The following is a 71,674-nucleotide window of genomic DNA, read 5'->3' as shown; positions in this document are numbered from 1 at the left end:
CTCTCCTCCTTTATCTTAATGTTTAACAATTCAAGCATTAAACACCCAAAATTACCCAATTGCACCTTGAATATAATACAAATACAACAGGCTAAGAAATTTCAAACTTTCCATGGACAGAAGAACTGTTGGCTTACCTCCGGTCACTTCACACATCTGGGTCACAGCAGACTCATCTGAAGGTACGCTGCCCAGCTGCTCTGCTTCAAGGGATGTTGCACCAGGGAGACGAAGAACCAATGCAAACAATCTCTGATCCCAGCGGAATGGCTCTTTTGTCAATTCACTGCCAGGCAGCGGAGAATTTAATGGTAGGTGTAGCTGAAACAGGAAGGGTAGTTTCATGTTACATTATTTAACAAAAACCGTGCCCAAAGTCAGCAAGATATTTCAGTTATAAAACTGGCGATTCCTTGGCTTCATTGCCAATGGTACACCATGAGATCAAAGTTCACGTCAGAGGGATATAGGAGTATCGGTGCCCAGTTCCCCGAAAATTGAGTTACAGATAGACAGTGTGGTAAAGAAGGTTTCTGACCTTCATCAGTCAGGGCTTTGAGTATAGATGTTGGGATGTTCTATTGCAGTTGTACAAGACATTGGCGATGCTACATTTAGATTACTCTGTTCAGTTCTAGTTACCCTTGCCAGAGGAAGGATGCCATTAAGCTGGAAAAGGGGCAGAGAAAATTTATGAAAATGTTGCCAGGACTCGAGTGCCCCCAGCTATTCGGTTTTATGCCTTGGAGCGCAGGAGGTTAAAGGGTGATCTTAGAGATGTTTAAATCATGAGGGGAATTCATAGGTTGAATGCATAGTAAGGGAATCAAGAACCAGAGGACATAGGTTTGAGGCAAGTGGGGAACAATTTAATAGGACGATTTAACGAGTCGGGCCGAAGACCCTGTTTTCATGTTGTATGACTCTAATAGCAGGAGGCCACCAATACAATACGTTCAGCAATCAATAAGTTCATCTCTGATCTTTACCGTCAGCAAACATCCTGCACCCATTAATTCTCATTACCCAAATGTCAAACTTTATCTTGGACATATTCAACCATCAGGTTTCTAGAGCACCCTTAGCTAAATTCTTCCAAAGATTCATTACCCTATCGGTGAAAAAGGTTCCTTTCATCTGTGCTGAATGGCCAACTCCTTTGGTGATTGTGACCCCTCGTTCTTATAATAGAGCATGGGAAATGTCAATTCCAAATCTACCCTTTCAAGTTCCAGAAACACTTTGTACATTTCAATGAAATTACTCTGCCAAACTCTGCACCCAATCTGCTAAATCTCACAGGAGAAATCCACAATCCCAGAAATAAATCAGATAGATACTTGCTGTACACTATCCAAAGCTTGCCATTCCGTAGCATGAGGAACCACATGAGTACACAATATTTCAAATGTACTCACCACACCCCATATAATTGGAGCAAGGCATTTCTATTGATTCTCTGTGTAAGAAAGAACTGCGGATGTTGTTTTAAATCAAAGGTAGACACCAAATGTTGGAGTAACTCAGTGGGACAGGCAGCATCTCTGGAGAGAAGGAATGGGTGATGTTTCGGGTCGAGACCCTTCTTCAGATTCTCTAATCTCTACCAAAGCCAAGAACTCACATTTTTCATTCAATTCATCATGCCTATTCAGTTCAATCTATGCATTCCTGAAACACATCTGCGTCCTCCACACACTGTTAAAATCTACCTTTGTATCAAAAGCAAACTTGGATACACTACACACGATCCCCTCAATCAAATAATTGATATAGATTGAGGGTAGACCATCAATCCATGCAACACAGCCTCCCTATCCAAAACGTTTGTTCCTTGTTTTCTGTCCACAAACTACTTCTCAATTCACCACAATGACTGCACAAATAGCTCAGTTTAGTTTATTGTCATATGTACCGAGGTACAATGAAAAGCTTTTGTTGCATGTTATCCATTCAGCAGAAAGATAATACATGATTACATTCAAGCCATTTACAGATACATAAGGGAATAACGTTTAATGCAAGGTGAAGCCAGCAAAGTCCGATTAAGGAAAGTCCACGGGTCACCAATGAGGTAGATAGTAGTTTAGCACTGCTTTCTGGTAGAAAAATTCAGTTGCATAACAGCTGGGAAGAAACTGTCCCTGAATCTGGAGGTGCGTTTTCACACTATTATACCTTTTGGCTGATGGAAAAGGGGAGAAGGAGTGGCCAGGGTGCGACACGTCCTTGATTATGCTGCTAGCCTTGCCAAGGAATCGTGAGGTATAAATGGAGTCAATAGAAGGGACTCTCCCGAGATGCTGCCTGACCTGCTGAGTTACTCCAGCATTTTGTGAATAAATCAATAGAAGGGAGGTTGGTTTGTTACGGTTTGGGCTGTGTCCACAATTTGCTGCAATTTCTTGCGGTTTTGGATGAAGCTGTTCCCAAACCAAGCTGTGATGCATCCCGATAAAATGCATTCTATGGTGCATCTGTAGAAGTTAATGAGAGTTGTAGGGGTCATGCCAAATTTCTGAAGCCTTCTAAGGAAGTAGAGGCATTTGTGTGCTATATTTCTCAGCACAAACCAAACAGAATTCCTTTCCTAATTATGAACAATCGCATTTGAAAATATGATTGTGTGTTGTAGACATCTCATCAGTCATGCTTCTATTCCTCCATCATTCCATTTATAGCTCTAATCAATGAACGGTAGCGCAGCGGTAGAGTTGCTGCTTTACAGCGAATGCAGCGCCGGAGACTTAGGTTCGATCCTGACTACGGGTGCTGCACTGTAAGGAGTTTGTACGTTCTCCCCGTGGCCTGCGTGGGTTTTCTCCGAGATCTTCGGTTTCCTCCCACACTCCAAAGACGTACAGGTATGTAGGTTAATTGGCTGGGTAAATGTAAAAATTGTCCCTAGTGGGTGTAGGATAGTGTTAATGTACGGGGATCGCTGGGCGGCACGGACTTGGAGGGCCGAAAAGGCCTGTTTCTGGCTGTATATATATGATATGATATGATGATAACCCCATTCCCTCCAGCAACCACATTCACTTACACCCTTTCTGGCCAGTTTCACTTATTTTGCAATATCATAGGATAACCAATATTGAAACCAAGAAAAGAAATATCAGAAAGAATAAAGCCATTAGGATGTGGCAAACCAGGTTTCCAAACAGAAGTAATGCCTAAATTCATAGCTAAAACCACAAAGTGTAAATGTGACAATTATCTTATTTTACCTCCTCTTGTACACCGCCGTTATTTGTCATTTTGCTTCCGTCAGAGATGGTGATTATAACAGATGGTTCAAGGAAAAAAGGATTCCTCCCCTGCAGGAAACAAACCACATATATAGAATGGGGCACATGGATTTCACAGACATCAGCACGGGCTCACTAGGTTTGATCACAGCTCCACAACAAATATCTGCAAGTAATAGAACCAATCGTTCTTGTAGAAAAGGTCACTAACAAACAGGAAAAGGAAATCAGGAAACAGTTCTTTGTTACATGACTTTTTCAAATGATTCTTTTAACTTGCAATATTATCAAATCGTGACCTAAAGCACCTTGAATGAAGACCTTTTTTTATAGTTTTAAAGGATGGTGAGTCTTTGGAATTCTCCACGCTCAAGTGAGGTGATATATACAGTTCTTTCAAAACAGACAGATTTCTGGATATTAAGGCAATCAAAGAATAATGATAAATAAAGCAAAGGTGATAGTCAGCCATCTTCTTGGTGAATGGTAGGGAGGAGATGATCTATAACCCGAATAGTCAGCATGGTATTGTACAGGGGAAATCTTGCCTCACTCACTTGATTTGAGTTTTTTTGAGGATGTAACTAAGATGAATGACGTAGGATGTAATTGATGGCAAAGTGGTAAGATTGGTCTACATGGACTTTAGCAAGGTATTGACTAAGTCCTGCATAGAAGGTCCAAAAGGTTATGGCACATTGGATCCAAAGGGATGAGCTGGATAATTATCACCTACCTCATTGGAGATGATTAAACTATCTTTAATCAGACTTTATCTTGCACTAAATGTTGTACTTTTATCTCGAGGGCCAGAGCTACAGGGAGAGGTTGAGCAGATTAGGATTTTATGCCTTGGAGTGCAGGAGGATGAGGAGTGATCTTATAGAGGTATACAAAATCATGAGGAATAGATCGGGTAGACGGTCAGTCTCTTGCCCAGAGTAGGGGAATCGAGAACCAGTGGACATAGATTTGAGGTTAGGGGGAAAAATGTTATAGGAAACTATGGAGTAACTTTTTCACACAAAGGGTGGTGGGTGTATGGAACAAGCTGTCAGGGGAAGTAGTTGAGGCAAGTACTATTGCAAAGTTTAAGAAACATTTAGACAGGTACATGAATCGGACGAGTTTAGAGGGATACGAGCCAATCGGAAGCAGGTTGGACGACAGTTGATGGGACATATTGGTCGATATGGGTAAGTTGGGCCGAAGGGCCTGTTTCCACGCTGTGTGACTATCTGTACACTTTGGGCGGCTTGCTTGCAATCATATTTGCAAACTCAATTTTTGAGTTTAGTTCAGAGGTGGTGTGGGAACAGGACCTTCGACCCAACGAGTCCGTGTCAACCAGCGATCACCTGTACATTAATTCTATCCTATGCGTTAGGGACAATTTACACTAACCAATTAATCTACAAACTTGCATGTCTTCAGAATATGAAACGAATCCAGAGCAGCCAGAGAAAACTCGTGGTCACACGGAGAATGTACAAACTCCGGACAGACAGCACCTGTAGTCAGGATCAAACCTTAGTCTCTGGCATAGCAACTCTACCGTTGTGCCACTGTGCTGCCTTTTCTTTGACTGGATAGTATGCAGCAAGACTTTCACTGTACCTCGTGACAATAATAAACTAAAATAATTGATCAAAAATTAGCAGAACCCCAGTGATTTTCTAATTGGAAGTCTGGCACCAATAGCCTATTACATTGATCAGTTGCTTGTAATATATTTTAAACAATTTGGATGCGAACATAGGAATGATTAGCAAGTTTGCGGATAAGCCAAAAATTGGTGTTGTGAATAATAAGGAAGGTTGTCCAAGGCTACAGTAGATTATAGACCAGATGGTAACATGAGCAAGGAGTTGGTAGATAGAAATTAACGCCACAAATGGAAGGTTATGCAGTTTGAGAAATCAAATAGGTAAGATATATACAGTAAATGGTAGGGAACTAATGAATGTGGATGAAAAGGGGACTTTGGAATTAAGTCCAAGGTCCGTTGAAAGTCGCAGCACAGCTGGACAGGGCAAAAGCACATATGGCATAATTGCCTTCATAAGAAAGACAAAGATGTGGAACAAGAGTTCGACAAAACAGTCGCCTAGTCTATGCTTGGTCTTGTTGATGCAGGGGACACCACATTGAGAACACCAAATGCAATAGGATGAGGCGACTATTTCACTTACACTGTTTACAGAGACAAGCTGGAGCTCCCAGTTACCAGCCATTTTAACTCACCTTACCATATTGACCGCTGTCCTTGCCTCCTCCACTGCCAGAGCTAGGCCACTAGCAAACTGGAAGAACAGTACCCCATATTGTGATTGGGTAGCCAACAGTATGATTATTTTCTATGTTTCTACGAACTGTCAAATTTCAGGAACCCCCCTTCTCATCTACTGTTTTGGTTCTCACTCTATTCCCCCCCCCCACAGATATAACATATAACAACTACAGCATGGAAACAGGCCTGTCCGGCCCTACCAGTCCACGCCGACCATTCTCCCTGACCTAGTCTCATCTACCTGCACTCAGACCATAACCCTCTAATCCCCTCCTATCCATATACCTATCCAATTTACTCTTAAATAATAAAATCGAGCCAGCCTCCACCACTTCCACCGGAAGCCCATTCCATACAGCCACCACCCTCTGAGTAAAGAAGTTCCCCCTCATGTTACCCCTAAACCTTTGTTCCTCAATTCTGAAGCTATGTCCCCTTGTTGGAATCTTCCCCACTCTCAAAGGGAAAAGCCTACCCACGTCAACTCTGTCCGTCCCTCTCAAAATTTTAAAAACCTCTATCAAGTCCCCCCTCAACCTTCTACGCTCCAAAGAATAAAGACCCAACCTGTTCAACCTCTCTCTGTAGCCTAAGTGCTGAAACCCAGGCAACATTCTAGTAAATCTCCTCTGTACCCTCTCCATTTTGTCGACATCCTTCCTATAATTTGGCGACCAGAACTGCACACCATACTCCAAATTCGGCCTCACCAATGCCCTGTACAATTTTAACATTACATCCCAACTTCTATACTCGATGCTCTGATTTATAAAGGCAAGCATACCAAACGCCTTCTTCACCACCCTATCCACATGAGATTCCACCTTCAGGGAACAATGCACAGTTATTCCCAGATCCCTCTGTTCCACTGCATTCCTCAATTCCCTACCATTTACCCTGTACGTCCTATTTTGATTTGTCCTACCAAAATGCAGCACCTCACACTTATCAGCATTAAACTCCATCTGCCATCTTTCAGCCCACCCTTCCAAAAGGCCCAAGTCTCTCTGTAGACTTTGAAAATCTACCTCACTATCGACTACTCCACCTATCTTAGTATCATCTGCATATTTACTAATCCAATTTGCCACACCATCATCCAGATCATTAATGTAAATGACAAACAACAGTGGACCCAACACAGATCCTTGGGGTACTCCACTAGACACTGGCCTCCAACCTGACATACAATTGTCAACCGTTACCCTCTGGTATCTCCCATTCAGCCATTGTTGAATCCATCTTGCAACCTCACTATTAATACCCGACGATTTAACCTTCTTAATCAACCTTCCATGTGGAACCTTGTCAAATGCCTTACTGAAGTCCATATAGACAACATCCACAGCCTTGCCCTTATCAATTTCCCTGGTAACCTCTTCAAAAAATTCAAGAAGATTAGTCAAACATGACCTTCCAGGCACAAATCCATGTTGACTGTTTCTAATCAGGCCTTGATTATCCAAATAATTATATATATTGTCCCTAAGTATCTTTTCCATTAATTTTCCCACCACAGACGTCAAACTAATAGGTCTATAATTGCTAGGTTTACTTTTAGAACCTTTTTTAAACAAGGGCACAACATGCGCAATGCGCCAATCTTCCGGCACCATCCCCGTTTCTAATGACGTTTGAAATATTTCCGTCATAGCCCCTGCTATTTCTGCACTAACTTCCCTCAATGTCCTAGGGAATATCCTATCAGGACCTGGAGACTTATCCACTTTTATATTTTTCAAAAGTGTCCGTGCCTCCTCTTCTTTAATCCTCCTAATTTCCATCACTACTCTACTTGTTTCGCTTACCTCACATAATTCAATGTCCTTCTCCTCGGTAAATACCGAAGAAAATTAATTGTTTAATATCTCCCCCATTTCTTCCGGCTCAGCACATAGCTGACCACTCTGACTCTCTAATGGACCAATTTTATCCCTCACTATCCTTTTGCTATTGACATATCTATAGAACCCCTTGGGGTTTACTTTTACATTACTTGCCAAAGCAGCCTCATATCTTTTTTTCGCTTTTCTAATTTCCTGCACTCCTTTCTCCGACTACTTTCTTGGTCATTTCTCCTCCCCATTTTATTTCCCTTCCCATCCTCTCCCATGCCCTTACCTTTTCCATCTTCCATCCCTCCCTCCCTCTTTACTTTTCACTCTCGCATCCTTCTTATTCGCCTTTGTTATTTCGTTATTCCCAAATGACAATCACCAAATCGCTATCCAGGTGAGGCAAGGCCAGCAGCGAGGTGAGGTGAGGCCAGCGGCGAGACGAGGCGACGCGGGCCCAGCAATGAGGCAAGGCCATCGGCGAGACGGGGCCAGCGGCGAAGCGAGGCGAGGCGTGGCCGGGCCAGCGGCGAGGCCGGGCCAACGGCGAGGCATGTGTTTTGCGGAAAAATGTGAGGCAAAATCGGGATGGCGGAAATGAAATAAGAAAGCGGAAACTTTCCGTCAAATTCGGATGGGTTGGGTGGTCTGAATAGGGCATATATTTAAGGTGAGAGAGAAAAAGACTAAAAAGGAACCTGAGGGGAAACTTTTTTCACGCAAAGGATAGAGAGTATACAGAATGAACTACCTGGGAAAGTACAATTACAAAATTTTAAAGATACTTGGACAGGTTCATGGAGAGCAAAGGTTTGGACGAATATGTGCCAAAGTATAGGCAAACAGGATTAGCTCAGATATACAACTTATTTGGTATGTATAAGTTTGGCCAAAGGGCCTAGTTCCAAGCAATGTAACTCTATAACTCGATCTAGGACTTTGCTTGGGGGTTGGGTGCATGGATTCTAGCAGAGGGTAATCTAGAATGCCGGAGAGAACCAACAAGAAATTAGATCACGAAGATGCGTGGCAGATGCAGTATAATGTAGTTAAATGTGACGTTCTCCACTTTGGCGGCAAAAACAAGGAGGCAGATTATTATCTCAATGGTGTCAGATTAGGTAAAGGGGAAGTGCAACGAGACCTGGGCGTCCTTGTACACCAGTCACTGAAAGTAGGCTGCAGGTACAGCAGGCAGTGAAGAAAGCTAATAGCATGTTGGCCTTCATAACGAGAGGATTTGAGTATCGGAGTAAAGAGGTCCTTCTGCAGTTGTGTAGTGCCTTGGTGAGACCACACCTGGAGTATTGTGTGGAGTTTTGGTCTCCTAATTTGAGGAAGGACATCCTTGCCATTAAACATAGAAAATAGGTGCAGGAGGCCATTCTGCCCTTCGAGCCAGCACCGCCATTCATTGTGATCATGGCTGATCATCCATAATCAGTAACCCGCGCCTGGCTACTCCCCATATCCCTTGATTCCACTAGCCCATAGAGCTCTAGTGGACTCTCTCTTAAATCCATCCAGTGATTTGGCTTCCACTGCCCTCTGTGGCAGAGAATTCCACAAATTCATAACTCTCTGGATGAAAAAGTTCCTTCTCACCTGTTTTAAATGGCCTCCCCTTTATTCTAAGACTGTGGCCCCTGGTTCTGGACTCCCCCAACATTGGGAACATTTTTCCTGCGTCTAGCTTGTCCAGTCCTTTTATATATCTCTATAAGATCCCCTCTCATCCTTCTAAACTCCAGCGAATACAAGCCTAGTCTTTTCAAACTTTCCTCATATGACAGTCCTGCCATCCAAGGGATCAATCTCGTGAATCTACGCTGCACTGCCTCAATTACAAGGATGTCCTTCTCAAATTAGGAGACCAAAACTGTACACAATTTTCCAGATTTGGTCTCACCAGGGCCCTATACAACTGCAGAAGAACCTCTTTACTCCTATGCTGAAATCCTCTCGATATGAAGGCCAACATGCCATAAGCTTTCTTCACTGTCTGCTGTACCTGCATGCCAATTTTCAATGACTGGTGTACAAGGACACCCAGGTGTCCCTGCACTTCCCCCTTACCTAACCTGACACCATTGAGATAATAATCTGCCTCCTTGTTTTTGCCGCCAAATTGTATAACTTCACATTTATCTATATTATACTGCATCTGCCCACTCACTCAACCTGTCCAGGTCACACTGCCACCCAGCTTTGTGTCATCTGCAAACTTGCTAGTGTTACTTCTAATTCCTTCGTCCAAATCATTAATATATATGGTAAACAGTTGCGGCCCCAACACCGAGCCTTGCGGCACTCCACTCGCCACTGCCTGCCGTTCTGAAAAGGACCTGTTTACTCCTACTCTTTGCTGCCAACCAATTCTCTATCCATGTCAACACCCTACCCCAATACCGTGTGCTCTAATTTGGCTCACCAATCTCCCGTGTGGGACCTTATCAAAGGCTTTCTGAAAGTTTAGATACACTACATCCACTGGCTCCCCTTCATCCATTTTACTTGTCACATCCTCAAAGGGCAGTGCAGGTACGTTCACCAGGTTAATCCCTGGGATGGTAGGACTTTCATATGAGAAAATATTGCAAAGACTGGGCTTGTATTCACTGGAGTTTAGAAGGATGTGAGTGGATCTTATAGACACATATAAAATTATAAAAGGACTGGACAAGCTAGATGCAGGAAAAATGTTCCCAATGTTGGGGGAGTCCAGAACCAGGGGCCACAGTCTAAGAATAAAGGGGAGGCCATTTAAAACTGAGATGAGAAGACATTTTTTCACCCAGAGTTGTGAATTTGTGGAATTCTCTGTCACAGAAGGCAGTGGAGGCTAATTCACTGGATGAATTTAAGAGAGTTAGTTGGAGCTCTCGGGGCTAGTGGAATCAAGGGATATGGGGAGAAGATAGGTAAAGGTTACTGATTGTGGATGATCAGCCATGATCACAATGAATGGCAGTGCTGGCTTGAAGGGCAGAATGGCCTCCTCCTGCACCTATTTTCTATGTTTCTATGATTGGGGCAAGGATATCCAGATTGCATCAAGGAGTCCATGAACAAAAAAAATGTATGAACTTTTTTGCGGAGAAGAGAATATTCCAATCAGACAAATAGATTTATAATATAAAGTAATGTTAAGATGGTTAAAAAGTTTAACAAATAAATTAATCTAACATATATACACACACAAAGAGAATTAGATTAAAGGCTTAATTTATGCTTTTCAGCAACTGAATGCTTGAGAGCATCAATTCAAAATACATCATTTATAACTGCATTACAGGACAATTTCTAAAGCCAAGCATAGTCTCAACTACAATACTCAGTATCAACAATGTTTTTAGAAATAATTATCTCCAAACAGTTACATGGGGGATGTGAACCAAGCTACTTTTTAAAATATTGATTGTACTTACTTGACCATAATTATCTATTCCTGAAACTAAACGGTTCAAATTTAGTAAATCGAAGGATGCCCGCAAGGCTTGACCAAGTGTAGTGAGTCCAGTTGCCTGAAGATTCTTCAGCTCATTCATGAAAGTTGCATGATTTTCCTTCCAACCAGCCTGGAAAATATCAACACTTAATGCTCATGTAGAAATCTAAAATCTTGTGAAATTCAGTAAGGTCGAGTGTTTTTTGGGGATATCGGATGGTTAAATATTTTAAATTATAGAAACAAAGAATATTTCTCATTTATAGAGTTTGAATGCTTGATGTAATGGTTAAAATTAAAAGATCCTAACTTGAAAATCATGCAAATATCACAACCAAATTTTAAGATTCTATACACATGTGAAACCAAGAGTCAATTCAGAAACACAAATGACTGTTATGAAAAATACTCATGACTTTAAAGAACCTAAAATCAGATTTTTCATGCAAATTTATGTCTAAAGAACTGTCCACTGGCAACCAGGCCAGGAATCTTGTGCAGATATTCCTTGAAAGACAAGGTTACCACAAATCACATAACCATAGTACTGAGTCTGTACAAGATGTGCTTTAAGGAGAGCAATAGGAAATGTATTATCCATTGTCACAAGGAAACATTGAAGCAAACAAGCGTGTAATCAAAGACAAGACTGAAGGAGCTTAAGGGAAAAGCAGAAATATGGCGATTAAAGGAATTCCAAAAGAAGGTCTCTGATCGTTGAAATCATTGCTGTCAAAGATAGAGCCACTGACATTTTATGAACGATCAAAAGATCAGAATATGGACCTTGCCACCATTGGAGGGATGTATAGGTGCTGCCTCAAAAAGAAAACTAATATCAGAGACCCACACCACCCTGGCCACACCCTCATCTCACTAATATAGAAGGCATGGGGAAGAGAAATATTTACCTCTGTTGGCATCAAAGGATCGTCAAAAGTGAATGGATTCAAAGTTGTGTGTAGTACGAACTCTGGAATCAGAGATTTCCAAAACAAAGCATGCAACTCCATCAGCAGCAGATAACGGGCAGCAATTATTCAGAGTACAGCCAGTTGGTGACAAAGCAACAATCTTGCTCTCAGCGTTAGCAAGACTAAGGAGTTGACTGTTAACTTCAGGTAGGGAAACCCGAAGGACCATTCACCCATTCTTCATTGTAGAATGGCAGTGGAGAGGGTCAACAACTCCTGCTGATCTGCCCTTAGCCCAGCACATTGATGCAATCAGTAAGAAAGCTCACCAATGCCTCTACTTCCTCCGTAGCTTGAGGATATGCATGTCACCACTCTATCAAATATATCACATGCACGTGGGGAACATATGGACTGGTTTATTCACAAAATGCTGTAGTAACTCAGCAGGTCAGGCAGCATCTCGGGAGAGAAGGAATGGGTGACGTTTTGGGTCGAGACCCTTCTTCAGACTGAGAGACCCCCGAGATGCTGCCTGACTTGCTGAGTTACTCCAGCATTTTGTGAATAAATCGATTTGTACCAGCATCTGCAGTTATTTTCTTATACTATATGGACTGGTTTGGTAATTCAAACACTCTAAAAAGAGGAGGCTGGAGAAAGTGGTGAACATTACCCAGCCCATCACAGGTCCCCACCACTGCCAGATTCAAGAACACCTTCTCAGGGCAGGTTCTTGAATTAGCCTACACTAGGCGGCACGGTAGCGCAGCGGTAGAGTTGCTGCTTTACAGCAAATGCAGTGCCGGAGACTCAGGTTCGATCCTGACTACGGGTGTTGCACTGTAAGGAGTTTGTACGTTCTCCCCGTGACCTGCGTGGGTTTTCTCCGAGATCTTCGGTTTCCTCCCACACTCCAAAGACGTACAGGTATGTAGGTTAATTGGCTGGGTAAATGTAAAAATTGTCCCTAGTGGGTGTAGGATAGTGTTAATGTGCGGGGATCGCTGGGCGGCACGGACTTGGTGGGCCGAAAAGGCCTGTTTCCGGCTGTATATATATGATATGATATGATGACTAGCTAAGGTGCTGCCTCAAGAAGGGAGCATCTATTATCAATGATTCCCACCATCACGTGTTTTGTATTCATGTATTTTGTGTTTTTATGACTGTTGGCAGATCAATTTCCCTCCTGGGATAAATAAAGCTCTCATCTGAGTGTTAGCATTGGGCAGGATGCACAGGAACCCGAAGTTCTGCAGCAGTTACTTTACTGCAATTTTTAAAATTCACAAATCAATCCATACCACCCTAACCCTACTTTGGCAATGGAAAACTATGGACCTTTCGCTCTATATTTTATTTTTAACTGTGTTTTGCATGAATGTCTTGTTTTTTTGCGTTTTTCATTGTGTTTTGCACAAATTATTTGACTTTTGCATTCCTCACTTCGTTTTACACTAATGTCTTGACTTTTTGCACTTCTAATTGAGTTTTTCACTAAAGTTGTTCCACTACAGTGCCCTCCATAATGTTTGGGACAAAGACCTATCATTTATTTATTTGCCTTTGTACACCACAATTTGAGATTTGTAATAGCAAAAATCATGTGGTTAAAGTGCACATTGTCTGATTTTAATAAAGGCCATTTTCATACATTTTGGTTTCACCATGTAGAAATTACAGCAGTGTTTAAACATAGTCCCCCTCCCCCCCCCCCCCCCCCAATTTCAGGGCACCATAATGTTTGGGACACAGCAATGTCATATAAATGATAGTCATGTTTAGTATTTTGTTGCACATCCTTTGCATGCAATGACTGCTTGAAGTCTGCGATTCATGGACATCACCAGTTGCTGGATGTCTTCTCTGGGGGCTGCTAATCCCATTTGTCCACATCAATCCCATATTTTATAACTCTTTTCCTGTGGAAGTACTGTCCAAATGCCCTTTAAACATCTTAATTGGATCTGTGTAGGAAGGAACTGCAGATGCTGGTATACACAGAAGATACACACAAAATGCTGGAGTAATTTAGAAGTACAGGCAGCATCTCGGGATAAAAGGAACAGGTGCTGTTTCGGGACGAGACTCTTCTTCAGACTGAGTCAGGTGAGAGGGAGACAGAGATATGGAAGGGTAAGGTGTGAAAATGAGACATCAAAGGGGACATAGATCAAGGAAAATGCAGAAAAGATCATTGTTAGCGAGAGGAAGGTGCCAATCAAGCATACAAAGATAAAATATAATTAGGAAGACAGTCAGACTGGTCGGAGAACTAATTTGGGGGAGGGATGGAAAGAGAGGGGAAGCAAGTTACTTTGAAGTTAGAGATGGTTGATATTCATACTGCTGGGTTGTAAGCTACCCAAGCAAAATATGAGTTGCTGTTCCTCCAATTTGTGTTGGGCCTCACTCTGACAATGGAGGACGCCCAGCACAGAAAGGTCAGTATGGGAAAGGGAGAGGGGGGGTTAAATGTTTGAGCAACCAGGAGATCATGTAGGTTTAGACGAATCGAGCGGATGCGTTCAGCGAAATAATCGCTGAGCCTGCGCTTGGTCTCACCGATATATAGGAGTCTACACTAGGAACAGCGGACACAGTAGATGAGGTTGGTGCAAGTGAACCTCTGCCTTACCTGAAAGGACTGTTGGGGTCCTTGGACGAAGTTGAGGGAGTAGGTATAGGGACAGGTGTTGCATCTCCTGTGTTGCAGGGGAAAGTACCTGGGGAAGGGGTGATTTGGGTGGGAAGGGTTAACCAGCGAGTTGCGGAGGAAACAGTCTCTGCGAAAAAGCTTAAAGGGGTAAATATGGGAAGATGTGGCTAGTGGTGGGATCCCATTGTAGATAGCGAAAATGGTGGAGAATTATGTGCTGTATGCGAAGGCTGATAGGGTGAAAGGTGAAAACTAGGGGGACTCTGTCCCACTTCTTTTGGCATCTTGTTTCATATAACCACCAACCTCAATGCAAAAACATTGCCCTTCATATCTACTGGCTTTTGATAGTCTCATTTAAGTGGCAAGTATTTAAAACTAAAACACATGGATTAAGGCCAATATATTGCATAGATAGAAAATTGATGAACAGATAGGAACATTAATAACTAGGACCTTTAGGATGGCATACAGTTCCTAGTGTGGTTCACAAATCCACAATTTATAGGAGTAGAATTAGACCATTCGGCCCATTGAATCGACTCCGCCATTCAATCATGGCTGATCTCAGCCTCCTACTCCCATTTCCTGCCTTCTCCCCATAACCCTTTGCACCCATTCTAATCAAGAATTTGTCTATCTCTGCCTTCAAAATATCCACTGACGGCCTCCACAGCCCTCTGTGGCAATGAGTTTCACAGATTAACTACCCTCTGACGAAAGAAGTTCCTCCTCATCTCCTGTCTAAAAGAGCGCCCTTTAATTCTGAGGCCATGACCTCTGGTCCTAGACTATCTCACCAGTGGAAATATCCTTTCCACATCCACTCCATCTATGCCTTTCATTATTTTGTGAGTTTCAATGAGGTCCCCACTCAACCTTCTACACTTCAGCGAGTACAGGCCCAGGGCTGTCAAACGCTCATCATATGGTAACTGAATCATTGCTGGAATAATTCTTGTAAACCTCCTCTGGATCCTCTCCAGACCCAGCACATCCTTCCTCAGATATGGGGCCCAAATTTGCTCTCAGTACTCCCAATGCAGCCTTATAGAGCCTCAACATTACATCTGCTTTTTTATTTCAGTCCTCTTGATATAAATGCCTGCATTTAATTTGCCTTCCTTGCAACTGATTCGACTTGCAAATTAACTTTTTGGGTGTCCTGCACCAGCACTCCCAGGTCCCTTTGCACCTCCGATTTCTGGATTCTCTCTCCATTTAGAAATGGTATTTCAGGAATCAATCTTCAGCTCATCTATTCACAATAAATATCAATGATTTAGACAATGGAAAAGAAGAGTATATTTCCACTGTGGCGGCACGGCAGAGCCACTGCTTTACAGTGCCAGAGGCCCAGGTTCGATCCTGACTATAGGTGCTTGTCTGTATGGAATTTGTACATTCTTCCCGTGACCTGCTTGCGTTTTCTCCAAGATCTTCGGTTTCCTCCCACTCTCCAAAGATTTGTAGGTTAATTGATTTGGTATAAATTTCCATACTGTGTGAAGAGTAGTTTTAATGTGCAGGAATCGCTGGTCGGTATGTACTCGGTGGGCCGAGGGGCCTATTTCTGCACTGTATATCTAAACCAAACTAAAATGAACAAAACAAGACCGAATAGGATTGTGAGGAGGATACAAAGAGGCTTCAAGGCAATTTAGTTAAATTGGGCAAGAGGTCCATGCCAGATACCGTACAATGTGCATAAATAAATGTGAAGTTATCCACTTCTTAAAGGCCAATAAATGGAAAATAACAATCAAACCTTAGAAGCGAGAATCAAACGGCCATCCTGAATAACCGAGAACCCTGCTTCACATGCCCCAGGCGTGGGTCGCCACCCCACCCCACCACCTCCCTCCATCCCCGGGACCTGGGTGTGCCTCAGACCAGTCCCCACCCTTGGGGATCCAATCCAACCCTGCCCCCGGGACCTTGCCTGTCCCCACCCCCGGGACCCAGCCTCACCCCGCCCCGTCCCCACCCCCGGGACCCTGTCTCACCCCGCCCCGGTCCCCACCCCCGGGACCCTGTCCCTGTCTCATCCCCGAGACCCTGTCTCACCCCGCCCCGGTCCCCACCCCCGAGACCCTGTCTCACCCCACCCCCGAGACCCTGTCTCACCCCACCCCCGGGACCCTGTCTCACCCCCGAGACCCTGTCTCACCCCGCCCCGGTCCCCACCCCCGGGACCCTGTCTCACCCCGCCCCCGGGACCCTGTCTCACCCCGCCCCCGGGACCCAGCCTCACCTCCGCCCCGGTCCCCACCCCCGAGACACTGTCTCACCCCGCCCCGGTCCCCACCCCCGAGACCCTGTCTCACCCCCGCCCCGGTCCCCACCCCCGGGACCCTGTCCCTGTCTCACCCCGCCCCGGTCCCCAGCCTCACCCCGCCCTGTCCCCACCCCTGGCTGAGACATTGCCTGTCCCCACCCCTGGCTGAGACATTGCCTGTCCCCACCCCCGGGACCCTGTCCCTGTCTCACCCCGCCCCGGTCCCCAGCCTCACCCCGCCCCGGTCCCCACCCCTGGCTGAGACACTGCCTCTCCCCACCCCCGGGACCCTGTCTCACCCCGCCCCGTCCCGGTCCCCATCCCCGAGACCCTGCCTCACCCGCCCCGCACCCACGGGCGCTCGCTTACCTTGATGCCGCACGGCGCCTCGTCGAAGGTGACCAACATGTACCTGTCGCCGCGGCTGGCGGGGTCGCGGGCCCGCAGCTGTGGGGAGAGAGAGCAGAGTGAGTGAGGGAGGCGCCGCTCCAGGCCCGGCCCGGCATGGTATTTCTCAAATGTACTTTTGTTACCTTCATGAAAAGCTCGACGGCGCCCTTGGCGATGTCCAGGTAGGTGGTTCCCAGGTAGGAGCGCTGGCTCATGGACGCCGACGTGTCGATGAGGAAGAGCAGGACGGGCATCTTGGCCCCGCCGCCCGCACGGACGGACGGACGCGAGCGCACGAGGCCTGCGCGCGCGCGCCGCCGGCAGAGGGGCCGAGCACATGTGACCTCCCGTCCGCCTCTGGTTGGTGGCGGCTTCACCGCGCAGCGAACGAGGTATGCTGGTCGTTGTAGTCTTCCTTGCATTCACGCAAAAGCCAAATTAATCGGAAAAGCTGCAAACACTCAGTTGATTTGGCAGCATCCGCGGCAAGAGAAGTCGCAGCAGCCCTTACTCAGAACTAGAAACAGAGACCCAAGCGTTATTTGGGTCTCGTTATTTATATTGTTTACAGAGAACTATGTTTACACATTCAATTGTGCTGCTGCAAATCAGAATTTCATTGTTGTATCTGGGACATACAGTGCCCTCCACAATGTTTGGGACAAAGACCCATCATTTATTTATTTGCCTCTGTCCTCCACAATTTGAGATTTACAATAGAAAAAAAAATCACACGTGATTTAAGAGCACATTGTCAGATTTTAATAAAGGCCATTTTTATATATTTTGGTTTCACTATGTAAAAATGACAGCAGTGTTTTTACATAGTCCCCCCCCATTTCAGGGCACCATAATGTTTGGGACACAGCAATGTCATGTAAATGAAAGTAGTCATGTTCAATATTTTGTTGCATATCCTTTGCATGCAATGACTGCTTGAAGTCTGCGATTCATGGGCATCACCAGTTGCTGGGTGTCTTCTCTGGTGATGCTCTGCCAGGCCTGTATTGCACCCATCTTTAGCTTATGCTTGTTTTAGGGGCTAGCCCCCTTCAGTTTTCTCTTCAGCATATAAAAGGGTACTCTCAATTGGGTTCAGACTGGGTGATTGACTTGGCCACTCAAGAATTGAGCATTTTTTAGCTTTGAAAAACTCCTTTGTTGCTTTAGCAGTATGTTTGGGATTATTGTCTTGCTGTAGAACCGCCGGCCAATGAATTTTGAAGCATTTGTTTGAACTTGAGCAGATAGGATGTATCGAGAATACTTCAGAATTAATTATGATACTACCATCAGCAGTTGTATCATCAATGAAGATAAGTGAGCCAGTACCTTCAGCAGCACTTCAGTACCAGGCCGCAACATCCCCACCACTGTGTTTCACAGATAACATGTTATACTTTGGAGTCCCTTCTCTCCTCCATACTTTGCTCTTGCCATCACTCTGATATTAGTTAATCTTCATCTCATCCGTCCACAAGACCTTTTTTCCAGAACTCTGATTGTTCTTTTAAGTACTTCTTGGCAAACTGTAACCCGGCCATCCTATTTTTGCAGCTAACCAGTGGTTTGCATCTTGTAGCCTCTGTATTTCTGTTCATGAAGTCTTCTGCGGACAATGGTCATTGATAAATCCATACCTGACTCCTGAAGAGTGTTTCTGATCTGTCGGACAGGTGTTTGGGGGTTTTTCTTTATTATAAAGCGAATTCTTCTGTCATCAGCTGTGCATTCGTCAGCTCACCAGTGCTTTCCTTCTTGATAATGTTCCAAACAGTTGATTTTGGTAAGCCTCAGGTTTGGCTAATGTCTCTAACAGTTTTATTCTTGTTTCTCAGTCTCAGAATGGCTTCTTTGACTTTCATTGGCACAACTTTGGTCCTCATGTTGATAAACAGCAATAAAAGTTTCCAAAGGTGATGGAAAGACTGGAGGAAAGACTAAGTGCTGAGAGCTCTCTTATTCCTGCATTAAGAAGGCAATTAAACACACCAGAGCAATTACAAACACCTGCAAAGCCATGTGTCCCGAACATTGTGATGCCCTGAAATGGGTGGACTATGTATAAACACAGCTGTAATTTCTACACGGTGAAACCAAAATGTATAAACATACCCTTTAATAAAATCTGACCATGTGCACATGTGATTTTTTTTCTATTCAAATCTCAATTTGTGGAGTACAGAGGAAAATAAATAAATGATGGGTCTTTGTCCCAAACATTATGGAGGGCACTGTATGATAGCCAGTGCTGCCCTCGCAGCTGCGGCTTGCCTGCAGTCGGTGTCTTTTGTGTTTTTTGTTGTTTTTGTCTTAATTGTAGTTTAAATATGATGTAGTGTTTGCGGTTGTGTGAGGGGGGGGGTGGTGGTGGTGGTGGGTGGGAACTGTAACATTGTCTCTCCTACACGGAGACGCGACCTTTGTTTTCTGTGCCGTGTCTCCGTTCCCGCTGCGGCCCACCACCGGCCATGCACCTGGAGCTGGCGGGCTTCGGCTAGGACCACCTGGACACTGGTTCGCAGAGCCCGCGGCCCGGACTCACCACCTGCGGCGCTGGCTGCCTTCGGATGCTGCGGGAGCTGCTGCGACTCGTCTCCGGAGGCTCTTGCGCGGGCCCCGTGGACGTCGGAAGCCCGCAGGCCCCTGGGTGGGGGCCGACATCAGGAGCTCTGGCAGCGGCAGCGTCTTCGCCCGCCCCGAATCGCGGGGCTTGGGTCGGCCCGCCGCGGACCTTTCACCGTCCGGCGCGGCTTGAAATAGGCCGTGGGGTTTTCTCCGCCCGGCGGGGGCTTCAATGTCGGGAGCCCCAACCGCCCCGACGTGGCAACTCCAACAGCCTGACCGCGGGAGAAGACGGCAGGGAAGAGAAAAAGACATTCTGGCCTTCCATCACAGTGAGGAGGGACTGGAGGAGACTCACTGTGATGGATGTTTCTTTTGTTTGGTGTTAGTTTATGATTGTATGTGTTATTGCATTTTTATTGATTATTCTTATTGTTGAACTGCGGGTAATTTTTCATTTCACTACACATTTATGTGTATGTGACAAATAAATGACTATTGACTATTGATAATAAAACATCAAGATAGGCACAAAATGCTGGAGTAACTCTGGGTGAGACAGTTTCTCTGAAGAAAAGGAATAGGTGACGTTTTGGGTCGAAACCTTTCTCTCGAATGAGGGTCAGGGGAAAGGGAAATGAGAGATATAGGCGGTGATGTAGAAAGATATCGAACAAATGAATGAAAGATATGAAAAAATGTAACGATAATAAAGGAAACCGATCATTGTTAGCTGTGTGTTTAGTGAGAACAAGTACAGACAAAGCGACTCAGCAAGGCGACTTTGAAGCTGGTACGACTTGGGTGTGTGAAGGACGGAGAGAAAGAGTTGCAAGGGTTACTTGAAGTTAGAGAAATTAATATTCATTCCATTGGGTTATAAGCTGCCCAAGCGAAATATAAGATGCTGTTCCTCCAATTTGTGTTGAGCCCCACTCTAACAATGGAGGATGCCTAGGACAGAAAGGTCAGTGTGGGAATGGGAATTAAAATGTTTTGCAACGGGAGGTCGGGTAGGTCGCCCTTTGCCTCCATATATCCAGCTTGTTCTGCTGATTTCTTTGTTTGTTTTTGCTCTAGATTCTCGCATCTGTGGTCTCATGTGTCCCCATATCAAATTCAAAAGTTGTCCATTCAACCCCGGAGCAGTGTTCTCATGACTGTGACATATCTCTGATCACACTCCACAACCCTAACTACAAATCTGCCTCAGCACCTAACTACTATGGACTTTGCATAGGGATTGCACCACCTGCTTCAGCTTGGACTACTTTGGATAGACACAAAACGCTGGAGTAACACAGCGGGTCAGGCAGCATCTCTGGAGAAAAGGAATAGGTGACGTTTCGAGTCGAGACGCTACTTCAGACTACTTTGGTCTGGATACTGATCATTTAACTGATCATTAAACGAGAGCAAGTCTGAGGTCATCCTATTCGCCCCCCCCCCCCCCAACTCCATCAAATCGATAACAGGCAGTCTTGGAAGCCTATCCTGCCTAGTCAAACCGCATGTCAAAAACCTCGGCGTGATATTTGACTCTGCATTAAAGTTTGACAAGCAAGTCAACGCTGTGGTAAAAGCCAGCTTCTTCCAACTTCGTACCATAGTTAAAATCAAACCTTTCCTCCAATTCGACGACACTGAAAAAATCATTCACGCTTTCATTTCCTCCCGCCTAGACTACTGCAACTCCCTATACACTGGGATCAGCCAATCTTCCCTGTCCCGCCTGCAACTGGTCCAAAACGCCGCAGCGAGACTCCTGACGGGTACCCGTAAAAGGGACCACATCACGCCGATTCTGGCCTCTCTCCACTGGCTCCCTGTACGGTACAGAATCAACTTCAAGCTCCTCCTATTCACATATAAAGCCCTAAATGGACATTCCCCCCCCCCCCCCCTACATCAAAAATCTTCTAACCCACCTCTCTAACTCCAGGTCCCTCAGGTCGGCCGACTTGGGGCTACTCACTATCCCGCGGTCTAGGCTTAAGCTCAGGGGTGACCGCGCTTTTGCGGTTGCAGCTCCTAGACTGTGGAACAGCATCCCTCTCCCCATCAGAACTGCCCCCTCCATCGACTCCTTTAAGTCCAGGCTCAAAACCTATTTCTACTCCCTAGCGTTTGAGGCCCATTGAGGAGGCGCTGTGAACTGTTTTGTATGTGCTGTTATGTTTGTGTGTTACTGTATGTTTCATTTTTTCCTTAGTACCTAAACAGATGTACAGCACTTTGGTCAACGTGGGTTGTTTTTAAATGTGCTATACAAATAAAATTGACTTGACTTGACTATTGTTTAATTGTATATCTATTGTTATGCTGTTGCATTAATGTGCCTGTAAAAGGAGCAGTATTAATTGCTTTATTCCATGCCCCATGTGTGTAACCATTAAATACTCTTGAGCTTTATTTTGAAAAATCAGTCTACCACTTCAACTTCATCTTCCCATGTTTATCGTAAGCCCACCCACCACTTTTGTCTCCATGCTGCCTTGTTTGCCTGAGTTTTCCCCCCACACTTTGTGTGTACCTCCAGACACATCACATTGTAACATTGTATTATTTTTATAGAGTCATATCTTAGATACAATATGGCACATTTCGCACTAGTCTTATGTTATCCCACTTTTGCAACCATTCCCTGCTCAATTTACAGAGGTCAATCAACTTACAAACCTGCTCGTCTTTGGGATGTGGAAGGAAACTGGAGCATCTCCACAATGTCAAAGGGAGAACGTGCAAACTCCATATCGACAGCACCCGAGGTCAGGATTGAAGTCTGTGGGATTTTTCTCTGCTCGGCGGGGGCTTCAATGTCGGGAGCCATGATGTCTGCAGCGGCAGCGTCTTCGCCCGCCCCGGATCGCAGGGCTTGGGTCGGCCCGCTGCGGACCTTTTACCGACCGGCGCGGCCTGGCAAGTTCAACAGCCTGACCGCGGGAGAAGACGGCAGGGGAAGAGAAATTACATTCTGGCCTTCCCTCACAGTGAGGAGGGAACTGAAGGAGACTCACTGTGATGGATGTTTTTTTTTTTTTGTTTTGTGTTGGTTTGTGGTTGTGTAATTTTATTGCTCTTACTGTTGGACTGTGGGTGACGAAATCTCGGCCAAAAGACTTGTTTTTTGGATGACAATAAAGGTAATTCTGATTCTGTTGTGCTGTAAGGCAGCTGCTCTGCCAAGATGTGCTACTGCTCCGCCTGGCATGGAAACAGGCCCTTAGACAAATTGGCATTTTGGGCTAATGACATCTGCTCGTATCCCACTAAACCGTACTAACCATATCTGTCAAGATGTTCTGTTCCAAATATCTGTTCTATCCTCTTGTGCCCGTACTTCCTCAATGCATCAGTTCTTGTACCTTAGTCCCTATTAGTACCGTCATGCCCAGGTTGTTGCCCGAGCCCATGTTTTCCTATGCTTCAGTTCCTCAAGATCCATATCCCTCTAGTTCCTTGCCAATCGAGGAATCGGTCGAGTTCCTTGCTCCTGTGCCCGAGTCTACTATAAAAACATAGGTAGCAAGCCTGCTCCGCTATTCAGTGCAATGTCGCTGCTCTAAGCCTTTGTCTCAGAATTCTACTTTCTCTCTGAATTTATTGAGCGTTTGGCTCTCTGCTGAACACAGCCCCCTCCCCCCCGCAGCTCCTACTCCCCCTCCCTCCGCAGCTCCTACTCCCCCTACCCCCGCAGCTCCTACTCCCCCTCTCCCCGCAGCTCCTACTCCCCCTCTCCCCGCAGCTCCTACTCCCCCTACCCCCGCAGCTCCTACTCCCCCTCTCCCCGCAGCTCCTACTCCCCCTACCCCCGCAGCTCCTACTCCCCCTCTCCCCGCAGCTCCTACTCCCCCTCCCCCCCGCAGCTCCTGCTCCCCCTACCCCCGCAGCTCCTGCTCCCCGTCTCCCCGCAGCTCCTGCTCCCCTCCACAACTGAGGAATGGGGTACTGATTCTGAATGATCAGCCATGATCACAGTGAATGGCGGTGCTAGCTCGAAGGGCCGAATGGCCTCCTCCTGCACCTATTGTCTATTGTAACTCCCCCTCCCCCCGCAGCTCCCCCTCCCCCCGCAGCTCCCCCTCCCCCCCGCAGCTCCCCCTCCCCCCCGCAGCTCGCAGCTCCCCCTTCCACCCCCCCCCCCCGCGCAGCTCCCCCTTCCACCCCCCCCCCCCCCCGCGCAGCTCCCCCTTCCACCCTCCCCCGCGCAGCTCCCCCTTCCACCCCCCCCCGCGCAGCTCCCCCTTCCACACCCCCCCCCCCCCCCCCGCAACTTCCTCCCCCGCAGCTTCCCCTCGCGGGTGCACCGCGGGCGCTGACGTCAGTACGGGAGGACGGCGGGTCCTCCAGTATCCCAGCGGCCCACGCGGCTGGGCGGCGCTGCGGGACCGGCGGCGGAGCGGGTAAGGAAGGCGGTCGCGGCTTTTGGCCGAGGGAGGGGATGGGGCGTCATTGGGCAGCAGGGTACGGGCGCGGCCTCTGCCTACTCCTAGCCCTGGCTGCCCCGCTCCGGCCGAGCCCCGGGTACCAGTTCCCAGGCAGGCCCCCCCGCACCGGCCCGGGAGGTTGAAACGCTGTGGGGTATTGTCAGTGATGTGGCTCCACACACAAGCGGGGTCGTGCGGCTGGGGGAGGGGGGCAGTCATGTCCACAACCCTGTCCTGGACGGTGCCCAGCGCCCCGAGACTCGAGAGTTAGTGAATTCATGTAGCCAAGCGGGGAGAATCCATCACATTGTGTAGAAAAGAACTGCAGTTGATGGTTTAAATCGAAGGTAGACACAAAATGCTGGCGTAACTCTTCGAGGTCTCGATCCGAAACGTCGCCAATGCCTTCACTCCAGAGATGCTGAGTTACTCCAGCATTTTGTGTCTACTTGAGTCCATCACATTGCCAGATCTTGTCTTGGTGATGGTGAAATGAACTAAGTGTCAGGAGGCGTGCAAGCAGGCCCTTCGGCCCAACGTGCCCACACCAACCAACATGTCTCATCTACATTAGTCCCACCTTCCAACACTTGGCCATATTCATCTGTAAGCATATGTAAATTTTAGGAAAATGACATTAGACAAGGTATTTGTGGCATATAAAGGATGCAGAAAATAACTCGAGCAGGGACTCGGACATTAAAGAGAATACCAAGGTATTTTATACATTAAAACAACAAGGTAACTGCGGAGAGAGTACGACAACTGAAGGATAAAGGATAAGATTACTTTGGTATTCCACTTTTTTTTGCGATTAATCCTTGGTTAACATTTTCCAAACCTCGGCATAATGTTATTCTTTAGCCACATAACCACAGAATTATCCTGTTCCTCATGTTCTTCAAAATAATTTTCTAACCATTGATGTGTAGGAAAGAACTGCAGATGCTGGTTTAAATCGAAGGTAGACACAAAATGCTGGAGTAACTCAGCAGGACAGGCAGCATCTCTGGAGAGAAGGAATGGGTGATATGTCGGGTCGAGAAGGGTCTCGTACTCATCTCTAATTACCTTTTTTTTCTAATTTTCTTATTTCTTATTTTAATTTGTTTCTGGTTTTCCAGATCAATATTTGAGAAACCGGCCAGGGAATATGTTATAGATTAGGAATGTGTACTAAGGAGGATTAATAAATAATCTTGTAAAGAGATTTTTGGGAAAAAATTCAAGATGAAACAAGGGTCAAATTTAAATAAAGGATGCTGTGAAAGTCTGAGGGGCGTTTGTTCCGATTGATTGGGAAACTGCAATAAAAGCTAACAATGGCCTGTTTCCTTTATCATCATTACTTTTCTGCATATCTTTCATTCATTTATTCTAAATCTCTATATCACCGTCTATATCTCTTGTTTCCTTTCCCCTGACTCTCAGTCTGAAGGGTCTCGACCCAAAACGTCACCTATTCCTTTTCTCCAGAGATGCTGTCTGATTCGCGATGTAAACATAGTACTCTATAAACACCATAATAAACAATAAAAAGTTCAGTATATAAAAAAAGTCAAACAATAATAATAATAATGGCTCTCTAAGTGTATGTAATTCGGAGCTTAGTTGGAGGTTGTCGTGTTTAATAGCCTGAGGGTTGTTGGGAAGAAGCTGCTCCTGAACATGGATGTCATAGTTTTCAGGCTCCAATTTCGCAATGGCAGGAGTGAAATGAGTGCATGGCCAGGGTGTTGTAGGTCTCTGACGATGCTAGATGCCTTTCTGAGGGAGCAAATCCTGTAGATCCCTTCGATGGTGGGGAGGTCAGAACCCATGATGGACTGGGCAGTGTTCACCACCTTTTACAATATTCGTTCCTGGGCGTTCGAGTTGCCGAACCAGTCAATAGCTGAATATCCTCAATCTTTCAAGAAAGTAGAGGCAGTGATGGGCTTTCTTTGTGATTGCATCAATGTGCTGGGTGCAGGATGGATCTTCAGAGATATGCATGCCCAAGGATTTGAAATTTTTGACTCTCCACCATCGCTCCATCGATAAAGCAAGGTTTACGGATCCTTGGTCAACAATCAGTTCCTTGGTTTTACTGAAGTTGAGAGCAAGGTTGTTCTGGCACCATTCAGTCAGTTGATCGATCTCCCTCCTATACACGGACTCGTCATCATCAGTAATTCGTCCACCAATCATCACCAGTAATTCGTCCACTGGTGTCTTCAGCGAAATTGAAGATGGAGTTGGAACTGTGTCGCTACACAGTCATGGGTATAGAGTGAGACGAGGAGGGGGCTAAGCACACAGCCTTGAAATGCTCCTGTGCTGAGGGATATGCAGAGACCCAGTTCCATGAGCTTGCCAACCAGTTTGAACGCCGAGCTATAGTCTATATGAACAACAACCCGATGTATGTATTTTTATTGTCCAAGTGGTTCAGTGCAGAATGGAGAGCCAGTGAGATTGCATCATTTGTTGACCTGTTGTGGAGGCAAGCAAATTATAATGGGTCGAGGGTATCAGTGAGGTAGGAGTTGATATGTACCATAATCAACCTCTCAAAGCACTTCATCACCACGGACATTATTACCACCAGTCGATAGTCATTGATGCACGTCACATTGCCCAATATTATTGTCCTTTTAAAACAGGTGGGAACCTCAGACCTCAGTAATGAGAGGTTGAAGATATCTGCAAAAACTCCAACCAGGTGGTCTGCACAGGTTTTAAGAACACGACCAGGTTTCCCACCGGGTCAGATGCTTTTCGAGGGTTCACCCACCTGAAGGATCCTCTGACGTCGGCCTCTGGAACTGTAATTGTAATACCATCGGGGGCTATGGGGGAAGGCACATCAGTGTTCTCCCTATCAAAGCTTGTGTAGAACGCATTGAGCTCGATGGGGAATGATGCTTCACTGTTGATTGAGCTGCCCCCTGATTTCCCCATGTAGGAAGTGATGGCGTGAAACCGTTGCCACATACTGAACATGCGTTCCATCCTCCAGTTTAGAGCGAAAGTCCCTTATAGCCTTTTTGATGGCATTAGCAAGGTCATATCTGGACTTCTTGCATGACTGCATCACCAGACTTGAATGTCTGCGATCTGGTTCTCAGGAAATTGTGGATCCCCTGGTTCATACAAGGCTTCTGGCTGAGGAGCACTTGGATGGTTTACGTGGGAATACATTCCTCCACACTTTCCTAATGAAGTTGGTAACAACTGTGGCGTATCCATTCAGGCCCGTTTCCGACTCCATGAACTTCAATTAGTCTACTGACTCCAAGCAGTCCCAGAGACAGTTCCGCTACCACCCCTGACCAGCTCTGTGTGGTCCTCACCGCTGGGGGGTACACTGTTCAGTCGTTGCCTATATGTAGGGAGAAGCAGCACGCTGAGTGGTCGGATTTTCGAAGTGAGGGCGTGGGATGGAGCATCTCTGATGGTGTAGCAGTGGTAAAGAGTATTTGATGTAGCTCCTCGACCACCAGCTCTGTGCGGTCCTCACCGCTGGGGGGTGCACTGTCCAGTCATTGCCGAAATGCAGGAAGAAGGAGCACAGCTGAGTACTCAGATTTTCCAAAGTGAGGATGTGGGATGGAGTGATAGATATCTCTGATGGTGGTGTAGCAGTGGGCAAAGGTATTTGTTCCTCTGGTGCTGCAGGACATACACTTGTGGTCGTCAGTGATCACATGGCAAAGGGAACAATGTCCATCTCCAGTCACTGGCAAGAGGAGCAAGGGTTGGTCAACAGTGAGAAGGAGAACATTCAACCTGGTCCAGGTGTGGGCAGTGCTGTAGCCCCAACAGCAAGAAGTAGATTTTCTCCGAGATCTCGTGGGTTTTCTCCGAGATCTTCGGTTTCCTCCCACACTCCAAAGACGTACAGGTATGTAGGTTAATTGACTGGGCAAATGTAAACAATTGTCCCTAGTGTGTGTAGGATAGTGTTAATGTGCGGGGATCGCTGGGCGGTGCGGACTTGGTGGGCCGAAAAGGCCTGTTTCCGCGCTGTATCTGAAATATGAAATAATAAAATAAAATAGATATCCTACGGTCAGCTTTTGTCTAAATAATGTTTTTGTTTATAATTTCACCAACAGCATTGGTTTTAGTTGTACTCGTGAAGCAATTGAAGGCAGGCGACAATGAAGATATTTTATGTTTTAATGGAAGAGTGGATAGATGTTTGAAACAGAACTGGAAAGCAAGAGGAAATTAAATTAGTTTAGGGGTTGATACAGGGTTGTGGAAAGAGTGCTGGCAGTGGGATTAGAGTGAGTTGATGTAGGGCCACGAGGAAGGATTGGGAAAATTGAATCAGTTTATGTTGGAGTAACTCAACGTGACAGGCAGCATCTCTGGAGAGAAGGAATGGGTGATGTTTCGGGTCGAGACCCTTCTTCAGGTAATTAATGTAGAGCTGATCGGAATGGGTGGTGAGATTAGACACAGTTTTTTATAGGAAATGAAGACGACAGGAGAGCTGTGGGAAAAGAACAAGACATTGAGATTAGTTTGGGATTAACCAGGTTTCTGGGGGAAAAAAGTGGAATTAAAATTAGTTTTGAATTGTTCAAGACAATGCAAGCATGGGTGCCGTTTGCTTCGATACTATTATCTGGCTAAGGGAGGAATGCTATATTTAATATTAAGTTTAAGTTGCTGCTTTGTTTTACCTGTTAGTGACAGCTGTAAAGCTATTTGCAATCTATGGTTCATATTTTATTTCCCTATGACGCCATGAGGAAAGATTAGAGAAGCTAAAATCTCGAGATAATATCATAGAAAATATATGAACGTAATATTTTGTGTCTATCTTCTAATATTTTCATGGATGAACCCTAAAAAGAAAGGCCTGCAGTTAACATCTTACTACATGGAATATCATAATTTCTCCCCTGCATGTTGAATGCTCCTCGAGGTTCTCTGTAGTTTTAAACTCTTTTAAATTCATTTTTAGCATCTGGGCATCTCTGGCAAGGCCAGCATTTCTTCCCTTCTGAATTGGACTTGAGAAGGTGGTGGTGAGCTGGCTTCACGAACTGCTGCAGTCCTTCTCCTTAAGGTACTCCCACGATATTGTTGGGTAGTGTTCCCTGACGTAGACTCTGTGAAAATGAAGGTACGGTGATGTATTTTCAAATCAAAATAGCATGCAACTGGAAAGGGTTTTTGAGAGGATTGTTGACATAGCAAAGGTGAGTAAATGCAATATGTTTGGTTAATATTTGAGTGCAGGCCCTGTATTGGAACAATGAATGTTGAGGTTGAAGAGTTGTCTGTGATGCAGGCTACACTGCATATGGGAGAGCTTCTTGAGAGTTGCTGGATCTGCACTCATCCAGATAAGTGGAGGGTTTGTCATCACACTCTTGACTTGCGACTTGTAGTTGGTGGACAAGGCTTGTATGTCCAGAGCGAGTTACACTGAGACACCCAGCCTCTGGCATGTTTTTACTGGACTAGGCAGGGTGTTTATGTAGCTGGCCAATGTAGTGCCCTCATCATCAGTGAATCAGCTGAAGATGATAGACCCAATACCCTGGGAAAGGGATAATTGCCCTGCAACAACCTCAACAATTTTCCATGTATGAGGAATGATTCCAGTCAATGGAATGTTTTACAAAGCTCCTAGCTATCCCGTGGGCTCAGATGCTGTCTTGAAATTACTAGCAGCTTCTCTCAGACAGGTTTGCAGAGCACCTGTGCTCTGTCTGCTATGGTCACCCACACTCCTGCTTGCAGACCATTTCAACTCTCCTCCCATTCCCATCCTGTCTGTCCTCAGCCTTCCCTACTGCCGGGGTAAGGCCCAATGCAAGCTGGAGGAACAACCCATTTTCTGCCAGGGTAGTCTGTAACCCAATGGAAGAACATTGCATTTTCCAATTTCAGGTAACCCTGATCTCTCCCTCTCCTGGTCTACCTCCACTCCTATTTTTGTACCCTTTTCCATAACCCTCTCCTCTGGCCCACATTCACTCATTTTTGTCCCTCCTTTCTCCTGGTTCCATCCACCTACTGCCCACACATATCATCACTAGATTCTCTCCACCACCAGTTACACTAGACCTAGCAGGAAAACAGGTAGGACTTATTTCATATGTTGGTAAATAGGGGGAATCGACTTAAATTAGTGTGGAATTGGGGAAAGATTTTTTCCACCGACTAGTGATTATACAAAAGTAGGTGTTTTTCAGATAGGGAAGATGGTTGTGAAAAATTGCAGCAGGATCTTGATCGATTGGCCAGGTGCGCTGAGGAATTTAATACAGAGAAATGTGAGGTGTTGCATTTTGGGAAGTCTAACATGGGCAGGACCTGTGAATAGTAGGGCTCTGGGGAGTGTTGAATAGCAGAGGCATCTAGGAGTGCAGGTGTGTAGGAAAGAACTGCAGTTGCTGGTTTAAATTGAAGATAGACACAAAATGCTGGAGTAACTCAGCGAGACAGGCAGCATCTCTGGAGAGAAGGATTGGGTGAAGTTTCGGGTTGAGACCCTTCTTCAGGTGTATGGTTCCTTGAAGGTGGAGTCGCTGGTCGATGGGGTAGTCAAAAAGGCTTTTGGAACATTGGCCTTCATCGATCAGAGTATTGAGTATAGATATAATAATAATAATATATTCCTTTATTCGTCCCTCACCGGGGAAATTTACAGTGTTACAGCAGCAAAGTGGATAGCAAGAGAGCAAGAGATCATTCATTATAAATAAAAGATACATAAATTGTCATCAGTTTTCTGTGTGTCCTTAGCTGTTATTGTTGACTGGTGTGCTGGGAGCAGTGCTGGTTGTGCAGTCTCACAACAGCGGGAAGGAAGGACCTTCACCACACACTTGGGGTGAAGGAGTCTGTCACTGAAGGAGCTACTCAGTGCAGTGACAGTGTCCTGCATGCGGTGGGAGTTGTTGTCCAGCAACGATGTTAGCTTTGCCATCATCCTCCTCTCTCCCACCACCTGCACTGAGTCTTATCCCAACGTTTAAGCAACAGTTAGATCGTCTCTTTAAATAAATAGTAGACTCATTGTTTCTGACTGCTCCTGTCCCATGGAAATGATTTCCACTTACATCGACTCCATCCTACCAACCCTGGTCCAATCACTCCCGACCTATGTCCAAGACGAAGGGTCTCGACCCGAAACGTCATCCATTCCTTCTCTCCTGAGATGCTGCCTGACCTGCTGAGTTACTCCAGCATTTTGTGAATAAATACCTTCGATTTGTACCAGCATCTGCAATTATTTTCTTACACTACTATGTCCAAGACACCTCACATGCCCTTCGTCTCTTTAACGTTCAGTCACTCTATACCTCCATCCCCCACCAGGAAGGCCTTAAAGTCCTCCGTTTCTTCTTCGACCGCAGAACCAGCCAATTTCCATCTACCAATAAGCTCCTCTGCTGGTTCTCACCCACAACAACTTCTCCTTTGACTCCTCCCACTTCCTCCAAGTCCGATGGGCACCCGCATGGGCCCCAGCTTTGCCTGCCTCTTTGTAGGGTACGTTGAACAATCCCTGTTCCAGGCATATACTGGCCCTATCCCCGAATTTTATCTCCGTTACATTGATGACTGCTTCGGTGCTACCTCCTGCACCCATGCAGAACTCATGGACTTCATCAACTTCACCACCAATTTTCATCCTGCACTCAAATTTACTTGGATCATCTCTGACACCTCCCTCCCCTTTCTTGATCTCAGTCTCCATCACAGGAAATAGACTTATTGACTGACGTCTATTACAAACCCACTGACTCCCACAACTAGCTCGACTACACTTCTTCCCAACCTGCTTCCTGCAAAGATTCTTTCCCCTACTCCCAATTCCTCTGTCTAAGCCACATCTGCGCCCAAGATGAGGTGTTCCATACTAGGACATCTAAGATGTCCTCATTCTTTAGGGAATGGGGGTTTCCCTCTCCCATCATAGATATGGCCCTCACTCGTGTTCTCCTCGGTACCCCGCAGCTCCGCCCTTGCTCCCCCTCCCCCTAGTCACAACAAAGACCCCCTGGTCCTTACCATCCACACCATCAGCCGTCGCATACAACTCATAATCCTCCGAAACTTCAGCCACCTCCAACGGGATCCCACCACTAGCCACATTTTCCTATCTCCACCTCTTTCCACCTTCCGCAGAGACCATTCCCTCCGTAACTCCCTGGTTAACGCATCCCTTCCCACCTAAACCACCCCCTCCCCAGGTACCTTCTCACTGGAACCGCAGAAGATACCACACTTGTCGCACTAGCTTCTCATTTTCACTCTACAAACAGCTAACAATGGCCTTTCCTTTATCATCGTTAATTTTTTGTATATCTTTCACTCATTGTTCTTTATCCACATCACCGTCTGTATCTCTGTATCTCTCATTTCCCTTATCTCTAACCAGTATGAAGAAGGGTCTCAACCCGAAATGTCACCCATTTCTTCTCTCCAGAGATGCTGCATGTCCCGCTGAGTTACTCCAGCATTTTGTGTCTACCTTTACTTTTTAAATGATAGCTATAGATCTTTTTCATTGGCCTTTTGAGGGTGGAAGTGACCTGAGGTTGACATCTCATTTGAAGGCCCTGGCTGGAGTGCAATACTCTGCCACTGCACTGGAAGATGGACCCAGCTTCTGTGCTCAAGTCTTGGGAATCGCGCTTCAAATTTTGACCTGTCCCGGGGCAGTAGGAGTGGTAGAAATTGAACCATGGTTGGATTAATGAATTTTAATTGGAAGGTTTCAAATTCAAATTCAAATATATTCATCAATGTTAAAGGTTATATTCCTATCAACTTTTTTCCATTATATTTATTGTATCTAAATTCATAAAGACAATGTAAGTTTCTCATGAAGATAATTATAGTTTTTTTCAATTTTATCCATCTCCATGGGAATTGGGAAGATGGGAATTGAAACAATGGATACCGAAAGATACCGAATGAGTGAATGGTCATCTCCTGTTCACGTGTTCTCAGCTCCAGTTTCCTTTTCCTTCTAGCTTTGCTTGTAGACTTTGCACCAGAAATGTTGGAAGAGATTATCAGCAATAGTGAGTGAGTTAAAGATGGAACATGATTGGCGTGAGCCACAGGCTGAGGTGGGGTCAATGAATAGGCATTTAGTTGGAGGTCAGTTGCAACTGTGAGCTTCAAAATTGAAGGGAAACTGTTTAGTCTGATACCTATTTCTCCACTTTGACTGCCTGAAAAGAACTGATCTTAACATAAGGAGTTTGGTGCATCTGAAAGAAGGCTGTTTCTTTGAGCATTACTGGATACTTTGGTATCTGTTCACTTACAAATATTTGCGCTACAATTGGTTCAAAAGGAAGACAATTTATTGCTGTTTCCACTATGCAATCTTCAAAGAAAAATTTATGTGAATTTAGTTATGTAAAAACTTTCTTTTATTTACAGGCCTTCAGAATGCTCAGAGGACTGTGAAGAGTGGCGTGCTTTAAAGGGGGTTAAGTGAGCAAAGAAAGTGAGAGCCAATGCAGCAACACAGGCAGCAGCCAGAACTTGTGGAAGGAAATCTTCCCGTCTTTGTATTCCCAACAGAACTGGTATTTTATGCAGAAGATCAGTCAACACACAAACAGGTGTTGACTCTTTACAATCCTTACGAGTTTGCATTAAAATTTAAAGGTATATCTGCACCTTCACAAGGATTATACTGAACAACTTTTCATGACGAGCTGCCTTAATGTGCTGACACTTTCTTTTCTGTGGCTTTAGTTCTGTGCACTGCCCCGAACAAATATGTTGTTGTTGATGCTGCAGGTGCAGTGAAGCCCAAATGCTGTGTCGACATGTAAGTACAGAGTTTCTCACGTTAAACCAATACGTCACTCCAGTGCTCTGACAATCTCTACAGCTCTCAGCTTTTGGTAGTTATTACATTTGGATGGGTCTTCCAAAGCCGTGCACAAGGGTTGAAGCTTAATGACAGTTAGATGCTGTGAAAAGACCTTGATGACATCCTGTTCACCTTGTCTAGGATGCTCCTGGGTGCCCAGACCCACAGTCACTGCAACGGTGCCTTGACCTGGCATGGCTCCCATTGTGGTCTGAGTTATTCACGCCTTTCCTCCCGCTAAGGTTATCTGAACTGCTGTTACGGTGGTCATGTTTTCCATTAAATTTGTCCCATGGTCTGTTTTAGGATGCTCTCATTTTGTAGCTCGAGCTTTCCAGGATGTCCTAATTACTAACAGGAGCTGTTCTCTCTCCAGTGTTATTCGCCATAGAGATGTACGGCCCTGTCATTATGGTGTAATAGACAAATTCCGGCTTCAGGTTTCGGAACAAAGCCAACGGAAAGCACTGGGTAAAAAGGAAGTGATTTCTGTTCTCCTTCCATCTACAAAAGATCAAGAGCGGAAGGAGGAGGAGGACAAACACATTAAGGAGCATCTGGCTGAAACGGTATTTTTTGAACAGACTTCATTCCAGCAGGGTAAGAATCTAAGTGCAGCGTCATCTCTACTCTGCTGTTAAGGAGCTGGGTGGGGAAGTTAGATAATGATAGTGGAAGAGTTGGTGCTGTTGACAGAGGAAGTGGGGTGGAATAATTATATGAGGATGAAGGGGAGAATGGCAAGTTCAGGGAACCCTGGATGTTAGAGAAATCAAGATAATAAACAATAGCATCCGTTAGGAACCATGCAGACACTTAGTGTGAGGAGCCAGCGGATGTGGGCAAGACCTTGAATGAATACTTCTAATAGAGTCATAAAGTTATACAACATGACATTGTCCATGCCAACCAAACCAGTCTGAGCTAGTGCCACTTGCCTGCATTTGGCCCCATCCCATCCATATATCTGCCCAAATGACTTTTGAAGTTCGTAATTGTATCCCTTTCTATAGTCATCCGCTGACAGTTCATTCCAGAAATGGACTACTGTCTGAGTGAACAAGTTGCCCCTGATGTCCCTCTTAAATCTCTTCCTCCCCACCCCCCCCCCCCCCCCCCCCCCACACATTGAAGTCTGAAAGAAGGATCCCAACCTGAAATGTCATCTATCCATGTTCTTCATATATATTTGTATTTAATAACCTTCACAATGAAGACAAGCATGCCAAATGGCCTCTTCACCACACTGTTTTAAAGAGCATCAGAAGATAACTTAAAAGGCAATACGGGGAGAAAAAATGAGGTACGAAGGTAAGCTAGCCAAGAATATAAAAGAGGATAGTAAAAGCTTCTTTAGGTACGTGAAGAGGAAAAAAATAGTTAAGACGAATGTGGGTCCCTTGAAAACAGAAGCAGGTAAATTTATTATAGGGAGCAAGGAAATGGCAGACGAGTTGAACAGGTACTTTGGATCTGTCTTCACTAAGGAAGACACAAACAATCTCCCGGATGTTCTAGTGGCCAGAAATCCTAGGGTGACGGAGGAACTGAAGGAAATTCACATTAGGTGGATAATGGTGTTGGGTAGACTGATGGGACTGAAGATTGATAAATCCCCGGGGCCTGATGGTCTGCATCCCAGGGTACATATGAAAATGGCTCTAGAAATTGTGGACGCATTGGTGATCATTTTCCAATGTTCTATAGATTCAGGATCAGTTCCTGTGGATTGGAGGGTATCTAATGTTATCCCACTTTTTAAGAAAGGAGGGAGAGAGAAAACAGGAAATTATAGACCAGTTAGCCTGACATCGGTGGTGGGGAAGATGCTGGAGTCAATTGTAAAAGAAGAAATTGCAGAACATTTGGATAGCAGTAACCGGATCATTCTGTCAGCACGGATTTACGAAGGGGAAATCATGCTTGAGTAATCTTCTGAAATTTTTTGAGGATGTAACTAGAAAAATGGACAAGGGAGAGCCAGTGCATGTGGTGTACCTGGACTTTCAGAAAGCCTTTGATAAGGTCCCACATAGGAGATTAGTGGGAAAAATTAGAGCGCATGGTATTGGGGGTAGGGTACTGACATGGATAGAAAATTGGTTGGCAGACTGGAAACAAAGAGTAGGGATAAATGGGTCCCTTTCAGAATGGCAGGCTGGTGGGGTACCACAAGGCTCGGTGTTGGGACCGCAGCTATTTACAATATACATTAATGACTTGGATGAAGGGATTAAAAGTAACATTAGCAAATTTGCAGATGACACAAAGCTGGGTGGCAGTGTGAAGTGTGAGGAGGATGTTATGAGGATGCAGGGTGACTTGGACAGGTTGTGTGATGGGCAGATGCAAAGCAGATGCAGTTTAATGTGGATAAATACAGACCTCCCAACCCTTCCGAATTTGGCGGAAAGTTTCCGCTCTCTTATTTCATTTCCGCCACTCCGATTTCACCTCACATTTTTCCACAAAACACATGCCTCGCCGCTCGCCATGCCTCTCACCCCGCCGCTCGCCTCAAGCCGCTGGCCTCGCCTCGCCTCACGCCGCTGACCTCGCCTCGCCTCATGCCGCTCGCCTCGCCGCTGAGCTCGCCCCGCATCACCTTGCTGCTGGGCTTGCCTCGCCATGCCGCTGGGCTTGCCTCACCGATGAGCTCGCCTTGCCCTGCCACTGACCTTGCCTCGCCGCTGACCTCGCCTCGCCTTGCCACTAGCTCGCCTCGCCGCTGAGCTCGCCTTGCCTTGCCACTAGCTCGCCTCGCCGCTGAGCTCGCCTTGCCTTGCCGCTGGGCTCGCCTCACCGATGAGCTCGCCTCGCCTTGCCGATGAGCCCGCCTCGCCTCGCCGCTGGTTTGGCCTCGCCTCGCCGCTGGGTTGGCCTCGCCTCGCCGCTGGTTTGGCCTCACCTTGCCGCTGGGCTCGCCTCACCTTGCCGCTGGGCTCGTCTCACCTTGCCGCTGGGCTCGCCTTGCCGCTGGGCTCGCCTCACCTTGCCGCTGGGCTCGCCTCGCCGCTGGGTTCGCCTCGCCTCGCCTCGCCGCTGGGTTCGCCTCGCCTCGCCGCTGGTTTGGCCTCACCTTGCCGCTGGGCTCGCCTCACCTTGCCGCTGGGCTCGCCTCACCTAGCCGCTGGGTTCGCCTCGCCTCGCCGCTGGGTTCGCCTCGCCTCGCCGCTGGGCTCGCCTCACCTCGCCGCTGGGCTCGCCTCACCTTGCCGCTGGGCTCGCCTCGCCGCTGAGCTGGCCTCCACTTGCCGCTGGCCTCACCTCGCCGCTCGCCTCGCTGAGTAGCGCAAGGCCCATTGATGTTGAGAGGGGTTGGGGTGCCGGGGAGGGGGACAGGGGAGTGCGGTTCGGGGGGGTGGGGGAGGATGGGAGGGGAGTGGGGGTAGGGGGGGAGGGGGAGTGGGGGTAGGGGGAAAAGGTGGGGAGGGTGGGTGTGGGGGAAAGGGGAGGGGAGTAGGGGGGGAGGCGGGAGTGGGGGGGTAGGGCGGGAGTCGGGGGAAAGGGTTAGTAGGGGGGAGTCGGGAGTGGGTGGTAGTGGGGGGAGGGTAATTGGGGGTGGGGAGGACATGGTGATTTGTGTTTTGACATTGTGATTTGCTGTTGAAGACCACTGGAGCAAGTATGTCTTCAATGAAATTAGGTATGTGCAGTTTTAAATGAAACTCTTTCTTCATAACTTAGTCATACATTTTTTTTGTAAGGAAAAAGCAAAATAGAGAAAACAAAACAAAACAATTTTTTCTTATGAATGTATTTCTGTTCAATAACCTTTCTATAAATAGCAGAATATACTCATGATAGGCCTGACGTTGTACATGTAGTCCAAGAACTACAGACTGTTGGAAATAGTAGTAGTTTTTCACACATGAATGTAACACATGTATGCGCATTTGGCGTGCATACTTTTTTTTGCTGAAAAGTTGCATTACGCGCCATATTATGAATTTTGATGTAAAATTCTGAATTTTGGACATCAAAATTCTAAATTTGTAAAATCAAATGTTGGGAGGTCTGTAATTGTGAAGTTATCCAGTTCGGTGGTAAGAACAGGAAGGCAGATTATTATCTGAATGGTGTCAAGTTAGGAAAAGGGGAAGTACAACGAGATCTGGGTGTCCTAATTCATCAGTCACTGAAAGTAAACATGCAGGTACAGCAGGCAGTGAAGAAACCTAATGGAATGTTGGCCTTCATAACAAGAGGAGTTGAGTATAGGAGCAAAGAGGTCCTTCTGCAGTTGTACAGGGCCCTCGTGAGACCGCACCTGGTTATGGTCTCCAAATTTGAGGCAGGACATTCGTACTATTGAGGGAGGTTAATTCCTGGAATGGCGGGACTGTTGTATGTTGAAAGACTGGAGCGACTGGGCTTGTATACTCTGGAATTTAGAAGGATGAGAGGGGATCTTATTGAAACATATAAGATTATTAAGGGATTGGACACGCTACAGGCGGGAAACATGTTCCCAATGTTGGGGGAGTCCCAAACCAGGGGCCACAGTTTAAGAATAAGGGGTAGGCCATTTAGAACGGAGGTGAGGAAAAACCTTTTCACAGAGTTGTGAAGCTGTGGAACTCTCTGCCTCAGAAGGCAGTGGAGGCCAATTCCCTGGATGCTTTCAAGAGAGGTAGATAGAGCTCTTAATGATAGCGGAGTCAAGGGATATGGGGAGAAGGCAGGAATGGAGTACTGATTGTGGATGATCAGCCATGATCACGGTGAATGGTGGTGCTAGCTCAAAGGGCCGAATGGCCTACTCCCCTGCACCTATTGTCTATTGTCTAAGATTAACTTTTGGGAATCCTGCACCAGCACTCCCATATACCTTTGCACCTCTGATTTCTGGATTCCCCATTTAGAAAATAGTCTACGCCTTTATTCCTACTACCAAAATGCATGACTCCACACTTTGCTACAACATATTACATGATGAAGATTTAACAAGTAGAATGGATAAGGGAGAGCCAGTAGATGTGGTGCATCTGGATTTTCAAAAAGCCTTTGAAAAGGTCCCACATAAGTGATTAGTGTGCAAAATTAGAGCACATGGTATTTGGGGTTAAGGTATTGATATGGAGAGAACTGGTTGGCAGATAGGAAACAAAGAGTAGGAATTAACGAGTCCTTTTCAGAATGCAGGCAGCGACTAGTGGGGTGCCACAAGACTCAGTGCTGGGATCCCAGTTATTTACAATACATATTAACGATTTAGACGAGGAAATTAAATGTGACATCTCCAAGTTTGCGGATGACACAAAGCTGGGTGGCAGTGTGAGCTGCGATGAGGATGCTATGAGGCTGCAGGGTGACTTGGATAGGTTTGGTGAGTGGGCAGATGCATGGCAGATGCAGTATAATGTGGATAAATGTGAGTTTATCCACTTTGGTGGCAAGAACAGGAAGGCAGATTATTATTTGAATGATGTCAGATTAAGAAAAGGGGAGGTGCAACAAGACCTGTACATCTGTCACTGAAAGTAAGCATGCAGGTACAGCAGGCAATGAAGAAAGCTGGTGGCATGTTGGCCTTGATTACGAGAAGATTTGAGTTTAGGAGCAAGGAGGTCCTACTGCAGTTGACAGGACCCTGGTGAGACCGCACCTGGAGTATTGTGTGCAATTTTGTTCGCCTAATTTGAGGAAGGACATTATTGCTATTGAGGGAGTGCAGCGTAGGTTCACCAGGTTAATTTCCGGGATGGCGGGACTGGCATATGATGAAAGAATGGGTCGACTGGGCTTGTATTCACTGGAATTAAGAAGGATGAGAGAGGATCTTATAGAAACATATAAAATTCTTAGAGGATTGGACAGGGTAGATGCTGGAAAAATGTTCCCGATGTTGGGGAATACAGAACCAGGGGTCACAGTTTAAGAAAAAGGGGTAGGCCATTTAGGATTGAGATGAGGAAGAACTTTTTCACCCAGAGAGTTGTGAATCTGTGGAATTCTCTGCCACAGATGGCAGTGGAGGCCAATTCACTGGATATTTTCAAGAGATAGATTTAGCTCAGCGCTAAGGGAATCAAGGGATATATAGAAAAAGCAGGAACGGGGTACTGATTTTAGATGATCAAAGGGCCGAATGGCCTTCTCCTGCACCTATTTTTCTATGTTTTCTAGTACTGCGTAACCTCATCTTTATAATGGAGTCTAAAATTTTACCAACTACCGAAGTCAGACTAACCTTCCCACTATTTTGCTTTGCTCGCTTCTTGTACACCTGGGTAATATTGGCAATTTTCCGATCATCTGGGACCATTCCTCTAATGATTCTTGAAATATCGCTATCAACACCTCCATAATCTCCAAAGCCACCTCTTTCAGGTGACTCATCCACCTTCAGCCCTTTCAGCTTCCCAAGCACCTTGTCCCTAGTAATAGTCACTCTACTAACTTCCACCCCCTGACACTCTTGAATTTCAGCCACGTTGCTGTTTTCTTCCACTGTGAAAAATGATGCAAAAACATTATTCAACTCCTCTGCTGTTTCTTTATTCCCCATTATCACTTCTCCTGCATCATTCTCCAGCGGTGTAACGTCCACTCTTGCCTCTTTCTTGATCTCTATATAACTGAAGAAACTCTTGCCATCCTCTTTTATATTTGTTGGCTAGCTTACCTTTGTATTTCATCTTTTTTCCCCGTATTGCCGTTACTTTCTGCTGTTCTTTAAAAGCTTCCCATTCCCCTGGCTTCCCACTAATCTTTGCTATGTTATATGCCTTCTCTATTATTTTAATACTGTCCTTGACGTTCCTTGTCAGCCACGGTCGCCTCTTTCTCCCCTATAATCTTTCTTCCTCTTTGGAATGGAAAGATCCTGCATCTTCCGGATTATTCCCAGAAATTCCTGCCATTGCTGTTCCACCGTCATCCTTGGTAGGGTCCCTTTCCAGACAACTTTGGCCAGTTCTTTCCTCATGTCTTTGTAGGCCCCTTTACTCAGCTGCAGTACCGACACATCCGATTTCACCGTCTCCCTCTCAAATTGCAGATTAAAACTTATTATATTGTGATCGCTACCTTGATGGTTCCTTTACCTTGAGTTCTCTTATCAAATCCAGTTCATAACATAATACTAAATCCAGAATTACCTTTTCCCTGGTAGGCTCCACCACAAGCTGTTTTAAGAATCCATCTTCAAATGGAGATTCTTCAAATTCCCTTTCTTGGGGTCCGGTACCAACCTGATTTTCCCAGTCTTCCTGAATATTGAAATCTCCCATGACTACCGTAGCATTTTTTTACATGCCATTGCCCTCTCACCCAAAGCAATTCAGTTACTCATCTGGACACTTGATGTTGTCAGCAACCCTGCAGTGCATTCCTGGTACATGCCACTCTCTGAGTGAAGTAGGTCCCCCTCCGATCCCCAGTAAATGCTGTCGGGACAGAAGACAGTGCCATTCTGAGCGGCGGACTGGTCTGCGTGTCAAAACGTGGCGCTGAGGCAAAACCGAAAAGACAAACATCAGGCAGAGCCGTGGTAGTCGGGGAGTTCATTGTGAGAGGTACAGACAGGAGTTTCTCCTGCAACAGGCGGGATTCAAGGATGGTGTGTTGCCTCCCTGGTGCCAGGATCCAGGACGTCACGGACCGATTGCAGAGCATCCTCAAGGATGAAGGTGGGCAGCCAGAAGTGGTAGTGCATGTCGGCACAAATGACATCGGGAAGAGGAGGAAAGACATTCTGCAGCATGATTTTGGAGAGCTCGGAAGAAGGCTGAAAAGCAGGGCCTCCAGGGTGGTTTGCTTCCAATTCCTCGTGCTGGTGAGGGCAGGAACAGGGAGATAGGGGAACTGAATGTGTGGCTGAGGAGCTGGTGCAGGGGGCAGGGATTTAGATTCTTAGACCACAGGGATCTGTTTTGGGGTAAGGGTGAATTGTACAAAAGGGACAGGTTGCACCTTAACAGGCGGGGGACCAGCATTCTGGCAGGCAGGTTTGCCACTGCTACACGGGTGGGTTTAAACTAAATAGTGGGGGGGAGGAGACAAATTGGAAAAGACAAGGATGAAGTTAAAGGGAAAGAGAGTATAGGAAAAGTTAAGAAAGACACCAGAATTAACGTGGGAGAAAGCTCACGAAGGGATCGGAGAGTATGGCCAAGTGACATAGGAATCGATGTGAAAGGTGAGGTGAGTAATGGATTAAAAGTATTGTATATGAATGCGTGAAGTATAAGAAGTAAAGTAGATGAGTTTGAGGCTCAGAGATTGGTAGATATGACTTTGTGGGGATTACAGAGACATGGCTGCAGGAGGATCGGGACTGGGAACAATATTCAGGGTTATACATCCTATAGAAAGGACAGGCAGGTGGGCAGAGGCGGTTGGGTAGCTCTGCTGGTGAGGGATGAAATTCAGTCCCTTGCGAGGGGTGACATAGGGACTGATGATGTAGAGTCACTGTGGATAGAGTTGAGGAATTGTAAAGGTAAGAAGACACTAATGGGAGTTATCTACAGACCCCCAAACAGTAGCCTGGATACAGGGTGCAAGTTGCAGCAGGAGTTAAAATTGGCATGTTACAAAGGTCATGCCACTGTGGTTATGGGAGATTTCAATATTCAGGCAGACTGGGAAAATCAGGTTGGTTCTGAACACCAGGAAAGGGAATTTGTAGAGTGCCTCCTAGATGGATTCTTCGAGCAGCTTGTACTGGAGCCTACCAGAGAGAAGGCAATTCTGGATTTTGTGTGGTCTAATGAACCAGATTTAATAAGGGAACACAAAGTAAAGGAACCGCTTGGAGGTAGTGACCATAATATGATTAGTTTTAATCTGCAATTTGAGAGGGAGAAAGTTAAATCAAAAGTGTCAATTTTCCAGTTGAAGAAAGGGGACTATGAAGGCATGGGAGAGGTGCTGGCCAAGGTCAACTGGAAAAGGATCCTAGCAGGAATGACGGTGGAACAGCAATGGCAGCAATTTCTGGACATAATCCAGAAGATGCATGCTTGAGGGACTGCACGTTTATAGCCCAACAGCGGCGGTTGGTGCAGTTCAAGACAAGACAAGGAACATTTCATTCCAAAGAGGAAGAAAGATTCTATGGGGAGTAAGAGGCAACCGTGGCTGACAAGGGAAGTTAGAGATGGAATAAAACTAAAAGAAAAGGTGTATAACACAGCAAAGAGTAGCGGGAACCCAGAGGATTGGGTAACTTTCAAAGGACCACAGACGGTAACAAAAAGGGCAATACGGGGTGAAAAGATGAAGTATGAGGGGAAGCTGGCCAAGAATATAAAGAAGGATAGTAAAAGTTTCTTTAGGTATGTTAAGGGTAGTAAAGACAAATGTGGGTCCCTTGAAGGCAGAAACAGGCGAAATTATTATGGGGAACAAGGAAATGGCAGAAGAGTTGTACAGGTACTTTGGTTCTGTCACTAAGGAAGACACAAACAATCTCCCAGATGTACTAGAGGACAGAGAATCTAGGGAGACAGATGAACTGATAGAAATTTGCATTCGGTGAGAAATAGTATTGGGTAGACTGATGGGACTGAAGGCTGATAAATCCCCAGGGCCTGATGGGGATTTATCCCAGGGTACTCAAAAAGGTGGCTCTAGAAATCGTGGACGCATTGGTGATCATTTCCTAATGTTCTATAGATTCAGGATCAGTTCCTGTGGATTGGAAGGTAGTTATAATAATAATAAAGTTCCTTTATTATCCCACTTTTCAAGAAAGGAGTGAGAGAGAAAACGGGGAATGAGACCAGTTAGCCTGACATCGGTGGTGGGGAGGATGCTGGAGTCAATTTTTTAAGTAGTAATAATGGCACATTTGGATAGCAGTAACAGGATTGGTCCAAGTCAGCATGGATTTATGAAGGGGAAATCCTGCTTGATTAATCTTCTGGAATTTTTTGAGGATGTGACACGTAGAATGGATCCAGTGGATGTAGTATATCTGGACATTCAGAAAACCTTTGATAAGGTCCCACACAGGAGATTAGTGGGCAAAATTAGAGCACATGGTATTGGGGGTATGGTATTGAAATAGAGAATTGGTTGGCAGACAGGAAACAAAGTAGGAATAAACGGGTCCCTGTCAGAATGACAGGCAGTGGCGAGTGGAGTGCCGCAAGGCTCGGTGTTGGGGCCGCAGCTATTTACAATATATATTAATGATTTAGATGATGGAATTAAACGTAACACTAGCAAATTTGCAGATGACACAAAGCTGGGTGGCAGTATGAACTGTGAAGAGGATGCTAGGAGGTTGCAGGGTGACTTGGACAGATTGGGTGATGCATGGCAGATGCAGTATAATGTAGATAAATGCGAGCTTTGGCAGCAAGAACAAGGAGGCAGATTATTATCCCAATGGTGTCGGATTAGGAAAAAGGGAAGTACAACGAGACCTGGGTGTCCTTGTACACCAGTCACTGAAAGTAAACATGCAGGGACAGCAGGCAGTGAAGAAAGCCAATGGCATGTTGGCCTTCATAACGAGGGGATTTGAGTATAAGAGGTCCTTCTGCAGTTGTACAGGGCCTTGGTGAGACCACATCTGGCGTATTGTGTGCAGTTTTAGTCTCCCAATTTGAGGAAGGACATCCTTGCTATTGAGGCAATGCAGCATAGGTTCACGAGGTTAATCCCCGGGATGGCGGGACTGTCATATGAGGAAAGCTTGTAATCACTGGAATTTAGAAGGATGTTTCTTATAGAAACATATAAAATTGTAAAAGGACTGGACACGCTAGATGTACGAAAAATGTTCCCAATGTTGGGGGAGTCCAGAACCAGGGGCCACAGTCCAAGAATAAAGGGGAGGCCATTTAAAACTGAGATGAGAAAAAAACGTTTTCACCCAGAGAGTTGTGAATTTGTGGAATTCTCTGCCACAGAAGGCAGTGGAGGCCAATTCACTGGATGAATTTAAAAGGGAGTTAGATAGAGCTCTAGGGGCTAGCAGAATCAAGGGATATGGGGAGAAGGCAGGCACGGGTTACTGATTGTGGATGATCAGCCATGATCACAATGAATGGCGGTGCTGGCTCAAAGGCCCAAATTGCCTCCTGCATCTATTTTCTATGTTTCTAAATCACTTCCCCCTTATCCTAACCTTTGTCTTTAGTATTATCTGATGTGGGGATGTTTCCTGCAGTCTACCCTCTATACTCATTATAATGTTGTGTAACCCAACCATGTCCCCACTGAAGCTCTTCTGCTGCAGGTGTCTGTTCTCACTCTTGATCTGCTCCATCCCAGGTAATATCCTGGTGAATCTCCTCTGATCCCTCGGCAACACTGTTGCATCCTTCCTATACTTGGTGATCGTGATCCGCACCAGTACCACGGGAAAGGACCCGAATGAGTTGAAAGCCTTTACTCCACAACTAGCTGCACCGCCAGCCAAACACAACACTGGCATCTACCCAGTACTGCACAGATTAATCAATTCATGCCCAATCAGTCTCTCTCATTCGTCTGCAAGTTGATGGAATGTGGCATCACAGAATGACCTGGACAACATTCATGATGATAAGAAGCATGTTTTCAAATACACAGGATGTGATGTTAAAGTCCAAAGTGCCACCTCTTAACTTGCTCCCGGTGGTGATGGAAGGCTTAAGCACTCCCCTACGCTCCTCCGATGTTGAGAATGGCTGGGCAGACACGTTATTGGGGTTATCAAGTGTGCTCTTACTTTCATCAACGTTTCGCTGATTTGATCCACGACGTCTCCAGTAGGCTTAGCAGTGTGTTCTGGCATCCCAGAACCACCCCCTCTGCATCTGCCTTGCTGGCTTATTTGGGAGACCAGATGGGGTCTTTCCTCCTCAGCCAGAGCCACTGGCTACTCCGCTGTGCCACCCCTGATGTTTCCTTGATGGCCTGGCGTAGGGCTTGTCCGCTGATCCCCAAGTCCTTCATCAGTCTTACAGTTGATGTTGCCACGAAGCCCTGACATCCAACTTCTACCGGGCAGATCTTTGCTCTCCATCCCCGCTGTTCTGCCTCCGCTGCAAGCTCTGTATAGCGCAGTTTCTTTCTTTTGAAGGCTTCCTGCACAACATCCTCCCAAGGGACTGTGAGCTCCACAAAATACACCACGCACTGAGAGTTGGACCAGAGGACAAGATCAGGCCTCAAGCTGGTGATGGCTATCTCTGACGGAACCGTAAGCCGTTGGTCCACGTCCACCAGCATCTGCCAATCCCGGGCTGCCTCCAGCTGTCCAAACCTGGTCCTTGGTGGAATTTTCTGTTGCCTTTGTTCCCCCTCCCGAACAAAGGCAATTGGCATAACTGGGTTGGTTGTTCTGGGCGGCAGGGCATTGTTGGTTGTTCTCCTGCTTCTCCAGGTGTACCGTCCTTGGGAGAGGCTCAGTTTACACCCAGTGAGGATGTGTTTAAGCGTGGCTAGTGTTGAACTGGCATGATGGATCTTCGCCCAGCCATTGGTTGAGATTTTTTGGGCTAGGAAGGACATCATAGGTTACCCAAATGAGGAAACTTATCCTGCTCGCCTCCATCTCCCACATGTCCTTCCAGCTGATCTTCCGTTTTTCCACACTCTCCCATCTCATCCACTGGCCCTGTTTAGCTTGCGACACAGCCTTGGCACACCTACTCCTCCTGTCGGCGGACTTCGGTCACGACCAACTTCTGGCGCTCCAGTGAGGATGCCTTGTTCCAGCAAGGTCGCTTTCCGCCAAGCCTCAAGCCACTTCTTCCGTGTTGGACTTGGCCTACCATGTTGCCGTGGTGGAGAGCAGATTTTGCCTGCTGTGTTGCATTCTTAGCCGTCCACTTCTTTCCTGTTGCCAGGGTTGGGGCAGCAGCTCGGATGACAGTGTCCCTCGATTCTGCCAGGGTCATCTCTAGTCTGACTTTAGTGCACTTGAACTCCTCTGTGAGGCTAGAGAGAGGCAGCTGAAGTACCCCCTGACCGTACAGACCTACGCTGCTCAGGCATCGAGGAACACCTAACCACTTTCTCACAAAAGAGCTGATTGTTCTTTCCATCTTCTCGACTCTTGTGAGGGTGATGTCATACATGGTTAGTGGCCACATAAGGCGAGGTAGTAACCCAATCTGCAGGCACCAGATTTTCAGCTTTCTAAGCAGCATGTTTTCCAGGCCTTTGATGATTTCTTGCCTAAACTCATTTGCCTGATCAGTGTCCTTCAGTTTAGATTCATACCATCTTCCTAGACTTTTGATTGGCTTCTCTGACAGTTGGGATAGGTTCTTGATCAATGAAGAACCATTGATCTGTCAGTTTGCCTTTGATTATAGAGATGCTTCTTGATTTGGATGGCTTGAATTTCATTCTGGCCCCAGTGATGTTCTCTTGAAGCTTCCCTAAAAGGCGCCTGGTGCAAGGTGCTGTTGTTGTTATGATTGTCATGTCATCCATGTAGGCCCTGATGGGTGGTAGACGGACTCCAGACTTCAGCCGCTCACCACCCACTACCCACTTGGAGGCCCTTATAATGACTTCCATTGCCATGGTGAAAATCAATGGGGAGATGGTACACCCTGCCATTATGCCAATCTCCATGCAGTGGCATGTGGTGGTAAAGTCTGGCGTGGTGAAACAGAGCTGGAGATCTTGAAAATAAGCCTTGACAAGGTTTGTAATAGTCTCTGGTATCCTGAAGAAGTCAAAGGATGCCCAGAGGAAACTGAGGGACAGTTCCGAATGCGTTGGCAAGGTCAAGGAAAACGACATGTAGATCACTCTTCTCTTTTCTTGCAGACTGGATTTGGTGCATTGATATTCATGCCACAGAAATGCCCGGCACAGCCCATCAGTAACAGGAGAGAATGCACCCGGCATCCGGCTTCGTCACTGTCCTCAACATGATAAAATAGGCCAAAGTCAACATGGTTTTGAGAAGGGGCAATCTTCCCTGACAAACCTATTGGAATCCTTTAAGGAAGTTTAAACTAGATTGGCAGGGGGGTGGGATATCATACAGGACAGAGACACGTGAGAGGCTAGATGTTGGTATGGAGGGTGGTGTGGGAAAAGTTAGTGGACAGAATAGGCAGGTGAAAGGTGGAGAGCGAGGAAGGGTTGGTTGGTTTAAACTGCACATTTTTTAATGCAAGGGTAAGACAGATGAGCTTAGGGCATGGATAGGTACGAGCGACTGGGATGTTGTACAAAACACTAACTCAAAGTCGCTGCCATTTCTTTCCCTCAATTCCACCATCCGCTGCTGAGGGTTCCACATTCATTACACACTCGGCTTCATTGCCCGCCTCTTGGACTCATGAACGTCTCGTTCATTTTCAGAATCCAGAACTGTCTCTTCAGGACCCAGTCTGCTCACTGTCTTATTGGGAATCATCTGCATTGCAGCATTGATGTTACCGACACTTGGAGAAGCAGAGTCCCTGGTGCCTGTCTACCTCCACTTAAGCGTCAATCAGAAGCTAGTTGCTGCATATGTTTTGGGTAAGTATGTTTCAGATTAAATACAGAGAATTTTGTGTTTACAAATATAAACAAATGTATATAATCATGGACAAAGCAAAATCCTGCAGATGTTTCAGTTCAAGCTGGGACATGTTGTACACAAATGCAAGAGCAGAGAAGTTTGAGCTGGAGAGGCGAGAGGAGCAAGAGGTCAGATATGTGATGGAGATGTGCAAGAGAAAGCAGTGGATCAGTTCATGCAGTGTAGGTCCCATCCACTGGCTCGCACTCGTCAGTGGATCAGTTCATGCAGTGTAGGTCCCATCCACTGGCTCCCACTCGTCAGTGGATCAATTCATGCAGTGTAGGTCCCATCCACTGGCTCCCACTCGTCAGTGGATCAGTTCATGCAGTGTAGGTCCCATCCACTGGCTCGCACTCGCCAGTGGATCAGTTCATGCAGTGTAGGTCCCATCCACTGGCTCCCACTCGTCAGTGGATCAGTTCATGCAGTGTAGGTCCCATCCACTGGCTCGCACTCGCCTGAGCTGCTGTGCCTGATCTACGCTGGCGATCGTGTCGCCTCCGATGCCCAGTCCCATTGGAACTGGAAAAGCGGATGCTTGTGTTGTGCGGATGGCTTCCATCCTGCACATTTTAAGAGAACTTCATGGCAAGAAACGGAAGGGTGGTAATATAAAGGGAATTAGAATATTGAACAGCAAAGCTGTATTAATGTCATCTGTCGGCAGTCAGTGAAGAGCTGGACTTTGGTCCCTTGGAGAGCATGCTGCAAGGACATTGGTGATTAACATCCAATGTTAGCTCTCGATAGTGTAAGTGATGGGGTCAGGCATCGGCCATTTGACCTTTGAAAACATTCATCAAGGTCAGAGCTGACCTTCCCCCATGGCACCCTCCTCGTTTCCTTGATGTCCAGGAATCTATTATTCTGAATGGATTTAACAGCCTCGCCCCTTCTGGGTAGATAATTCCAAACATTCCTTGTCATCCAAGTGAAAATCTTCACTTCACCTTCCTTCCTAATTGATCTACTTACTTGGAGACTGGGAGCCCCTGGTACTAGACCCAGCCCAGGGCTAACATTCCTCTGCATCCGAAACGTTTTGCAAGTTTCGCTCAACTCCAGATAATACAATCATCTCCCTCCCAGGAAGCAGCTTTGTGAATCTACACTGCACCATTTATTCATTTTTAGATAAGACCAACAATGTACGCAGTACACCAGACATTAGTAAGTTTCAATTAGATCATTCCTCATTCTTGTAAACTCTAGAGGACACAGGTCATGTCCATCCTCTCTCTGTGGATGGTACACCTGCCACCCTAGGGATCAGCTGATGAGTCCATATTGCGCTCCATCTGTGCCAGCAAGTTCTTCTTTGGGTAAACAGACTTGGTGTCTGCTTGTGATGCAGAGTCACCAAGGCGGTGTGTGGCATCTTCATCACCAGAGGAGGAGTGAAGGCCAGTGGTGGCACCTGCATGTTGGCTTCAGTTCACCCACCACTGTCAACATTACCCAACCTAACTGTTTTAAACCGATGTACAGTACTTTGTTTCTTAATTCCACTTCTCTGTGCTCCAAAGTGGATAGCCTAAAATTTCCATGTTCCATTGTCCAGTTCCTTCTCATTCACCCTTGCAGCCTCTCCAGTCTCTTCTCAGTTCACAATCCTCCCAAGGTGCAACCAGCAGAACCTTACCTGATCACCAGCCAGACAGTCACTGTGCACACATCACACTTATTCCACCTTTGGTCCACTTTACCTGTAGTTCACCACAAGAAAGTTTGAATTCACACAGTGATCTGACTCAGTGGGATTTGGCAGTTTACACCAGGATAGAAATGTATAAAATTATAAAAGGACTGGACAAGTTAGATGTAGGAAAAATGTTCCCAATGTTGGGGGAGACCAGAACCAGGGGCTACAGTCTAAGAATAAAGGGGAGGCCATTTAAAACTGAGGTGAGAAGAAACCTCAGTTTCACCCAGAGAGATGTGAATTTGTGGAATTCTCTGCCACAGAAGGCAGTGGAGGCCAATTCACTGGATGAATTTAAAAGTGAGTTAGATAGAGCTCTAGGGGCTAGTGGAATCAAGGGATATGGGGAAAAGGTAGGCACGGGTTACTGATTGTGGATGATCAGCCATAATCACAATGAATGGCAGTGCTGGCTCGAAGGGCCAAATGGCCTCCTCCTGCACCTATTTTCTATGTTTCTATGATATTGAATGGAAAGCATTCTTATGCTGTTTGTTCACACTGCCCAGGAAACTGTGGTTGTATTGCTCAAATTCAAACCATGCTGCCAATCAATCAGAACAACTCCATCCCTACAACGTTTAGATTCAGCTTAGCTTATTGGCACGTGCAATGAAGTTCCTTCTTGACATGAAGCTCATGCAGATAAGTGCAAGGTGTTGCATTTTGGGAAGTCAGCCAGGGCATCACTTTCACAGTCAATGGCAGGGCTATGGGGAATGTTGTCGAGCAGAGGAATTGAGGAGTGCAGGAACATAGTTCTGTGAAAGTGGTGTCACCGGTAGAAATGGTGGTCAAGAAGGTTTTCAGCACATTGACCTTCATCAGTCAGGGTACTGAGTGTGGAAGTTGGGATGTTACAGACCTCCCAACCCTTCCGAATTTGGCGGAAAGTTTCCGCTTTCTTATTTCATTTCCGCCATTCTGATTTTGCCTCACATTTTTCCGCAAAACACGTCTCGCCGCTGGCCCTGCCTCGCCCCGCCCCGCCGCTCGCCCGTCTCACCCTGACCCTCCGCTCACCTCGCCCCGCCACTGGCCTGGCCTCGCCTCTCGCCGCTGGCCCGGCCTCGCTGCGGAGCGTGATGTTGAGAGGGGATGGGGGTATGGGGGAGGGGGGCAGTGGAGTGAGAGGAGAGAGTGGGGGTCGGGGGGGTGGAGGAACGGAGGGCGAGAGTGGGGGTGGGAGGGGAGCGGGGGAGGAGGGGTGGGAGAGTGGATTTGGGGGGAGGGGTGGGGGGAGTAGGGAGGAGGGGTGGGGGGGAGTAGGGGGAGGGGAGTGGGGGGGAGTAGGGGGAGGGGTGGGGGGAGTAGGGTTGGGGGATATGGACCGTTGTAATTTGCTGTTGAAGAGCACTGGAGCAAGTATGTCTTCAATTAAATTAGGTCAGTCAGAAAAGGTCGGGAACAGAGCAAGGACGATCGTTGGCTGAGAGCAAAGTAAGTGGTAATTGCAGTGTGAAAAGGCAGTTTAAAAAGAGCGCCAAGAGGCCATTTGTAGTCAGTCAGAAAAGTGCATAACTCCAAGCTTGTGAGGAAGGCAGGATAGAAGTGAGTACCTGGATTGGTTGATCAATTAAAGTAGAAGTTTGGTAAATTGGCCAATTAAGTAATTTAGTGTCTGATTTAAGCAAGACTTGCACAAGGGGTGCAGCCCTGTTAAGGGAAGTGCCCTGTGAGAAAAGTGCGAGTCTTTGGCTGTGTGTCTTAGTGCCCTGTGAGTAAAGTGCGAGTCTTTGGCTGTGAGTCTTTGGCTGTGAGTCTTTGGCTGTGAGTCTTCGGCGAGGAGGCTATGCTTGTTTTTGAGCCTGAATTGGGTTTTTTACACTAAAATAATGGCAGACAAGTTGGTGCAGTGTGTTTCCTGCAGGATGTGCAGGACCTCTGGAGCTTCTGGGAGCTACACCTGCAAGAACTGTGTCCAGGTGCAGCTCCTGAATGAACGTGGTGGAGTTGGAGAAGCAGCTGGATGACCTCAGGGCCATCCGGGAATGCGAGAGTTTCCTGGACAGGACCTACTGTGAGGCTGTCACGCCAAGGGTCCAGGTCGAGCGAAGATGGGAGACTGTTTCAGGGGGGAGCAAACGTGGACTACAGGAGACCCCGGTGGCTGTGCCTATTGCAAACAGGTACACCCTCTTGTGAACTGTCAGGGCAGAAGACGCTTCCAATCCGAGCGACAGACATGTTGACAGATCTAACCCGGGCAAGAAAACTCGACCGGGGAGACCGAAGTCAGGAAGAGCCATAGTGGTGGGTGACTCCATTGTCTGAGGTACGGACAGTAGATTCTGTGGCAGCAGATGGGACTCGAGGATGGTCTGTTGCCTCCCTGGTGCCAGGGTTCAAGACATCACAGACCGGCTTCAGAACATCCTAGCGAGGGAAGGCGATCAACCGGAAGTAGTTGTGCATGAGGGCACGAACGATGTCGGGAGGAAGAGGAAGGAGATACTGCATCGTGAGTTTAGAGAGATAGGAAGAAGACTGAGAAGTAGGATGTCGAAGGTGGTTGTCTCTGGACTGCTACCTGTACCTTGTGCTGGTGAGGGCAGGAACAGAGAGATCGGGGATATGAATGTATGGCTGAGGGGCTGGTGCAGGGAGCAGGGATTTAGATTTCTAGACCACTGGGATCTCTTCTGGGGTAGGGGTGACCTGTACAAAAGGGACGGGTTACACCTTAACAGCAGGGGGACCAACATTCTGGCAGGCAGGTTTGTTAGACGTGTGAAAATCACGTTGGTAATGGACCCCAGGAAAGAGAGTTTGTGGAGTGTCTCCGTGATGGATTCTTAGAACAGCTTGTACTGGAGCCTACTAGGGAGAAGGCAATACTGGAATTTAGTGCTGTGTAATGAACCTGATCTGATAAGGGGACTCGAAGTAAGAGCCATTAGGAGGCAGTGATCACAATATGATAAGTTTTACTCTACAAATTGAGAGGGAGAAGGGAAAATTGGAAGTGTCAGTATTACAGTATAGCAAAGAGGATTACAGAGGCATGAGGTAGGAACTGGGAAAACGGTGGAACAGCAATGGCAGGTATTCCTGGGAATAATGCAGAAGTTGCAGGATCAATTTATCCCAAAGAGGAGGAAAGATTCTAAGGAGTAAGAGGCACCCGTGGCTGACAAGGGAAGTCAAGGACAGCATAAAAATAAAAGAGAAGAAGTACAACAAAGCAAAGAAGAGTGGGAAGCCAGAGGATTGGGACTCTTTTAAAGAGCAACAGAAGATGACTAAGAAGGCAATATGGGGAGAAAAGATGAGGTACGAGGGTAAACTAGCCAATAATATAAAGGAGGATAGTAAAAGCTTTTTTAGGTATGTAAAGAGGAAAAAAATAGTCAAGGCAAATGTGGGTCCCTTGAAGACAGAAGCAGGGGAATTTATTATGGGGAACAAATAAATGGCAGACGAGTTGAACCGGTACTTTGGATCTGTTTTCACTAAGGAAGATACAAACAATCTCCCGGATGTTCTAATGGCAAGAGATCCTAGAGTGACGAAGGAACTGAAGAAAATCCACATTAGGCAGGAAATGGTGTTGGGTAGACTGATGGCTGATAAATCCTCAGGGCCTGATGGTCTGCATCCCAGAGTACTTAAGGAGGTGGCGCTAGAAATTGTGGACGCATAGGTGATCATTTTCCAATGTTCTATAGATTCAGGATCAGTTCCTGCTAATGTTGTCCCACTTTTTAAGAAAGGAGGGAGAGAGAAAACGGGAAATTATAGACCAGTTAGTCTTATATCAGTGGTGGGGAAGATGCTGGAGTCAATTATAAAAGACGAAATTGCAGAGCATTTGGATAGTAGTAACAGGATCGTTCCGAGTCAGCAAGGATTTACGAAGGGGAAATCATGCTTGACTAATCTTCTGGAATTCTTTGAGGATGTAACTAGGAAACTTGACAGGGGAGAGCCGGTGGATGTGGTGTACCTTGACTTTCAGAAAGCCTTCGACAAGGTTCCACATAGGAGATTAGTGGGCAAAATGAGAGCACATGGTATTGGAGGTAGGGTACTGACATGGAGAGAAAATTGGTTGACAGACAAAGCAAAGAGTGTTCTAAATTGCCCACCCCTTATTCTTAAACTGTGGCCCCTGGTTCTGGACTCCCCCAACATTGGGAACACGTTTCCTGCCTCTAACGTGTCCAACCCCTTAATAATCTTATACGTTTCGATAAGATCTCCTCTCATCCTTCTAAATTCCAGTGTATACAAGCCTAGTCACTCCAGTCTTTCAACATATGACAGTCCCACCATTCCGGGAATTAACCTAGTAAACCTACGCTGCACGCCATCAATACTAAGAATATCCTTCCACAAATTTGGAGACCAAACCTGCACACAGTACTCCAGGTGCGGTCTCACTAGGGCCCTGTACAACTGCAGAAGGACCTCTTTGCTCCTATACTCAACTCCTCTTGTTATGAAGGCCAACATTCCATTGGCTTTCTTCACTGCCTGCTGTACCTGCATACTTCCTTTCAGTGACTGATGCAGATCTCGTTGTACGTCCCCTTTTCCTAACTTGACACCATTCAGATAATACTTTGCCTTCCTATTCTTACCACCAAAGTGGATAACCTCACACTTATCCACATTAAACTGCATCTGCCATGCATCCGCCCACTCACACAACCTGTCCAAGTCACCCTGCAACCTCATAGCATCTTCCTCACAGTTCACACTACCACCCAGCTTTGTATCATCTGCAAATTTGCTAATGATACTTTTAATCCCTTCATCCAAGTCATTAATGTATATTGTAAATAGCTGCGGTCCCAGCATCGAGCTTTGCGGTACCCCACTAGTTAATGCCTGCCATTCTGAAAGGGACCCATTTATCCCCATTCTTTGCTTTCTGTCTGTCAACCAACTTTCTATCCATGTCAGTACCCTACCTCCAATACCATGTGCTCTAATTTTGCCCACCAATCTCCTATGTGGGACCTTGTCGAAGGCTTTCTGAAAGTCAATTTTCCTAGTTACATCCTCAAAAAATTCCAGTAGATTAGTCATGCACGATTTCCCCTTCGTAAATCCATGCTGACTCGGAACGATCCTGTTACTGAAATCCAAATGCTCCGCAATTTCGTCTTTTATAATTGACTCCAGCATCTTCCCCACCACTGATGTCAGACTAACTGGTCTATAATTTCCCGTTTTCTCTCTCCCTCCTTTCTTGAAAAGTGGGATAACATTAGCATACATGAATGTAGCGCAACGCGTAAGCACATTTGGTGTGCATACTTTCTTTTGCTGAAAAGTTGCATTACGCGTCATATGAATTTTGATGAAAATTTCTGAATTTTGGACATCAAAATTCTGAATTTGTAAAATCAAATGTTGGGAGGTCTAGATGTTATGATACAGTTGTACAAGACATTGGTGTGGCTGCACTTAGAGTTTTGTGTTCAGTTTTGATCACCCTGCTAGAGGAAAGACGTTGTTAAGCTGGAAAGAGTGCAGAGAAGATTTATAAGGGGTTGCCAGGACATGAGGGCCTGAGATATAAGAAGAAGACTTGTAGCACAGGAAGATGAGTGGTGATCTTAAAAAGATGTATAAGATCATGATGAGAATAGATAGATGCACAGTCTTTGACCCAGAGTCAGGGAATCAAGAGCCAGAGGACATTGGTCTAAGGTGAGAGGGGAACGATGTAATGGGAACCTGAGGGGCGATTTGTTTCACCCAGAGGGTGGTGGGTACATAGAACGATCTGCCAGAGGAGGTAGTTGAGGTTGATAGAAACATAGAAACATAGAAAATAGGTGCAGGAGTAGACATTCGGCCCTTCGAGCCTGCACCGCCATTCAATATGATCATGGCTGATCATCCAGCTCAGTAACCTGTACCTGCCTTCTCTCCATACCCCCTGATCCCTTTAGCCACAAGGGCCACATCTAACTCCCTCTTAAATATAGCCAATGAACTGGCCTCAACTACCTTCTGTGGCAGAGAATTCCACAGACTCACCATTCTCTGTGTGAAGAAATGTTTTCTCATCTCGGTCCTAAAAGACTTCCCCCTTATCCTTAAGCTGTGACCCCTGGTTCTGGACTTCCCCAACATCGGGAACAATCTTCCCGCATCTAGCCTTTCCAACCCCTTAAGAATTTTATATGTTTCAATAAGATCCCCCCTCAGTCTTCTAAATTCCAGCGAGTATAAGCCTAGTCTATCCAGTCTTTCTTCATATGAAAGTCCTGCCATGCCAGGGATCAATCTGGTGAACCTTCTCTGTACTCCCTCTAAGGCTAGAATGTCTTCCCTCAGATTAGGAGACCAAAACTGTACACAATACTCCAGGTGCGGTCTCACCAAGGCCCTGTACAACTGCAGCAGAACCTCTCTGCTCCTATACTCAAATCCTCTTGCTATGAATGCTAACATACCATTTGCTTTCTTCACTGCCTGCTGCACCTGCATGCCTACTTTCAATGACTGGTCCACCATGACACCCAGGTCACGTTGCATCTCCCCTTTTCCGAATTGGCCACCATTCAGGTAATACTTTGCTTTCCTGTTCTTGCCGCCAAAGTGGATAACCTCACATTTATCCACATTATATTGCATCTGCCATGCATTTGCCCACTCTCCTAATCTATCCAAGTCACTCTGCAGCCCCCTAGCATCCTCCTCGCAGCTAACACTGCCACCCAGCTTCGTGTCATCCGCAAACTTAGAGATGTTGCATTCAATTCCCTCGTCCAAATCATTAATATATATTGTAAATAACTGGGGTCCCAGCACTGAGCCTTGCGGTACCCCACTAGTCACTGCCTGCCATTCCGAAAAGGACCCGTTTATTCCTACTCTTTGCTTCCTGTTCGCCAACCAATTCTCTATCCACCTCAACACTGAACCCCCAATACCGTGTGCTTTAAGTTTGTATCCCAATCTCCTATGTGGGACCTTGTCGAAGGCCTTCTGATATAACACATCAACTGGTTCTCCCTTATCCACTCTACTAGTTACATCCTCGAAAAATTCTATAAGATTCGTCAGGCATGATTTGCCTTTCACAAATCCATGCTGACTTTGTCCGATGATTTCACCACTTTCCAAATGTGATGCTATCACATCTTTAATAACTGACTCTAGCATTTTCCCCACTACCGATGTTAGGCTAACTGGTCTATAAAAGTAGGCTCCTACAAAAGTAGGCTGCCCTGGAAGGTTAGATCGCATGGGATCCAAGGAGAGATAGCAGAATGGATAGGAAATTGGCTTCATGGAAGGAAACAGAGGGTGATGGTGGAAGGTTGCCTCTCAGACTGGAGGCCTGCGACTAGTGGTGTGCCTCAGTGTTCAGTGCTGGGCCCGTCACTGTTTGTCATCTGTATCAACAATTTGGATGAGAACATTCAGGGCAAGATTAGCAATTTTGCAGATACAAAAGTGGGTGGTTTTGCAGATAGTGAAGATGGTTGTGGAATATTGCAGCAGGATCTTGATCCATTGGCCAAGTGGGCTGAGGAATGGTTGATGGAATTTAATACAGAGAAATGTGATGTTGCATTTTGGGAAGGCTAACATGGGCAGGACCTCCACAGTGAATGATGGGGCTCTGGGGAGTGTTGTAGAGCAGAGGGATCTAAGAGTGCAGGTGCATGGTTCCTTGAAGGTGGAGTCGCAAGTAGATATGGTGGAAAAAAAGGCTTTTGGCACATTGGCCTTCATCAGTCAGAGCGTAGAAGTTGGGAGGTCATGTTGCAGTTGTATAAGACATTGGTGAGGCCGCATTTAGAGTATTGCGTTTAGTTCTGGGCACCATGTTATAGGAAAGATGTTGTCAAGCTGGAAGGGGTACAGTAAAGATTTACGAGGATGTTGCCAGGACTAGAGGGTGTGAGCTATAGGGAGATTTATTCACAAAATGCTGGAGTAACTCAGCAGGTCAGGCAGCATCTCGGGAGAGAAGGAATGGGTGACGTTTCGGGTCGAGACCCTTCTTCAGAGTCTATTGAGCTATAGGGAGAGGTTGAGTAGGCTGGAACTCTATTCCTTGGTGAGCCGGAGGATGAGGGGGGATCTTATAGAGGTGTATAAAATCATGAGAGGAATAGACTGGGTAGATGCATAGTCTCTTGCCCAGAGTAGGTGAATTAATGACCAGAGTTAAATGAAGGGGAAAAGATTTAATAGGAATCTTACTTACACAAACTACCAGAGGAGGTAGTTGAGGCTGGGACTATCCAAACATTTAAGAAACAGTTAGACAGGTACATGAATAGGACAGGTTTGGAGGGATATGGGCCAAACACAGGCAAGGACTAGTGTAGCTAGGACATGTTGGCCTTTAGAGGCAAGTTGGGCCGAATGGCCTGTTTCCACACTGTATCACTCTATGACTCTAGGTACTATAACAGAATTTAAAAGACATTTAAAAGATAGGTTCAACAACAGGAAAGGTTGAGAGGAATATGGGCCAAATATAGACAGGTGGGACTAGTGTAGATGTGGCATCTTGGTCAGCATGGGCAAGTTAGGCCAAAGGGTCCTTTTCCACACTGTATAATTTTGACCCAGAGTAAACAGTGTACATAGTGTAAAGATAATAAATAATGAGCAATTAATATTTCGCATGAAGCATTTTGGGGAGATTCTTCTTGAAAGCCTCGGATTTGTACTTTGGCAGTGTTCACCTAAGGTTTCTGGTTAGAAATACCCGTTTTTGTCAGAACGCAGTTTTTAACGTATTTTTAAATGGACCAGGTGACAACGGATGTCTAATTCTTCAGGCTGGATAAAGTGGAGTTGAAGATGTTCCAGTGCAGTGTTTGGTTAACGTAAGTAAACCAAGTGCTGTTTGTTTCAGGGCTGGTAACCATGGTCATCCTGCGTACATGAGGGAGGAGCGGCCAGTGGATGTGATGGAGGCCGTGCGGGGACCCAGGTCACCACATGCAGCTCGCCGGCTGAGCCTCGTCGGCTGAGCGGAAGCTGGCCCGGGCCAGCTCTGTCCATCTCCTGCGTGTTTTAACATTTACAGATTGAGGCAGCCTGTAAGCATCCTCGCCGACAACACCATCATAAGCTTTGTTTTAATGCTCTGAATATGTTGGAGAAACAGTTTCACATGTGCACAGAACTTTTATTAAACAGAACATCATTTATTACATTTTACTCTGGCTGCAAATACTATGGGTCTCACCACGTGGGCGGGGTTTAGTCCCCAACGGGTGCATACGCCTCCCTACCCGCCACAGTACAGAATATAATCCAAGTAACTCGCATAACGGGAACTGTGCAATATGAACTGTTCTCCACAGCTCCACACCACTATCTCCTGTGCTTTTTATTTCAATGTCCACATCAAACTTTAAGATGATTATTAAATAGCCTCCATTGTTCTTAGAAATAACTCACTGGGTAGCTCAACTGTGAAGCAGAAGCTTGAACTGAAGTCCTGCCTTGTTTTCCCACTCAGCCTCATCTGTCATGCTCCACAGCAAAAGCCTCATAGTATCAGAGGGACCCAATACTATCATCCCAGAGACCAGTTCTCCTGAATGTCTTGGTCAATATTTATCCCTCACCGAGCTTCACAAAGATTATTCAGTGGTCATCGCACTGTGGGTAATTTTTGTGTACAAATTGAGGTTTTCCATGGCAATAAGTGAGTATATTTCCAAGATACTTCATTGGCTGTGAAGTCTGAATTGTACAGAACAACTGTTTAGTGCAGGCATTCCTCACTTGCTGCACAGTGGACCAAGAGGAAGCAGAATGCATTCATATTCCTAATGTTGCAGTAGCCAGTTCACAGGGAGATTGATGTGATGTGCATTTATGCACAGAGCCACTGGAGGACCATTTAACACTCTGTTGCTGTCACTCATGGATGGAATGAAGGTCGCCTCAGGTTTATCCTGGAACCTGCTGGGGTGATTGTAACTAGGTTTTTGGCCATTGCACAAAAGCGCCTTCTACAATGAAGGGGAGCATGCTGTGGGAAATCTTGTGTATGAGTACACTGCAGCATTAAGAGATTCACATTTCATCTGTAGGACAAAGGGATCAAACAGCCCTTCCCTTTTAACTTGTATTGCTCCTGCCAATGGGGGGAGCAACAAAGTCACACGGATGTCTAATCCATGGGCATCCAGATTCCAAACCAAAAGAAGTCTAAACACCTAATCTTACAAACAACTTCAATACCTTTCATAATGTAGCGAATGGTTGGGATGAGGCAAGAGGGATATCGATGACAATTTGATGAGTGAAAAATGAGTTAATGAATAAAATGTAGGTCTTGTAATACACCTTGCCCTATGCACCTGTCAGCTGCTCCATACTTTGTGCGATTTCACTGTTGTTTGTGCATCGTTCAGAAAGCTGCATGTCTGATGTGCATCACCACTTGCCTGGCAGAGAATTCCCTTTTCTTGATCAGGAAAAGTAAGCCCAGGCTGTTCTAGAGGTAATACTTCAAAACAATGAACATATTTAAGGAACTTGTTTAAAGTTTTAAAGTCTACACGTACATTACATGAAATTTTGAGTTCCTGAATGAAGTTAAATTGTGACTTCATCTGTTACAAATACAAGCAGGGGAAGATAAGTAGGAAGTATCCAGAAATGAATCACAGCCATCCACACTGCAGACTCTGTGAAGCTGTATTTTAAAAGACAAAGTATGACACCTTGTAAATGTTTACATCATGATTTCTACAATTTATTTAAACATTTTAACAATAAAGTTATTTTTGAGAACATATTATCCTTTTTTGCTTTGTCCAGTGAGAGACGGGCAATTCTGACTCCAACTGGGGTTGCAATCACTCAATCCAATTACTACCACTGACTACTGGCCACATCTTCCCATCCAGGATCCAACTACTGGCCACATCTTCCCATCCAGGATCCCACTACTGGCCACATCTTCCCATCCAGGATCCAACTACTGGCCACATCTCCCCACAGGATCCCACTACTGGCCACATCTTCCCATCCAGGGTCCCACTACTGGCCACATCTTCCCACGGGATCCCACTACTGGCCACATCTTCCCACAGGATCCCAGTACTGGCCACATCTTCCCATCCAGGGTCCCACTACTGGCCACATTTTCCCATGGGATCCCACTACTGGCCACATTTTCCCATCCAGCATCGCACTACTGGCCACGTCTTCCCATCCAGGATCCCACTACTGGCCACATTTTCCTATCTCTTCCCCTTTCTGCTTTCCCAGAGACGTTCCCTCCGTAAGTTCCTCGTCCCTTCCAACCCAAACCACCCCCTCCCCAGATACTTTCCCCTGCAACCGTAGGAGATGCAACACCTGTCCCTTTACCTCCCCCCTCGGACCCAAACATCCAAGGACCCAAACAGTCTTTCCAGGTGAGACAGAGGTTCACCAACCTCATCTATTGCATCCGCTGTTCCAGATGTCTTCTCTACATTGGCGAGACCAAACGCAGGCTGGGCGATCATTTCGCTCAACATCTTCGCTCAGTCCGCCTTAACCAACCTGATCTCCCAGTGGCTAAGCACTTCAACTCCCACTCCCAGTCTGACCTTTCTGTCATGGGCCTCCTCCATTGTCATAGTGAGGCCCACTGCAAATTAGAGGAACAGCATCTCATATTTCGCTTGGGCAGTTTACACCCCAGCGGTATGAACATTGACTTCTCCAACTTTAGATAGTTCCTCTGTCCCTCTCTTTCCCCTCCCCCTTCCCAGTTCTCCCACTGTCTTCTTGTCTCCAACTACATCCTTTCTTCGTCCCACCCCCCTCCCTTGACATCAGCCTGAAGAAGGGTCTCGCCCCGAAACGTCACCCATTCCTTCTCTCCAGAGATGCTGCCTGACCCGCTAAGTTACTCCAGCATTTTGTGATACCACTGACACAAGGCTCACTGGCCTGTTGTTATTGGCTTATCCCTGCCGCCATTAAATAAAGGAACAACTTTAACCACTATGTGGCGTCTTAACTGTGGCCGACAAGATGGCCAGGTGGGCTGAGGAATGGTTGATGGAATTTAATACAGAGAAATGTGAGGTGTTGCATTTTAGGACGTCTAACAAGGGCAGGACATACACAGTGAATGGTAGACTTCTGGGGAATGTTGTAGAGCAGAGGGATCAAGGAGTGCAGGTGCATGGTTCCTTGAAGGTCGAATCGCAGGTAGATAAGGTGGTCAAAAAGGCTGCACACACAACTGATTGGTGATTCAAGCTAAATGGTCAGACTTCAATGTGAAGGCATCACTTCCAAGCCACCGATCAGCCAAAACATTATGAGCACCTGACTAATATGCTGTTGGTCCTCTGTGTGCAGCCCCATACGCAGCAGGGTGCGACGCACTGTGTGTTGTGACACATTCCACCCGTGACCACCATTAAAATTTTCTGTGACTTATGCCACAGTCGACCTTCTGTCGGTTCAGACCAGACGGGGTAGCCCTCGTTGCCCTCGCGCATCGATGAGCCTTGGGCACCCAACACCTTGTAGTTTGTCCCTCCTCGGACCACTGTCGGTCGGTACTCACCACTGCTGACCGGGAGCACCCCACAAGCCTTGCCTTTTCAGAGATGCTCTGACCCAGTCGTCTGGCCATAACAATTCGGCCCTTGTCAAAGTCGCTCAGGTCTTTACTCCTGCCCATTTCTCCTGCATCGAACACATCAACTTCAAGAACTGACTGTTCACTTACTGCCTAATATATCCCACTCCTTGACAGGTGCCATTGTAACAAGATAATCAATGCCCTCTTTCTCACGGAGGTGCTGCAGCGTGGACAAGGGCGGCTCCTGTTGTCTACGCCGACGGAATGAAATCCCCTGGCACTGTGAGCGGAGAACCATACACCAGTTCCACAGAGGAAGAAGCCAAGTCCTCCTTCGGGGCCATACGGATCCCCAACAAAACCCACGGGAACGCATCCATCCACTCCGGGCCCGTGAGCCACGCCTTCAGCGTGGCGTTGAGATGACGGTAGAACCGCTCCACCAGGCCGTTAGCATGCGGATGAAATGCCGTAGTGTGATGGAGCTGGACCCCCAACAGGTTGGCCATCGCAGACCACAGTTCAGAGGTGAACTGAGCCGCCCCGTTCTGATGAGATGTCGATCCAGTGGGCAGCAAGGGCTCGGGCACGTGTCGCAGCAGACGTGTCGGCCAGCGGAACGGCCTCCGGCCACCAGGTGAATCGATCCACCACAGTGAGGAGGTGAGTGACGCCCCGGGATGGGGGCAGCAGACCCACAATATCCACGTGGATGTGGTCGAAGCGATGGCGAGGCACAGCGAAATCCTGTATGGGCGCCCAGACGTGGCGCTGAATCTTTGACGTCTTGCACGGAATGCACGCCCGGGCCCAGATACCGACCTGTTTGCGCAAGCCGTGCCGCATGAACCGGGCAGCTACCAAGGTAGTCGTCGCCCGGATGGAAGGATGAGCCAACCCGTGGATGACGTCGAACACCCGGCGGCGCCAGGCGGCGGGCACGATGGGTCGCGGCTGACACATGGACATGTGGCACAGGATTGTGGCACCCTCAGGACCAAATGGCACGTCCTCCAGCACCAGGCCGGTAATCATAGTGCGATAGGCGAGCATCCCCCTGTCCTCCAGCTGGGCTGCTGCCAAAGCGGAATAGTCAATACCCGGGGCCACTTCCAGCATGGCACCAATAGCGGGGCAGGGTAACCCGTCAGCGACCTGGTTATTCTTGCCCTCGATGTGGCGGATGCAGGTCGTGAACTCCGAGATGAACGCCAACTGACGCTGCTGCCGAGCAGACAATGGGTCGGACACCCTCACGAAGGCAAACGTAAGGGGCTTGTGGTCGGTGAAGGCGGTAAAGTTCCGGCCCTCCTGGAAAGTGTCGCACCGCCAGGTATAAGGCGAGGAGCTCCCGGTCGAATGCACTGTAATTCCTCTCTGCCAGCACCCATCGAGCAACTGCTCGAGCACGCCGCCCATGGCAGAGTCCAAGGCGTCCACCGTCAGGGCGGTCGGGGCCTCGCGGATGGACCAGCATCGTTGTGCGTGCACGCGCCTCCTTGGCGCCATCGAAAGCGGCCATGGCCTTGTCGTGCCACTGGACGTCCTTCCGCTTGCTGGCCAGGAGCCGAAACAACGGCCGCATGATCCGAGCTTCCACGGGCATGAACCGGTGGTAAAAGGATACCATCCCCAACAATTCCTGGAGTCCTTGCACCTTGGAAGGCCGCGGGAACTGGCGAATGGCCTCCACCTTGTCCGGGAGCGGGACCATATCTTGCTGGGTAACGCGATGACCCAGGAAATCGATGGAACTGAGGCTGAACCGACATTTGTCCAGATTGATGGCCAGGTCATGCTCGCTGAGCGGCCGACAGAGCAACCGGAGGTGTGCGCAGTGCTCCTGGCGAGAGCGACTGGCATCGAGGATGTCGTGCAGGTAAACGAAAATGAAATCCTAAATCCAACAGGAGCTGGAAAGCCTGCGTGGCGTTCTTAAAGCCGAAAGGCATGCGAAGAAATTCAAACAGCCCAAAAGGAGTGATGATGGCCGTCTTGGGCACGTCGTCCAGGTCGACCTTGGAAAAGAACTTAGCCTCGGCGAGATGGGCGTTAAAGTCCTGGATATGCGGAACCAGGTACCGATCCACAGTCGTGGCATCATTGGGCCATCTGTCACCCCACAAGGCCTCCAGTCTCCAGACGCCTTGGGCACCATGTGCAATGGGGATGCCCACGGGCTGTTGGAGCGCTGGACAGTCCCCATGGCCTCCATCTGGCGGAACTCCTTCCTGGCGGTACGGAGCTTGTCAGGGGAGGTCTGCGTGCACGTGCGTGGAGCAGCGGTCCGGACGTGAGGATACGGTGCACCACCGTGCTTTACGGGTAGCCGACCGAAATTGGGGGGTCAATATATCGGGAAAGTCCAACAATATCTGGGCATAGACATTGTCCACGGAAACGCCGGCAGCCAATGCAGCTGGGTGTAAGGAGATCGACTCCATCATTGTAGTGTGGACCAGGTGCTGCCCTCTCACATCCACCAACAGGGATTGAGCCCGGAGGAAATCGGCGCCCAACAACGGCTGGGAGACGTCGGAGATCGTGAAAGTCCAGGTGATACGCCAGGGACCAAAAGTAAGGGGGACCGTGCGAACCTTATACGTCCAGATGGGGCTGCCATTCACAGAGTGAGGGCCCCCACTGACCTGAACGAGTGTCGACTCCCAATGGGGCCAAAACGCTCACATCCGCCCCGGTGTCAACAAGGAACCGGCGTCCCGAATGTCGGTCCCAAGCGTAGAGGCGGTGTATCTGGCTGGCCGCCGCAGCGACTACTGGCGGCCGTCTCCAGCGTTTCCCGAGTACGAGCAGGGCTGGCGGCACTGTCGAGCCGCGCAACCCCAGCGGTGGTGGTAGTAACACCAGCGCCCTCTACCGGCGTTGCCCGCTACCGGCTGGCAGCCCAATGCAGGGGACAGTCGCTGGGTCCTCGCTGGCGCTGCCGACACCGATCAATAGACGCGCCGCCCTGCTGTGACGCCCCGGGCGCTGCAGGTCCTCAATCCAGAGCGCCCATCTCCCGCCAATAGGTCAGCCACAGCTCGTCGTCGCACTCTGCTAGCGCCAGCGGGTAAAGTGGATGTCCGCCAACTGCTGCAGGAACACGAACTGAAACAGAAGGCTGGTGGCCGTCCATGAGCATAAGCATCTTGCTCATGAGGGCTGACGGCTTCCTATCGCCGAGCCCGCCCATGTTGAGGATCAGTGCCGCTCGCTCCATGCGGCTGAGCCCAAAGGTGCGGAGAAGCATCGCCTTGAGGCCTTCGTATATAGCGGCCGCCGGGGATCACACAGGTAAAGCACTATGCGACCGGCCGTTCCATGGTCGAGCGCACCAATGACGTAGTAGTAACGGGTCTCATTGACCGTGATCCCACGGATGTAGAATTGTGCCTCGGCCTGCTGGAACCATACGTACGGTTGGGGAGGGCCAGCAGGTTGGTAGCTTCCGTGTGACCACGTTCAACTGCGCCTGGTCAGCCAGAGCAGCGGGTAGCTGGTTGCCGTCTTGCATGTGGTGCTCCAAAGTGACAAGTTTGGCGCGTCGGGGTCACCAATGTAGCAGGAGCAATTGGTTCAGCCCGAAATAAGGCTAGACGCCAGGTTAGTCCTGTTGGGATGCTTTATTAACACAGCAAGCTGCCAGCGCACATGTTCACTCTCCTCTCTCCACAAAACCCCTGCTGGGAAACCCCGTGAACTGGCAGTCCCAGACTCTGTCAATTTCAGTGCCGAGGGTTCGGCCAAGCAGTGGCCTAAAGGTCCTATTGCGCTTAGGTGATTTTTTCGCCGAAATTTTCTTTTACCCGTTGACAATGACCATGACAATGGTTGAGGTCGAGATTACACCGTCTTTGGAAACATCGCAAAATTCCCATGCTGTCAATGCTTCTCCGGCGTCCTAATTTTCACTGAAATCACTGACAAGTCGGTAAGTACTTGAGAGTTTTGAAATATAACATCTTGTATGGGTTACTTAAAAACCAAGCTTTATGGTAACAAGGCATAAACTGGATTGACTTCCAGTTTACTAATGGCAGTATTAAGAAATTTAATTTTAAGAGTGGTTAAATGGATTTTTGTGAAAGATGTGAGGGCATTCTTTGAAAATGTTCGGGAGATGCATATCTGGTTTCTGGGTTGCATATCTGGGTTGGGAGCCCACTTTAAATGTGATGGCTGATGGCCATAAACATCGCAAAAATTCGCACGCTTACCTGACCGTCAAACTGTCGCCTCCAATCTATCTGTCAAATGTCCTGACGGTAAATAAATTGGTTAAACACAAGTATTTTATGGTATCTTGAAATGACTTTACTTATTTTAATATTATGTGCTTCTAAATGCATCTAACAGCACCTAGCAAACCTGGGGACAGCATGCGACAGCGCCCGCAATAAGCAACGATACCTGGCGACAAGCCAGCTGTCGCTGAGAAATTTCACTCCGCTGAGATTCACTAAGATTCTTGGAAGACTCCTCACGATCATGCCCACGACACCCCGGCGAACTGTCGGCAACAGCCTGGTCGCCGGCAGTCACCTTAAAATCGCCTAAGTGGGACAGGAGTCGCCACATCTCAGCATTACATCCCTGTTTTGTATATAAGCCCTCTCAAAACCCATTGCGTTTTTTTTTCTTTACTACCGATTCGACGCAGATTAACGTTTTGGGAATCCTGCACCAGCACTTCCAAGTCCCTTAGCAGCTCCGATTTCTGGATACTCATTTAGAAAATAATCTACGCCTTTATTCCTACTACCAAACTGAATGCCCACTCTCCCAACCTATCCAAATCCTTCTTCAGAGTCCCTGTTTTCTCTACATGACCTGCCCCTTCACGTATTTTCGTATCATGCGCAAACTTGGCCACAAAATCTTCAATCCCCTCGTCCAAATCATTAATATACAATGTGAAGAGTAGCGGCCCCAGCACCAACGCTAGTCACTGATAGCCACCCAGAAACAGCCCCCTTTATTGCCACTCTTTGCCTTCTGCCAACCTGCTGTCCATGCCAGTATCTGCCCTTTGATACCATGGGCTCTCATCTTCCTTAGCAGCCTCCCGTGTGGCAACCTTATCAAGGCATTCTCAAAATCTAGGTAAACAACATCGACTGACTCTCCTTTGTCTGTCCTGCTATTTACTTCTGCAAAGAATTTGAGCAAATTTGTCAAGCAAGACCTCCTTCACAAACTAACTTTGGCCTATTTTATCGTGAACTTATAAGTACTCCGTAACCTCATCCTTTATAATGGACTCTAAAATTTTACCAACCATGATGTCAGACTAACCGGCCTTTCGTTCCGACTATTCTGCTTTGCTCCCTTCTTGTATAGTGAGTACGGTGCCAGGAAACACTGGGGAGGCCTCTACTGTGTCTGGAGACGTGGCTGGATTGTAAGACTGAAGCACAGGGGAGGTAGCGTCTGCCTCATGGTTAACTCTTCGCGATGCTCAGATGTAGCAGTCCTGTCCAACTCCGCTCCACACCTGGAACCCCTGACGGTGAAGTCTCGCCCCTTCTACCTCCTGAGGGAATTCACCTCCATCATCCTGACGCGGTCTACATCCCACCCCAGGCTAGGGTTGTCCCATTTTAGCTGGGACATCCCGTATTTTGGGCTAACCAATGTACTGCCCTTGTCCCGTATTAGGCCCGGGGGGACATAGTAGGCCCGGACAATGTTGGCCCGGGGGCCACCGTAGGCCTGAACAGTGTAGGCTAACGGAGTGTTTCAATCACACGAACAAGTGAGTTTTAAACATCTTTGGAATTCGGAGAAGGTACAGCGGTGCACTAAATATCTCTGGGTATCGCCGCGACGCTACAGAAATCTTTTTAAAAGGTTCCTGTGTGCTTTGGGGCTGCGAGCGGTGTTATCAACTGACAGCTCAGCTCCCACCACTGAGGCTGGCAACCTGCCAGGAAACTGGGGCGCACAAAAAGGGGGAGAAAAACCTGTCTGGACTGTTACACCTGCGCCCAGAACAACCCCCCTCACTGCCTCGTCGCTACTGGTCTGGTTTTCGTGCGGTGTGGGAGATTTTCTGCACCCTCGACCTTCTTCTGCGGCCTTGAGACCTGGAGCTGAAGGACCCTCCTCTCTCTCGGAGTCCAACAAAAAACTGACTACAGGTGAATCCCTTTCGTTGCTGCAGGAGCAGCGAAGACCAGTGGGGATTGCTAGCGAAAGTCTGCAGCTCGCCAGGGAACGCAGGAGGCAGAGATACCCGGGCCAAGAGGCCGTGACGCAGCAGTTTTTAGTGGGAGCCACCATTGTTGACCTTCGAGGCAACACCACTCCCCTCCCTCCCTCGAACTGTTCTACACTTGTTTGCGTGTATGGACTTGGCCCCATGCCTTTTGTTTCATTGTAGTGCCTGACATCATGCAAGGTCAGCGTTCTGGGGGATCGGGGCCTTTGAGGAGTTATGGAAAGGCGGCTGCTTCAGCTGCTTCGGCTGCTCCTCTGTTTCCCCATGAGGAACCTACCTTTTGAACATGGGGTCAGGTGCTACTTTCCCCCCCAGATGAACCTGGAGGACTGCGCGGCTGCTGTGGCGGTGGCGGCCAAGCCCACAGGCATTGTGTACAGGGGTCAAATGTTCAGGAAGGGCGTGTTCTTTCTGGAGTCCGTTGAGGGGGTGAACATGGCTGTAAGTAAAGTAAGTAAGTGGGTGGACTTTTCTTGCAGGTCGAGCCCCTGGGGTCCACCGCGCAACGGGTGGCCCTATCCAACGTCCCGCTCTGCATCAAGAACAAGGCCCTCCTTCCCCACCTTCACACCCTGGGGAAGATTCTCACTGATATATCCATGGGATTTCGCAGGTTCTATCCCTCTGGCACCAGCTGACAATGTTGCTGGACCGGGAGGAGGTGGTCGACGGGCACTTCTGTGTCCAGCAGGATGGGCGAGACTTCACCATCTTCTGGACATCGGAGCGCCCGAGGTGCCACGCCTGCAAGGAAGTGGGGCATATTTGGAGGAATTGCCCCAGATCCCGGGTGGAGGCCTCCTCCTCCTATGCCACTAACCCCCTCCCCCCCCCCCACTCCCACTCCCACTCGCACTCCCCCCCCCCAGTCCCACTCCCCCTGCAGTTGAGTCAGGGAACCCTGGGGATGGGGAGGGTCAAAAGAGGCGAAGGTGGCGAAGAAGATGAAGCAACTGGGGTACAATCTCTGGGGGATAAGATCTTGCCACCCATCCCGTCACCTCCCGTTAGGGGGTCCGCAAGCCCCATAATCCAGCCAGGGGCGGAGGGGATTGGGCGGGAGGAGGGGGAACCGCAGATTAGGGTTGCTCAGGTGACCCCAGAGTCTGTGAGCTCCTCTCCTTCGAAAAAAAGGAGGAGGAATCTCTCCAGGGAGGAGCAGAAGGAGAATCCTCCAGTGGGGCGGGGAGTGCTGTGGTGGAGGATGACTCCTGCCCTCTGGTTCTGGCCCCGGTCCCATGCTCTGGGGAGGGTGGTGATGGGGACCACTCGGGTGTAATGGAGCAGGGAGAGATTTCCTGTTGGGGAGGGAATCCCGATTCATGCACCTGAGGAGGCCCAGGAGCAACCCACCCAGGACGAGGTGCAGAACATGCCTGTGGAGTTAGGGACAGTAGGAGGGGAGGGGGAAGGGGAAACCAGCCCTTCTATCCCGCAGGACCTGGCTCCAGAGGGACTCCCTGAGTCTGGGGCACCAGAGTCCACTCTGGGCCCAACTGGTGGAGGGATAGACCCCACTGTCGATGGTCTTGACTCCCCAGGTACACCCGAGGAAGGCCCCTCTGCCACTGGCCCCACGGTGGGGACTGAGGTGGAGGTGAGACCAGAGGGTGGGGAAGAGGCAACCGCTGCGCAGGGTGGGGCGGGAGTCTCAAGCACAGAAGGTGTGTCCAAGGATGGGAATGGTAACTCCATCTGCAGTGGGGGGGTGGAAGGGGACTCCTCCGACAATGAGTCAATGGATGTTCTCGCTGCCCCCGACGCCACTCCTCTCATTCCAGTGGAGGAGATCCGCGAGTTCATCGCGGCCACCGAAGGAGCCCAACATCGGCCCAAACTGGCCTCCCTCCGGTGGCCGAACTTACAAGGGGTCACCAGCTCCCTTAAACTTGATCCTCAGAAGGAGGGGGAGGGGAAGGGGGTGGACGAGGGTGAAGGGGAACGACTGGCGTCAGCTCAGATCCTTCTTGGACGACCTGGAAAAGGACGCTGAGGCCCAGAGCAGCGTCGTTCCTGCTGAGGGTAGAGGGATCAGTAGAGCGTCCCTTGTTGCCAAGATCCGGAAGGTGAAACGCACTGCCAATCCATCTAGGGTCCGTAGTGGCAGAGGCCGCTCTGCTGTCAGTGACCAGGGGACTGGTGAGGGGATCTAGTGTACTCCTGACATGGCGATCACCTTAGCCAGTTATAACATAAATGGCAGCAGGTGGCCTCTCCGCAGGTTTAACCATCTCTCAACCCTGAGGGATGGGAAATAAGCGGTGAGCTTCCTGCAGGAAACCCACACCATCCCAGGAGACGAGTCCACCTGGCTCCTGGAGTGGGGTGGTGAGGTCTTCATGAGTCACCTCAGCTCCATTTCCAGTGGGGTGGCCATTTTGTTGCCCCAGAATTTCTAAAGGTCCAGGAACTGGTGCCAGGCCACTTGCTTCACGTGGCCGTGCGCCTGGATGGCGTGCCGTTGCATTTTGTCAACGTGTACGCCCCCAAGCCCGCCGTGTTGCAGACGTGCCTGTTCCGGGAGGTGTCTACCCTGTTGAGCTCCATCGACCCTGGCGACTGCGTGATCCTCGGGGGAGATTTCAACTGTACCCTCGAGGAAGGAGACCGTTCCGGTATCCAGCGCGGCCAGGAGTCGGTGAAGAAGTTGAAAGAGCTCGTGGGCTCCGTTGACTTAGTAGACACCTGGAGGAACCTCCACCCCGACTCCAGTGCCTTCTCCAGGAGGTCAGAGGGGGGTGGTTCTCGCATCGACCGCCTGTACATTTCTCGGGCGTACGTCTCCCGCGTCTCGGCGGCCTCCATGCGGCCGGTGCCGTGCT

General features: G+C 47.6%; 2 protein-coding genes across 5 annotated transcripts in view; one reads left to right on the top strand and one right to left on the bottom strand.

Moving 5' to 3' along the window:
* Positions 1 to 17,371, bottom strand: part of LOC144612500 (integrator complex subunit 6-like) — a 78,856-nt gene extending 61,485 nt beyond the window's left edge. Inside the window, exons 1-5 of the mRNA XM_078432078.1 lie at positions 17,212 to 17,371; positions 17,048 to 17,125; positions 10,805 to 10,954; positions 3,231 to 3,320; positions 138 to 321 (exon numbers count right to left, since the gene is read on the bottom strand). Coding sequence (XP_078288204.1) covers positions 138 to 321; positions 3,231 to 3,320; positions 10,805 to 10,954; positions 17,048 to 17,125; positions 17,212 to 17,322 — 613 coding nt within the window. The 5' untranslated portion in view covers positions 17,323 to 17,371. The remainder of the gene's footprint in view (positions 1 to 137; positions 322 to 3,230; positions 3,321 to 10,804; positions 10,955 to 17,047; positions 17,126 to 17,211) is intronic.
* Positions 17,372 to 22,431: 5,060 nt separating this feature from the next.
* On the top strand, positions 22,432 to 60,824 carry mospd1 (motile sperm domain containing 1). 4 transcript variants are annotated; one of them, XM_078432080.1, is made up of 8 exons: positions 22,432 to 22,776; positions 29,021 to 29,125; positions 33,472 to 33,702; positions 33,793 to 33,868; positions 34,290 to 34,513; positions 48,185 to 48,346; positions 51,481 to 51,534; positions 58,934 to 60,824. In XM_078432080.1, exons 3-7 carry the CDS (start codon positions 33,549 to 33,551, stop codon positions 51,525 to 51,527), a joined length of 663 nt encoding a protein of 220 aa, XP_078288206.1. In that variant the 5' UTR covers positions 22,432 to 22,776; positions 29,021 to 29,125; positions 33,472 to 33,548; the 3' UTR covers positions 51,528 to 51,534; positions 58,934 to 60,824. The 4 variants fall into 4 exon arrangements, with proteins under 4 accessions (XP_078288206.1, XP_078288205.1, XP_078288209.1 ...); XM_078432079.1 differs by lacking the exon at positions 22,432 to 22,776 and adding an exon at positions 23,939 to 24,036; XM_078432083.1 differs by lacking the exons at positions 22,432 to 22,776; positions 51,481 to 51,534 and adding an exon at positions 23,939 to 24,036.
* Positions 60,825 to 71,674: the final 10,850 nt, after the last annotated feature.

This window comes from Rhinoraja longicauda, unplaced genomic scaffold (genome assembly GCF_053455715.1).
Source record: "Rhinoraja longicauda isolate Sanriku21f unplaced genomic scaffold, sRhiLon1.1 Scf000049, whole genome shotgun sequence".
Lineage (NCBI taxonomy): Eukaryota > Metazoa > Chordata > Chondrichthyes > Rajiformes > Arhynchobatidae > Rhinoraja > Rhinoraja longicauda.
This window is presented reverse-complemented; position numbering and strand designations above follow the sequence as displayed.

What these genes read in the sequence shown, in the direction of transcription:
- mospd1 (XM_078432080.1), top strand. Translation starts at nt 33,549, where the DNA reads ATGCAGCAACACAGGCAGCAGCCAGAACTTGTGGAAGGAAATCTTCCC. An exon ending in GTTTGCATTAAAATTTAAAG is followed by an intron (nt 33,703 to 33,792) that starts GTATATCTGCAC and finishes CTGTGGCTTTAG; the next exon opens with TTCTGTGCACTGCCCCGAAC. An exon ending in CCCAAATGCTGTGTCGACAT is followed by an intron (nt 33,869 to 34,289) that starts GTAAGTACAGAG and finishes TTCTCTCTCCAG; the next exon opens with TGTTATTCGCCATAGAGATG.